This window comes from Sus scrofa, chromosome 1 (assembly GCF_000003025.6).
Source record: "Sus scrofa isolate TJ Tabasco breed Duroc chromosome 1, Sscrofa11.1, whole genome shotgun sequence".
Classification (NCBI taxonomy): domain Eukaryota; kingdom Metazoa; phylum Chordata; class Mammalia; order Artiodactyla; family Suidae; genus Sus; species Sus scrofa.
In genome coordinates, this window is record NC_010443.5 from 263,318,127 (window position 1) to 263,390,215 (window position 72,089).

Sequence of the window (72,089 nt, forward strand, 5' to 3'; positions counted from 1 at the left end):
AACTGAATCACTTTGCTCTATCCTTGCAACTAACACAACATTACAAGTCCACTGTACTTCAAATTAACTAATTAATCAACTAATAATTTAAAAACCAATGTCCAAGAAACGAACATAGTAAGAATTAAAATATATACTTTTAAAAAGCTAATTAAAAGCCAAATTTAATAGTAACATAACTCATCAAAAGAATCAAAATTTAAGCGCACATACATATACACAAAAAAGGAGTTTGCTGCTTTGAAGAACGGAAGTGGAATATGTATTATGGGTAATGTCATATGAAGCATTATGGAAGAATAAATGTACAAGGGATATGACTAGAGGGAAAGAGATTTTTCCAGTCATTGAAAGACAATGAGGAAAAGTGCTAGAGATATGGGTGACTAATACAAAATTTTCAAGGATTTTCTAATAAATTCAGTAGGTGAAATAAGAACATGGATAGATGATTCTCACTTGGCAAAAAGATTACTGTTTCTGAAAAGAATCCTCAGAGCCAATGTCATGTCTCTGTTTCGCAGGCTGTAGATGAAAGGGTTCAGCATGGGGGTGACCACTGTGTACATCACAGAAGCAATTATGTCTTTGTCATGGGACTGGCCTGATGAGGAGAAAAGGTACACTGCCATCATTGTTCCATAAAATAGAGACACCACAGAGAGGTGGGAGCCACAGGTGGACAAGGCTTTGCAGATCCCTTTAGTAGAGGGGACCTTCAGAATGGAGACCCCAATGTGGCCATAAGAGACAAGGATGCCACACAATGGAAAAATGACAACTGCAGCCCCTGCACTGAATATGAAGAGCTCATTGAGAGAGGTGTCTGAGCAGGACAGCTTAAGTAGGGCAGCAAGGTCACAGAAGAAGTGGGGAATGATGTTGTCTGCACAGAAGTACAGTTGAGCCAGGAGGAGGGTATGTGTCAGGGCATAGGCACAGGAGAGAAGCCAGGATCCAGCCAACAGACAAAGACACAGCTCCTCCCTCATGAGGAAGGTATAGTGTAGAGGGTGACAAATAGCCACATATCTGTCATAGGCCATCACCGTAAGAAGAAGGTTATCAATGCAAGCAAAAATTATGAAAAAAAACATCTGTGTTACACAGTGTGCAGAGGAGATGGATTGATCCTGAGTCTGCATGTTCATCAGCATCTTAGGGACAGTGACTGATGAAAAGGAGATATCTGTGAGGGCCAAGTGGCTGAGGAAGAAGTACATGGGGGTGTGGAGGCGAGGGTCAAGCCTGATGAGCAGGATGATGAGTAGGTTCCCCAGCACCGTGGTCAGGTACATGCCCAGGAATAGGGCAAAGAACATGCCTTGCTGCTCTGGATGGATGGGGAGCCCCAGGAGGAAGAACTGGGACACACTGCTCTGGTTCTCCCTCCTCATGCTCCTCTCCTGTCTGCTGGGGAAGGAGGGGAGTGGGAATATCAGAGACATTGAATTCATGACTGTGGCCACCACACCAGGGCTCTCACCTTATCATGGAGAAAAAGAATAACTGACTGCATTTCTTTTATCACCTAGTGTTGCCAAAGAATGTGACATACGTTCAACACTCAACATGATTCCTTGTGATGTAAATGAGAGAAAATTCTTCATTTTTTCTTTTTAATCAACCATGTTTCTGGCACTAAGCTACTAACTGGACATGGAGGAATAGATACAACATATAGGACCTATTCCCTCAGGAGATTAACCCGCAAGGGCACACCTGACCAAGGACTAACCAAATGAACCTGAAGCCAGATTCGCTGTGTTATGATTTTGGTTCCACCACTTTCTCACTGTAGGACTTGGGAGGCTAAATCTCTCTCAGCCTCATGTTGTGCTTCTGTTACATGAAGATGTCAATATCACAGCTTGATATATTATAAAAAGGATTCCCATAATATCTAAGAACACTTTTCTGCATAAAATAAACACCAAAAATTACATACATTGTTTTTATGAGAGGATCTGCATACCCCCTAAAAAAACAGTGTAAAGTTCAGGAATTTATTTATATATTTATTTATTTATTATTTATTTATTTATTTTGTCTTTTGCCTTTTCTAGGGCCTCTCTCATGGCATATGGAGGTTCCCAGGCTGGGGGTCAAATTGGAGCTGTAGCCACTGGCCTATGCCAGGGCCACAGCAATGTGGGATCTGAGCTGAATCTGCAACCTACACCACAGCTCACAGCAATGCCAGATCCTTAACCCACTGATCAAGAACAGGGACCAAACCAGCAACCTCATGGTTCCTAGTCGGATTCGTTAGCCACTGAGCCGTGATGAGAACTCCCATGTTCAGGAATTTAACAGTATTATGAGGTGGTCAGCATAAATGACCAAGAAGCTGACCTAAAATTTATGTTAACTCACAGTCTTAAGGTGCATTTTTGAGCACATATCCTATCACTGCGGTAAGTTCCCCACTTGAATTTGTCTAAATGCATGTGTATCTACTTGCCAAGAAATAAACCTTTATTCAGTGTATGTAACTTCATCTATCTCCATCTATATCTGATCCTACAAGTTGTCTCAGATCTGGATATTCATCATTAGGAAGATATCTGAGACTTGAGATGGGGTCTGAGAATTGAGACATACTGAAGGATTGGGGTGTATTCTTAGAATTCAGTTACCTGGAGTTCCTGTCATGGCTCAGTGGTTAACGAATCTGACTGAGAACCATGAAGTTGCAGGTTCAATTCCTGGCCTTGCTCAGGGGTTAAGGATCTGGCATTGCCATGAGCTGTGGTGTAGGTCACAGACAGAGCTCAGACCCCATGTTGCTATGGCTGTCACATAGGATGGTGGCTACAGCTCCAATTAGACCCCTAGCCTGGGAGCCTCTATATGCCATGGGAGTAGCCCTAGAAAAGGCAAAATGACAAAAAATAAAATAAAAAGTAAAAAGTATAAAAAAATATTCAGTTACCTGATTGACCAGCACTATTTCCCAATATTATTCTTCACACTAATAATAATGGAAAGTTAATGAATGCAATAACAGACAAATTCATTTTTCCATGATTGCCTCACTGAATTTTTCAACAGTCCTAGGAGAGAGGTGCTATTAAAACTTCACTTTTGGGAGTCCTCACTGTAGCTCTGTGGGTTAAGAACATGACCAGTGTCCATGAGGATGCCAGTTTGAATTCTGTCCTCATTCATGGTTTTAAGAATCCCATGGAGCTGCAGTGTATGTTGCAGACAGGTCTCAGATCTGTCATTGCTGTGGCAGTGGTGTAGGTCAGCAGCTGCAGCTCTGATTCAACCCCTACCCTAGGAACTGCCATATGCTGCAGGTGCAGCTCTAAAAAAAATAAAATTAAAAAAATACAAAACTGTACTATCAATGTACACAGAAGGAGTAGGAAATGAGCATGATCAGAGAGTTAGCAGCAGCTGTAGTCACATTTCTCTCCAATACTTTTCAGTATATACTGGAATCCTTGATCCTATGAACCTACTGTTCCACCATCTCTTTAGTTAGAGAAATAGTCAGGACCTTAAGAAGAAATATTTTGGGATTTTAAGGAGTGCTCCTGCTCAGATTACTGTCCACACTAATATACCTGCAGCCCTTCAGTTTGCCAATGGCTTTCATATGCCTTCTGTATCATTCAATCCATCAAACTTTATTTCTGTCAGGGAAGCAAAGAACAGTATTTTTCCCCTGCATTTTACCAACAGGAGTAGTGAAATTGCTTAAACAAGCTCACATAGATGTTGCATAGTGGAACCAGGTCTCAAACATTGGTTTTCTGGTCATTTTTCACTACAGAAAATCCACCATTTCTTTTTATGGGGAGTAGAGGAGCTAAAGTGAAATGTTAAAGGTGAAAAGGTGAATGTTAAAATATGCTTGGGAGAGTAACATGACATTAACCCTTTGTAAGAATCTTTCAGCAGATGCTTGCTCCAGACCAGGGAGCTGCTCAGGGTTATTACCTGACTCAGTTCACAGGGCTCAAGGAGGCAGCAGGAACTTGACTCTCCTGCCAAGCACAGGCTTCTCACTGAAAGCTGATGGGTCAGACTTAGTCCAGGATTTCACAGATCTCCTGCAGGAGAACCAGAGCTCTTAATAACACCCAGGAGCTGCAATGGGAACATAAGGGATCAAAACAGATGTGCTACTCTGATTCCATCAGCACCACTTGCAAAGAGGTGTCTGGGACTTTCTCAGTACTGAAGAGGAGATAAAATGTAACCTAAGGCTGAGGCATTGTGAGAAAGTCTATTGAATGGGGCTGATTTTCTGCTTTTCTTAACAAATACTGTCCCTGCACAATCAGGACATGGAGAGTCAGGGATTTGGGTCTCCACAAGGTCTTCAATTTGCTAAGCACTTGTGATGTGCCTAGCTTCCTAAGCAGCTTACAGACAAGATTTCCCAGCAAATACCACAATCCCATGTAAGAGCACTGGATGCTGAGAGTCACATGGCCAAACCCATGGCCACCAAGCTATTAAGTGGGGAAATAATAAAGATAAGAATGTCAAAGTACATGATTCCATAAATGAGGATGCCATTTTAAATGGATTGACCAAAGGAGTGTCAAAATATTGGGCTCCCAAGATTCCTGCTGGAGGAATCCAGTCACAGAAAATTGGATGCCAATCACTATGCAAAGTCAGTTTCCTGTGGAGCTGCCTGTGTAGTTTCTGGCCTCAGGCAGGTGGAGAGTAAAAAATGTGAGTATGTCTCACAAACACATACACAGAGATATTTATATCTGTGATGTGAAGAAAGGCAAGGTATGGGTTTGTTACACAAAAGTCCTCACACACTGTGACAGACACACAGCTGCCAGATGGAGATTTATAGATTTCTCTGGCTTATACTCTCACTAGATAAATACAGTCAGGGTGTGAGTCAGCTTCACACAAATCTATGCAAATCTCACATAGAAAATACACACACACGGCACAAGTATACACACAACTCTCAAGAATCCTAGATCAGAGCTGTTTTTGTCAAGTCATTCACATTGGAATCACAAGCAATGCACAAGGTGTTACACATGGCATACAAGCAGCAGATGCATGTAAAATAAGCACACACTGAGGAACTGTTCAGGCTTCTCTGATCTCTGTATATCCTAATGTGTGGCATTCATTGTGTTTGTCATTTACACATACAGACATAGACTTGCATGACACAACACACACACAAATACACCTAATGTCTCTGATGGTCACGCACACACTTAGAGACCAACACACATGCCTGACTAGGGAGTTACCTGGGTTCCTTTTGAGCTATTCCTTTGCTCTGAGTTCAAATACCTTCTGCTTCATTCTGTTACCTGAATCCTCACTTTCTGTCCAGAAGACCCAGGATCAAAAGAAAAAGAGAAAACCATGGTGGCCTGGGGCCCTGTACAGACTGTCTCGTAGTTTCTCCACTTTCAAAATGATATGCAAGGAAATTGACTTTTCTCCATCCTAAAGAGATCCCAGAGGGAATCACTCCCAGGCCCTGACTAGAGAAGAAGTCCACTGGGGCAACCGTCCAACTTCATCCTGGCATTTTGGGAAGGAGGATAATTAGGGTCCACAGGGGCTGGGCTGCACCTGGTTTCACAGGAGAATGTGTCCCTGATAACACCAGTAACTTTGGCTTCTGGTCAAGTCCCCAAGAACAGGAAGTTCCCACATTGGCCGTGGCCTGTCACAAGCACTGCTTCTCCAAATAGCAGTGTGTGGCACAGGCCGTGGAAGGGCTTCTGCAGATTACCCAACAAGGACACAGTCTTCCATTAGAACACAAAGCCCCTTAAAATGTGCATGTCTTCCCACTCCCCTGGAAGGTTTTGTAGGGTAAGATCTATGACTTGTTCAGGAGAAGGGGGATTGACTTCATACTCTGGAAATAAAGTCTCTGGGTTCTTACACTTCTAAGAGGGCATACTTGAACAATTTATCCAAGGCCACTTAGACTCATTTTCTATACAGCTGAAAAAATAATCATAGTCTTTGTGTGAGTTAAAGAATGGTTAAATTAGCACCTAATGAAAGCTTAAAATAAATGTTAAAGTTTATTGTCAGTGTCTTTGTATCACTAGAGATCAGCTATGGCTCACAACAGGCAATTGTGATCAGTAACTGTTGAATGAATTCATCAGCTCATTCATTCCCTCATTCCCTTAAATAATCTTTTTGGTTCCCACAAATGTAGTACTGATATATTCTCTAGAAACATAACATATAATAATATAATCAGGAATCACTTTCTTACAACACACATCCAATTGGAAAGTGATGCAGAGAAAAATTCAGGCAAAATGAATGGCACATAAATGGTAATAAGTGCTGTGAAATGATGAGAATCACGCATGGAGAAAGGGAGACTCATGAAGTTAAAAAAAATACACAAGGGCTACAAGATTCATTTCCAAACGAACACAGATGCCCATTCAATCAAGTGGCTCCAGGTCTGTAAATTGGTTTACACCATTACACACCTATTAGACTGGTTAAAATTGGAGAGATTTCTGCTCTCAGTGTCACTGAAGATATGATGGAACTGGAACACTCATACACTGCTCAGGGGAATACAAACAGTTTGAACATTTAAAAAAAAAGTTAACCATTATTTAGCACATGACCAGGTATTTGTACAAGAAAAAGAATATATATAGTTTTATATAGATTTATAAAGGTTCATATCAGCTTTATTTAATAACCAAAAGCTGGAAACAGCCTAGATGTTCATCAATGATTTTGCTCTTTGTAAGTGAATTGACTTATAATATAGTACATCACAGGAAACTATACTCAATATTTTATAAAAGTTGATCAGGGCAAAGGATACAAAAAGAATATACATACCTATGTGTGTATAAAAATCACTTTGCTGTACTCTTGAAAATAACACTACCTTGTAAATGAACTATACTTTAATAACAAGTAAAGTCTTATGAAAGTAAAAAAGATAAGCAGAAAGTTTAAAAATTAATAAAAAAATTTAAAAATTAGATGTGAGAGGTTAAAACAGCTGTAGTATACCCTTAAGCTGGAATAATACTCTGCATTGAAAAGAATGAACTATTGATACAAAATACATGAATAAATCTCAAAATACTTATGCACAGTGAAAGAAGGCAGAAAGTAAAGAATAGACTCTATTATTCCACTGAAATAAGCTTCTAGGAGATGCAAACTAATCCTTGAGACAGAAACAGATTACTGGTTCCCCTGAGAACAGATGGGAGGAGCAAAGAGAGGGCAGGAGAGGAGACATCAGGGAAGTTTGTGATCTTGATGACTTGTGGTGATAATTTCAAGGGTGTGCACATAGGTCAAAACTAGTCAAATGATTTACTTTATTTTCTTTACTTTCTTTTAAATTAACGTTGATTTACAATGTTGTGCCCATTTCTGTAGTATAGCAGAGACCCAATCCTATACATATACATTCCCTTTCATATATCCTCCTCCATCATGGGCTATCCCAAGAGACTGGATATAGTTCCCTATGCTATACAGTAGGACTTCATTGTGTATCCATTCCAAAAGCAAAAGTTTACATCTAATAACCCAAAACACCCCACCCATCCCATTTCCCCCTCCTCCCCCTTTGCAAACACAGGTCTGTTCTGTATGACTATGAGTCTGCTTCTGTTGTGTAGATAGGTTCATTTGCACCATATTTTAGATTCCACATGTAAGTGATACCATATGATGTTTGTCTTTCTGACTTACTTCCCTTAGTATGAGACTATATTGTTGCATCATGTTGCTTCAAATGGCTGAGTAGTATTCCATTCTCTATACATACCACCTCCTCTGTATCCATTCATGTCTTGATGGACAGGTAGGTGATTTCCAAGTCTTGGCTATTCTGAACAGTGCTGCTATGAACATAGGGGTTGCATTATCTTTTTGAATTGTAGTTTTATCTGGATATACATCCAGGAGTGGGATGGCTGGATCATATTCAGTTTTCTGAGTCAACTGGAATACTTTAGGTATATTAAGTTTTTTGTATTTATAACTCCATAAATCTAGGTGATTTTAAAAACACAATAACAAAAACAAGTAAGGCCATGTTGTTCCTCCATAGAATCCCTTACAGCAGGTTCCCAAATCATACTGAGAACCAAAAACTCCACTATAATGGTTAATTTTATATGTCAACTTGGATAGGCCACAGTACCGAGATATTTGGTCAAACACAATTCTAAACATTTGCATGGAGGTGTTTTTGTGGATGAGATTGACATTGTAATCCACAGACTCTGAATAAAGCACACTGTCCTCCATAATGAGGATGGGCCTGACCCAATAAGTTAAGGATCTTGAGAAAAAACAAAAAAAACACCTCACACAGAGAAGAGACACTTCTGTCAGCAGCCTGCCTTCAGACACAAACTGCAACTTTTCTGTGGGATTCTTGCCTGCCAACATACCCTGTAGACTTTACACTTGCTAGCCTCCACAATTATAATAGACAATTTCTTTCTTTTGTTCTTTCTTTGTTTCTTTCTTTCTTTTTCTTTCTCTCTCTGTGTCTCTTCCTTCCTCTCTCCCTCCTTTCTTTTTTTTTTTCTTTTACTTTTTAAGGCCACACTCATGACTCATGGAAATTTCCCAGTTATGGGGCACATTTAGCTGCAGCTGCTGGCCTAAACCTCAGCTACAGCAATGCGGGATCTGAGCCACAACTTTGTCCTACACTGCAGCTCACAGCAACACCAGATCCCTGAAACACTGAGAAAGTCCAGGGTTTGAACCCACATCCACATGGATACAAGTCTAATTTATTTCCACTGAGCCAAACAGGAACACCAAGCAAATTCTTTAAAATGTCTTTCTTTTTCTTCTTTTTTGGCCATCCCATGACATAGCAAAGTTCCAAGGCCAGGGATCAAATCAGATCCTTAGCTGCAACCTACACCATAGCTGCAGCAACTGGATCTTTTAACCCACTGCAGAGACACCACTAATCCCATCATGCCATAATAGGAACTCCATAAATCTCTCTCTCTCTTACACACACACACACACACACACACACACACACACACACACCCTATTTGTTCTCTGGAAAATCTTGTCTAATACACCTACTATAACCTATGAATCTGGTCCTCTGATATCTCTTAATTAATCACCCACTATACCTCCTGACTTAATCCTGTCCAGTTACAGAGCCCCAATTAATGTCCCTGGGATAGGCCAGGCACCACCTCCCCTCAGAGTATTTCTAGGTGCTGATCTTCATACTTTTGCCCAGGCAGCCCAATGGCTCACTTCCCTGTCCTCACTAATATCTTTGGATGCTACCTTCCCAGTGAGTTAGACCTAGACTACAGTGTGAACTTATGAACCCCATTCCAGTCCTCTTGCTCCACCACCATTATTTTGATTTTACTTTTTAGGATTACACAGACAGCATATAGAAATTCCCAGGCTAGGGGTGGATTATGAGCTGTAGCTTCCTGCCTATAGCACAGCCTCATCTGAGCCTCATCTGAGACCTATACCACAGCTCACTGGATCCTTAAACCAATAAGCAAGGCCAGGGATTAAATCTGTGTTCTCATGGATATTTGTCATGTTTATTACAGCTGAGCCATGACAGGCACCCCTTGCTCCTCACTATTTTTTTGTCTTTTTGCCTTTTCTAGGGCCTCACCCATGGCATATGTTGGTTACCAGGCTAGGGGTCTAATTAGAGCTGTAGGCTGCCAGCCTATACCAGAGCCACAGCAACATGGGATCTGAGCTGCATCTGTGAACTACATCACATCTCATGGCAATGCCAGATCCTTAACACACTGAGTGAGGCCAAGGATTGAACCCACAGCCTCATGGTTCCTAGTCATATTCATTAACCAGTGAGCCATGATGGGAGTTCCGCTCCTCCCTTTTCCTCCCTCATTTATTCATAGAAGTTTTTACTACTAGAAACTTGGAATTTATTTCAGACATAGAAAGTCATCTTCCATAGAACTTTCAGGCCAGTAAAGAAACAATGACACTATTAAAAAAATAAATTTTATGGAGTGTTAGAAAGTTAAAAACTTCTATGAAAAAAATGAGAATGATAAGCTCAATCAGGGGTGCTGTAATATAAGTGCTACAAGGGGATACATTTTTTTAAACTGGTATTCTCAGAATGTAGAACAATGCCTGGCACATAGTAGTCAAGCAGTAGATGTTTTTGTGTGCAAAAATTATAAATTCAGGCATTTAGTGCTTTTTCATATTGGAAGTGAGATCTCTGGATAAAAGATAACACTCATTTCCCAGACTAAAATTACTCCAATAGCTGTAGAGTGTTCACAACACAAACATCCAATTTAGAGAGAAAACTTCCGGGAATGTGGAAATTTGGTAATTGGATTGCCTACTCTGTGCTCCCCTATTGTCAAAAGTACGATGAAATTAAAGTTTATTTAGGTTTAGAAAACCATCAAAAGTACTTCATTAATTTGACACTACATTGACAAGATAAGTATTTTGGACTTTATTAAGATGAAACATTAGAATCTTAACTGAATGTTTGTAGCTTTGGAAGGCAAGAAACTAAGACATGGAAGCAACCCAAATGTCCACCAACAAATAAATTAAAAAGGAAGATGTAGTAGCTCTATATAATAGAATACTACTCAGCCATAAATAGAATGAAATAATGCCATTTGTAGCAACATTAATGGAGCTACAGATTATCATACTTAATGAAGTAAAACAGACAGTGAAAACATACATCATATGATATCATTTATATGTGGTATCTAAAAAAATGATATGGGGAGTTTTCATTGTGACACAATGGAAATAATCCAACTAGTATTCATGAAGATGTGGGTGTGATCCCTGACGTTTTTCAGTGGGTCAGGGATCAAGCATTGCCCTTTGGTGTGGTATAGTTTGCAGAAGTGGCTCAGATCCTGCATTGCTGTAGCTGTGGTTTAGGCCAGCAGCTGTGGCTCCAATTCAAACCCTAGCCTGGGAAATTCCATATGCCTTGGGTGCTGTCCTAAAGTGCCAGAAAAGAAAGATACAAATGACTTATGCACAAAAATGAAGTAGATAAACAGACACAGAAAACAAACTTATGGTTATCTAAGGGAAAAAGGGGAATGAACAAATTAAGAGTTAGGTATTACCATATACATACTACTGTATACAAAATAGATAATTAACAAGGGTGAATTGTATAGCACATGGAACAGTACTCAATATTTTGTGACAATATATATGGGAAAACAATCTGAATGTAAGTATATACATATATTTATATATACATGCTAAAAACTATGTAATTTATTGAAAAATTATTTATTTCACTCTACACATTAAACTGAAACAACATTGTAAGGTACCTATACTTCTAATTAATTAATTAATTAAAAATCAATTAAACAACTGAAAAGGCAATGCCCAAGAATAGATGTTAATAATAAAACAAAAAAAATATATATATACTACAATAAAGCTTTAAAAAGCCAAATATTATAATAATATAACACATTGAAAAATAACTCTAAACATACACATATACAAAAAGGTGTTTAGTGTTTTGAAGACCACGAGTTGAACATGCACTGTGGGTAATGTCATATTTAGGATTATAGAGAAACAATGGCAAGAGGTATGAGTAAAGGGAAGAGATTGACCCAATAACAATGACCACTTAAGGGACAGTGAGGAAGGTGCTAGAGACATGGGTGACCAACACATAGCAATTTTAGGCATTTCTAACTAGGGCAGGGAATGAAATAAGAACATGGTTAGGTGATTCTTACTTGGCAAAAAGGTTATTGGCTCTGACTCCCCAGAGCCAATGTCATGTCTCTGTTCCTCAGGGTGTAAATAAAAGGATTCAGCATGGGGGTGACCACTGTGTACATCACAGAAGCAATGATGTCTGTGTCATGGGACTGGCCTGATGAGGAGGAAAAGTACACCGCCATCATTGTCCCATAGAATAGAGACACCACAGAGAGGTGGGAGCCACAGGTGGACAAGGCTTTGCAGATCCCTTTAGTAGAGGGGACCCTCAGGATGGAGTGCCCTATGCATCCATAAGAGACCAGGATGCCACTCAGTGGAATAAGGAGAACCACAGATACTGAAGTGAATGCTAACACATCGTTGAGAGACATGTCTGAACAGGAGAGCTTAAGCAGGGCAGCAGGGTCACAGAAGAAGTGGGGGATGATGTTTTCAGAACAGAATGACAGTTGAGCCATTAGGAGGGTATGGGTCAGGGCATCAGCACAGGAGAGGAGCCAGGATCCAACCAACAGACATAGACACAGTTCTTCCCTCATGATGATGGTGTAGTGTAGAGGGTGACAAATAGCCACATACCTGTCATAGGCCATCACTGCAAGAAGAAGGTTATCAATGCAAGCAAAAAATATGAAAAAATAGGTCTGTGTTACACACCCTGCATAGGTAATGGATTGATCCTGAGTCTGCATGTTCATCAGCATCTTAGGGACAGTGACTGATGATAAGGAGACATCCGTGAGGGCCAGGTGGCTGAGGAAGAAGTACATGGGAGTGTGGAGGCGAGGGTCCAGCCTGATGAGCAGGATGATGAGCAGGTTCCCCAGCACTGTGGTCAGGTACATGCCCAGGAACAGAGCAAAGAACACACCCTGCTGCTCTGTCTGGATGGGAAGCCCCAGGAGGAGGAACTCAAACACATGGCTCTGATTCTCCCTCCTCATGCTGCTTTCCTCTCATCTGGGAATGAAGAGAAATCAGAAATTCCTGGAACTTAGAATTATTCATCATTGCAGTTACCACATGTTCACATGGTTTCTCAGAGTGACTCTGTCATGTGCAGACAGATCACATTGCGCTGCAATCACACACTGATGCCTCATCCAGTCTGGTGAGAGCAACAAAACATGATTTTTCTGAACACTGAAACAGTCATGTGGAGAAAGTATATGACTTCAATCAAACCCTTTAGTGGAAATAAGGAACTGCTCATTCTCTCTTTCACAAATTGGAGATATCATGCTAGACAGTAGGTATGGGGTAATAAATAGGACATAGTCACTTCCATGGCTCTGCTGTCAAATTCCATATGTGCTTGTGTCTCTATTACATGCGCACACACACACACACACACACTCACACACTCACACACTCACACACACATATACTACTTAAAGCATTATTTGGAAAGTTAATGTACCATGTAAAAAATAATGTGCTCAACACACAAATTTATTGTTATTTTTAGAATGACTGTAAGCAATACAAAAGAAAGAAAGAAGAAGTAATGAAAGAAAAAAAGAAAAAGTAAGAAGTGATGGAAGGAATGTAGAAAATAAGGTAGGAATGAAGGAAGCAAGGGAGGGAGATAGGAAGGAAAAGACAAAAATTATGAATGTTCCTCAAAAAATTCAATAGAATTTCCACATTATTAAGCAATTTTACCTCTGCTTATATACTCAGAGTAATTGGAAACAGGGGCCAAAGAAATATTTATACACTCATGTTAAACAGTATTATACGCAGAATCCAAAAGATGGAAACAATGCATATCTTATACCTAAATGCTTGGTTAAATAAAATGTGGTCTATACATACAGTGGAAGACTCTTCAGCCTTAAAAAGGAAAGAAATTCTGATACAGCCACAATATGAATGAACCTTGAAGACAGGCTAAGTTAAATCTTGCAATCACAAAAATGTAAATACTGTAAGAGTCCATTCATATGAGATTCCTAGATGAATCAAATTAATAGAGACAAAAAATTGAATGGCATCTGTTCAGCGGGTACAGTGTTTACATTTGGAAAGATAAAAATTTCTGGAGGTTGATGGTGGTGGTGGTTGTACAACAACATGAATTAGTGCCACAGAAATTTACACAAAAATCATTGGAATGTTACATTTTGTTACATATATTTTAACAAAATAAAAAATTTTAATTTAGAAAATATATCAGAAGAGTCAATAAATACTGCCTAAAAATAGCAATCAAAAGAAGAATGACCCCAAAATTAAATAAATCAGCTCATTATTTAGGCAGGATGTGTAAGCAGACATCAGGTATTAAAGAAAACAAAGATATAAGAGGCCATCAAGCAAACTCAAGTAGCTTCCTGAAAATATGTGTTTACTTCTGAGGTCTCACTTTCACATCCAGAAAACAGTACAGGCCCAGACAATGGCCCTTGGAGATTAATTACTAGGTCCACAGCACTTGACTCATTCCATTTTTAAAATTTTTTTCAAGAAAAACTTCCTTCATATCTGCCATTTTCTCTCTCTCCCCTTCCATCGCCAGGGCTTTAAAATGGCACAGTTCTGAGCATACAGGCAAAGTGAGGGACATGTGAATTTGCCCAGTGAGGTGACCAGGGAGCTGAAATATTACAAATGCTGTAGGATCAAGGACCTATATCAGAATTCACAGACATCTGATTTACTAGACAAGATACCTAAATTGATCCCACCCTGTTCCCCACAGTGGAAATGTGGAAATCATTAAATATCAGTGAGTAACACTGTCCAAACCATCTGGACAAAGTGTCACCAATTTAGCATAAAGAGGAGGTTGATTGCTGCCTGTTTATGTCTAGAGCTGAGACAAAGGAAGACTAAGGCTGTGAAGATGTCTGACCAGGTCAAATGCATACACATATTTTGAAGGACCTTCCATGGCCCTCTCTGCTCTACAGCCATTCAAGGAGAGGAGGAGAATCTGAGTGTGTTATACACAGAAACAGACACTCAGCATGAAGCATAGTGACATAAAAAAAAAATCCCAGGTCCTGCTTTTTTGGCACTGTCCAACCTATACTCAACCTAGTGAGAAGCAAGGATTGCATGGATTTACACCAACTTACTTATAACTTCAAAATGAAATCTTTTGTCAATGACAATTTAAAAAATATGCAAACAATAACCATGCTACACTGTTGGTGGAAATGTAAAATGGTGTGGCCATTACAGAAAACAGTATGGAGATTCCCCAAGACATTTAAACTAGAACTACAACATCATCCAACAATCCCACTTCTGGGTGTAGACCAGAAAGGACTGGAATCAAGATCTCAGAGATGTATCTACTCTCCCATGTGCATTGCAGCTCTGTGCACAGTAGATAAGCTATGGAAACAAGCCTCATATCCATTGACAGATGAATGTATAAAGGTGGCATATACACACAATGGATTATAATTTTTGCTTAAAAATTGGAAATCCTGCCATTTCTGACAAGATGGATGAAATTGCGAATACTATGCTAAGTGAATTAATCCAGTCCTACAAGAAGAAATATTGTATAATTTCACTTTGAGAAACTCATAGAAACAGAGAATAAATGCCAGTCACCAAGGACTAGGGGTAAGGAGAAATGCAGTGTTGTTATTTAATTGAAATAAAGTTTTGGTTATGCAAGATGAATTAGTTCTAGAGATGTTCTATACATCATAATACCTAGAGTCAAGAATACCATACTTTGCACCTAAAAGTTCCTTAAAAGAGTCAATCTCATGTTAAGATTTCTTACCACATCAAAAGGACACAAGGACATTTTGAGAGGAGACAGGTATGTTGATGACCTTGATTGTGGTGGTAGCTTCACAAGTGTGTGCACATGTCCAAACTCCTCAAATTACATATATTAAATATGTGCAGTTTTGCATATATCAATTAAACCTCAAAAGCTGTTTTTAAAAAAGCAAAGACCACATCCAGTCACCCACACAACTCACAAAGCATACACACTCACACACACAGAAACTTCTCTACACACACTAAGAATCACATGTGCTCCAACCAAAACACAAATAACATAAAAAGAAGGAAGATGCAACAGCAAACCCACCAAACACACACATGAACTGCAGATTTCCAAACTTCATGGTCTAGTTATCAGCACTGTACAGTAGGGCTTTCCACAAGTATGAAAATACTCTATAGCATTGTTATCCAATAGAGAAGACCCAATCTCCTGTGGCTACTGGAGACTTGAAATATAATAGGGAAAGTGAAAAACCCACATGATAATTTAAAGTCATTTTAATTAATTTTAATGTTAAGGCCACTTGAGGCTGGTGGAACCAAGTAGGTCAGTGTGTAAATCAGTCACTAAAAAGACAAGGTTATACAAGCAACATAAACACACATTTTCTCTACCTCTTCTTCCTAGTCCTCACATCAACACACACAACACGGCCAAGGGATGGTTCCCCACCTTGTTCCAACCTATGCTGGTCCAGGCTACTACACGAGGACTCATCTCCTATGCCTCCATGCCCTAAGGATATTTAGAACTTCCATGGCTGTTTACAAGAAGGAGAAAATGAGCAGGGAAGATCCCACATTTACCAACAGGACCAAGACCCCAGGGAACATACCACTGAGCTTCTGTTTAGAGAAGAAGACAAATGAGTTAATTGCCCAATTTCTCACCTTCTTCTGGAGATGGATCCAGTGCAGGGACCAAAGGGACTGAACTACAGGAATCCCAGAAGATATCTCCAATGTCAGTGACACATTGGTCTTCCCTCTACCTGCTCATGAGGAGAGGCCATGAATACCCTTGAACTTTGAAGGACATTCCTTGGAAACTGCCACTCCATCCACTGCAGAAAGGAACAAAGAGATTCCCACACCACTGACCCTGAGGTGTGTTGGAGCTCACATCCCATCACATCATTTATTCCATCCATATGAAACCACAAAAGACCCACAAAACCAAAGCCATCTTGAGCAAAATGGACAAAACTATATGCATCACACTTCCTGGTTGCAAACTATACTTCAAACCTTTAGAAATCAACACAATATATTACTGCCTTTAAAATACACATATTAAAAAATGGAACAGAATATGGAGTCCAGACAGAAACCCACACCTATATGATCAACTGATCTTTGACCAGGGAGCCAAAAACACACAAAGGGGAAAGGTGAGTCTCTTCAATAAATGGTGCTGGGATACTGAATATCCACACACAAACGCATTAAAGTGAATCCCCAACAGTGAAAACATCTGTCTGTGCCATCCTCTCCTGGGGACAAAAATCTTTGCCACCTTCATTGGCAAAAATGTGGCTATAAGGGAGCCAGTCAGGAGCAGTTCACAGACATGTTCCAACAACATGGATGGATCAAGAAGGTATTATGTTCTATGAAATAAGTCAGAAAGATAATGATAAATATCCTGGCATCTCACTTATAAAGGCTAAAAATCAAAACAACAAATCAACAAAATTAAATGAAAACAGACTCATAAACACAGAGAAGGAACCAGTGATTTCCAGAAGGGACAGTATCTGGGGGAAAGGGATGAAATATGAGATGTGGATGAAGAGGAAAAAAGCTCCAGTCATAAAATAAAGGAACCTTGGGATGTAATGTACAGCATTAGGAATATGATCAATAATAGTGTAAATGCTTATGGGACAGAGTTACTAGATTAATTATTGTGGTGATCATTTCATAATGTGTCAAAACATCAAGTCACCATATTATACCCCTGAAACTAACATAATATTTGTTTGCAGACTAAATTTCACACAGTGACTGGACAGGGACCTGGGCACTGGACCCTCAGATTAAAAGTCTTATACTCTACTGACTTGGCTACCCAGGCTATACAAATTATATTTCAGTAAAGAATTTAGTATAATGGCTTGGTGCTAGAATAGTCCACAAACTAACTTTCATAATGCTGAAAATTTTTATGAACATTTGGATCCTAGGCTAAGGTCTTTACCAATTTTTCTTAGTTAATACTAAGCATCAGCCTTACATTCACTGATTTTTTTCAATAAATGCACAGCTTTATTAATAATTTGTGTTCTTTGGAGTTACCTTTGTGGCTCAGCAGGTTACAAACCTCATTAGTATCCAGGAGGATGCAAGTTCAAAACTCTGGCCTCACTCATTGGGTTAAGGATCCAGTGTTACTGCAGGCTGCATTGCAGGAAACAAATGTGGCTTGAATCCCCTGTTGCTGTGGTTGTTGTGTCAGCTGGCAGCTGCAGCTCTAATTATACCCCTAACATTGGGACTCCCATATGCCCTAAAAAGAAAAAATATTTTTTCAAATTACTAGGGATTTTATCATTGATCGGTTGTTTAATGTGGTATTTGCAGCTTCTATACAGTAACTTGCCATTTTAAAATTTGAAATTAAGTATCATTTGGTATATATTTTGAGACTATATAATCACAACACTTTTTAATCAAAATTTCACCCACTATATCAAATGTCCATTGATGATTCATATATGGAATAAACTATTGCAAATGTGGGGGCCAAATGGTGATTTTCTAATTTGAGCATTTCCTCTATGTTGATTAGCTGTAGTCTCCTACAGGAAGGATCTTCCCCTTACTCCATATTCATTCATTTTTTCATTGATTTATTTCTATCATCACAGACTCATGAATTCATATTTATTCTCTGAGTTGTAAGCCTTTACTGATGCTATTCATTTTGAAGCTTCCATTATTCCAGATTTGGCCAATGGGAGCCCCTTCTTGCTGGCTTCTGTGTCCTTTTGATTCAGGGAGCACTTTTTATTTTCAAGCTCAGCAATATTTCCCTGGTCTTGTTGTATCCTGGCCCCAGCCCTAGAATCAGCCATTTTTTAAGTCACTTTGGTTCCTGTTAGAAGACACTGATATTCAAAAATCAAATTTTGCATTACATGTGTTTGTTCATCAGAAGCCTTCTAAGTGATCTCAGAGAATACAGGCAGGAAATATATATAAAAGAAACACAGCATGTAGAAAATAGAAACAAGCAAACTAAAGGAATGGTTATCCATAGGAGATGGGTCTGAAGTGGGACAGAAAGAATGGGAGGTGGGAACCAGACAGATGTTAATATATAATTTCAATCTGATTATACACATTACAACCCATGAGTTCAAGTTGGTATCTTCAATTCTAGTTTGACACCATAGAGTTCTTTCTAGCCTCCATTTTTCCATGTACATTGCAACTTTCTCCCATTCAGGAGTCATTCTCTTTTCCAGGACAAGTTTACTTATTTACTAAATCTTTGAATACATGTAATTTCAGAATCTTGAACTGAAACCACTGTTAATAACAAAATAACTTTAGCTCAAAAAATTTGCTTACCAAAAAATGTGCTTACAGTTTTTTAGTTATTGTGAAAGGAGTTTATAGACAAAATTCAGTGTTTAATAATGACTAAATTACTTTATTTTCCCCTTTAGTCTGATTATGGTATTAACTCAAAATATAGTTAGGCTCATTATTTGTTTTATTTTATTTTGCCTTATTTCCAATCACCTTACTTTTATTTTTTAGTAGGTAAAAGATAATGTAGTCAAAACTCTACAAATAAATATACTCATCTCCCCATTTTTCTATCCTAGTCCCACCACAACCCCTGTATGTAATCAGTTTCATTAGTCTCAAATTGATTCCTCAAGTGTTTTATCTTGCTCAATGGGATGATACAAGTATATATTATTTCCCCTTTTTTCCCCATAGCAAGTAGCATGCTATAGATGCTCTTTGTGCAATGCTTTTTTCCATTCAGTAATATATCATGGAAAACCTTCCATATTAATTTATAGGTATCATTGCCATTGTTTTCTCATAGCTATGAAGTACTCAACTGCATTGGTGCTCTATGGTTTTCTTTTGAAGCCCTAGAATAAAATAGAAGTGATGAATGTACTAAATGCCAGCTACTTGTATACCTCAAATGGTTAAAATGGTAAATATCATGTTGGGTAGGACATTATGCCATAATAAAAAACAAATTTAAGGAAAAACTAGAGGACAGAAAAAATAACAAAATAATAATGAATGATTAATGAGTTAATGGAGGGGATATGGAATAACAAAATATACATTTTATTAATCAAAAAGGATAAATGGAAGTGAGAATAAATATGAAATCAGATATCTCAAGTAGAAAACATAGAAACCTTGAAAACAGAAATTCAAATACATTGTGATTATATTGGATGTTAATAGATCAAATTCTCCAGAAATACAATTATGGTCAACATACATAAAAAGACCAAAACCCTGGAGCTCCCATTGTGTCTCAGCAGTTAACAAACCTGACAGGCATCCATGAGGATCTAAGTCCCTATCATAGGAGAGCATTACTTTGCAACATTATCCAATTTCCATAGTGTATTTATGCCCATTGTGGCTGATTTCAATCCACCAGGATGGTGTCATTGACTTTGGAGTTGAAAAGATATGTTCACAATCAGCTTGAAGCCAATGCAAGCCAATCTCAGCACATCTTACAAAGAAGAATCAGTCCACAAGGAACAGAACACGATGCTAAATTGGTATGTTCTCAATACCATAGTATAAAAAATATATTTGCAAAAACGGATGTATCTAAAAGGAGAAAAAGAAAAAAACCACAATCATAATTATGTGACATATTTTGCATAGGATTTTTTTCATATATTGTCATGAGACAAGTTTCTACAATATTTTCTTAGCCTCTTTGGTGAAAACTCCATCTTGTCCTGCCTTACTTTACCCCATCTTCCTGCTTGAAAAACAGTCACAGTGACGGTGCATGACTTAAGCTTAAGAACAAAGGCCTAGAGGCATAGTTTATTCATTGGGTCAGCTGAATGAGGACTTAATGCATTGGTCTAGGCAAGTGGGACCTGTGCCAACTGGCATGCCCTTTGCACAACATGATACGTGCTCTTAAGAATAAAAGAGGAGCCCCATAGCCCCAAGGGGTTTATGAGGGATTGTTAGCTGGATATGCATTAGCAAAGAAGAACCAAGGTGCAAACCTAGGCACTGCCAGTTGCTGCAGATAGGCACACTGGCTGCAGAAGCACAATGGTGATTCTCTAGATGCTATGCATAGATAGCTGACACCAAGCTTCCTCAAATTCTAGTGATTGTTAAATGCCTAAAGTTCAGAATAAAAGCTTAATCAGCAACTGGCTATGTGACTTTTAAAATAACTTAAAAAAAAACCTATATCCTGCACCTACAACCCCCTTCTCGTGTGACATAATCCTAAAAAACACAATAAAAGCAGTGTGGTTTCTTAAGGTGGTGCTCTTGGTCCCTGAGACCTTGAGTCCCCTGGTTCCCACCTTTACTCAAGATAAATATCTTATGGGAGGGGGAGGGAGTGGGAGGGATCGGGAGCTTGGGTTATCAGACACAACCTAGAATAGATTTACAAGGAGATCCTGCTGAATAGCATTGAGAACTATGTCTAGATACTCATGTTGCAACAGAAGAAAGAGTGGGGGAAAAACTGTAATTGCAATGTATACATGTAGGGATAACCTGACCCCCTTGCTGTACAGTGGGAAAATAATAAAAAAAAAAAGATAAATGTCTCTGTGTCTTGTTTTATGTTAATTTTTTCCTTAAGTTTCACAAGACCCATTCTTCAGTCCCATCCTGCTGAGCTGGTCTTGGCAATATATTATAATATGATGAAGAAGCAGAAAAAAATAAAGATAAGGAACATTGGCAATGAAAGAAAAAGCTGGACCTTACTGACATATTAACAAATATGTGATTGTTGAATGCATATTCATTTGAAGTTACAGAGTTTATAACAATATGATATTTTAGGAGATGATCTCACTGTGCTCATGACTACAATGTGAGGATTTAGAGATTGGCACTTCAAGAAGGTAGGCATATTGACAAATATCTCTAAGGACTCCTTTATGTCTCTGTTTCTGAGGCTGTAGATGAAGGGGTTCAGCATGGGAGTGACTACTGCATATACAACAGAAGTAGTAACATCTTTGTCATTGGAGTCCCAAGATGAGGAGAAAAAGGAAACATTAGCAAGTGTCCTGTAGTATAAAGACACTGCAAAGTGATGGAAGCCACAGGTGGAACAAACTTTAAAGAGTCTCTTGGTGGAAGAGACACTCAAAAGTGTGGGCCCTATGTGAATATATGAGCCCAAGATACTAAACCAAGGCAGGATTAAAAGTGTTTCTCTCACAGGAAAGATGACCAGCTCATTGAGGGAGGTGTCTGAACAGCTCAACTTCAGGAGGGCAATGAGGTTTCAGGAGTGGGGGATGGTATTGTCCACAGAGAAGGACAATTGGACCCAGAGGAGGGTTTGTAACAGGGCATAGATACAACAGAGGAACCAGGACCCAGATACTAAGGAGACACACAGTTCCTGCCTCATGATGGTGCTGTAGTGGAGAGGCTGACAAATGGCCACATACCTGTCATAAGCCATCACTGTGAGAAGGAAATTGTCAAGAAAATAAAACGTGAAAAAAATATATCTGGGAAATGCACCCTGCATAGGGGATTGATTTTTGCTGAGTCTGCAAGTTCACCAGCCTCTCTGGAAGAGTGGCAATTGAAGTGGAGACATCTGTGAGGGCCAAGTGATGAGGAAGAAGTACATGGGGTTGTGGAGGCAAGGGTCCAGCCTGACAAGCAGGATGATGAGCAGGTTGTCAGGTATGAGCCCAGGAAGAGGGCAAAGATTATGTCCTGCTGCTCTGGCCAGATGAGGAAGCCCCAGGAGGAGGAACTGAGACACACTGCTCTGGTTCTCCCTCCTCATGCTGTTCTTGCCTCAGATGGGAATTGGAAAAGTGGGAAATGTCAATAAACATGCCATAAGACTATAGTCATGTCCTCTGTCCTATCAAAAGTCTTAATTTTTGCTACTTTCCCTTTATTTCTCTTAATTGTTGGTGAATGAATCAGTCTTTCCAATTCTGGCTCCAACAACACATCAAACCCTCACATTAATGAAGTCTTTTCCCACAGAAACTGATGGACATTCATTCTTCATTCAATAAAAAATTAAGGAACAACTGCTTTTTCCCATATTGAGTACATAGGAGTCAACAGACTTCTCAGTTGTTGACTAAGAAGTCTCTGAGTTCAAATTTGCATCTTTTCATCATGCCAGGCTCAAACCTCTGTAATTTGCTCAGTTGAAAATGGGAAAAGGGCACCAGGTAAGAGGTATCAATCATTCCTTTCCTCTTAAAACGGATATGAAAGTCCTTACATTTGAAGAGATTTACTGAAACTATGTCATGGTCTTTCAAAATAGTTCATTGCACCCTACAGGTTTTGAGTTACTTAAAATCCCCTATTTTGAAAATGTTCAATCCAGGTTTGCAAACCAATGGTAATACTTCCAGGTACTGTTCCAAGGGTTTTCCACATACTTTCAAATTAAATCTTCACAGTGGTTCAATTAAATATTCTTTTTTTGTATTTTTAGGGCTGCACCAGTGGCATATGGAGCTTCCCAGGCTAGGGATTGAGTCAGAGCTGTAGCTGCCAGCCTACACCACAGCCACAGCAATGTGGGATCCAAGCCAAATGTGCGATCCACACCAGAGCTCACAGCAATGCTGGATCCTTAAAATATTGAGCGTGGCCAGGGATTGAACCTGTGTCTTCATGGAAACTACTCAGATTCATTAACCAATGAGCCACAAATATAACTCCTTAACCACTGAGCCATGATGGGAACCTCCCAAATAAATATTTTTTCACACTTTTTAACCATAACAAAACAGAAGTATACATTATATAAATGTGCAAAGATACACACAAGTAACTGCAACAGGTGGAATCACAGCACAGAAAACCATCAAATGTACTTTATTCACCTGATACTGCATTGCAAAGATAAACATTTGGGACTTTACTAAAAGTAAACAATAGAATCTTAACTGAATGTTGTAGCTTTGGAAGGCAAGAAGCCAAGACTGGAAGCAAACTTAATGTCTTTCAACAGATAAATGATAAAGAAGATGTGGTACACATATTGAATAGAATAGTACTCAACCCTATAAGAATGAAATAATGGGTCACAGCATAGGCATAGGAGAGTAGCCAGAATCCAGACAGCAGACAAATACACAGCTCTTCCCTCATGATGATGGCATAGTGTAGAGGGGACAAATACCCACATACCTGTCATAGGCCATCAATGCAAGAATAAGGTTATCAATACCAACAAAAAATAAGAAAAAATATGTCTGTGTTACACACCCTGCATAGGGAATGGATTGATCAAGAGTCTGCATGTTCATCAACATCTTAGAGACAGTGACAGATGAAAAGGAGACATGCATGAGGGTCAAGTGGCTGAGGAAGAAGTACATGGAAGTGTGGAGGTGATGGTCCAGCCTGATGAGCGGGATGATGAGCACGTTCCCCAGCACTGTGGTGAGGTACATGCCCAGGAACAGGGCAAAGAACATGCCCTGCTGCTCTGGCTGGATGGGGAGCTCCAGGAGGAGGAATTCAGACATGCTGCTCTGGTTCTCTCTCCTCTTGCTCCTCTCTTGGTCTGCTGGGGAAGGAGGTGAGTGGGAAATATCAAGTTCCAATTGTGGCCACCATCCTAGTTCCCTCACCTTCTCATGGAGGAAAAGAATGAATGCCCACTTTTATTTTATCACCTAGTGTTGCCAAAGCAAGTGACAAACTCTCAACATTTGCCATGATTCCTTTCAAGGAAAACCAGCAATTTTTTTTCTTTTATCAACAATATCTCTGACACTAAGCTACTAATTGGATATAGAAGAATAAATATGACATACAGGACCTCTTCCCTCAGGAGACTAATCCTCGAGGGCACACCTGACCATGGACTAACTAAATGAATCTGAAGCTAGATTCCCCGTGTTATGATTTTGGTCCCACCACTTTCTCGATGTAGACTTGGGGTGCTAAATCTCCTTGGCTCATGTTGTCCCTTTGTAACTTGAGGAAGCCAATTACAAAACTTCATAGAGTTAACAAAAAGGATTCTATCTATTAGGTTTTTAATATCTAAGAATACTTTGCTGCATAAAATAAACACCATAAATTCCATGCATAATTTTTTTTCATATACCACTCACAAACTATCAAGTTCAGGAATTTAATAATACAGTACTATCAGGTTGTCAGCCTAAAGTACAAAGAAGGACCTAAAATTTATGTTAACTAATCTGACTCTCACACTCCTCAGGTGAGTTTCTGAGCTCATAACCTATAACTGTGCTAAGTTCGCTGTTTGAACTTGTCTTAATGCATATTTATCTTCTTGCCAAGAAATAAACCTTACTTTATCTCATGCACCTCCATCTATCTCCATCTATACCTTATTCTCCAGGGTGGCTGAAATCTGTATATTATTCTTTAGGAAGACACCTGAGATCTGAGATGGGGTCTGAGAGAACTGAAGGATTGGAGTGTCTCTTAGAATTCAGTGACCTGATTGACCAGCACTATTTCCCAATATTGATCTTCACACTGATAATAATGGAAGCTTAATGAACACAATGACAGGCAAATACATTTTTCCATTATAACCTCATAGAACTTTTCAAGAGTCCTAGGAGTTATGCTATTAAAACTTCACTTTTGGTCTGTCTGTCTGTTTTGGTACCAGTACCACACTGTTTTGATGACTGTGGCTTTGTAGTATTTCTTGAAGTCTGGGAGAGTTATGCCTCCTGCTTGGTTTTTGTTTCTCAGGATTGCTTTGGCGATTCTGGGTCTTTTGTTGTTCCATATAAATGTTTGGATTGTTTGTTCTAGTTCTGTGAACAATGTCATGGGTAATTTGATAGGGATTGCATTGAATCTGTAGATTGCTTGGGGTAGGATGGCCATTTTTACAATATTGATTTTCCCAATCCAGGAACATGGAATATCTTTCCTTTTATTTACATCTTCTTTGATTTCTTTGATTAAAGTTTTATAGTTCTTGGCATATAGTCCTTGGTCAGGTGTATTCCGAGGTATTTGATTTTGTGAGGTACAATTTTAAAAGGTATTGTATTTTTGTATTCCTTTTCTAATGTTTCATTGCTGGTATACAGAAATGCAACTGACTTCTGAATGTTAGTCTTATATCCTGCTACTTTGCTGAATTTATGAATCAGTTCAAGTAGTTTTGGGGTTGAGTCCTTAGGGTGTTCTATGTATAGTATCATGTCCTCTGCATACAGTGACAGTTTGATCTCTTCTCTTCCTATATGGATGCCTTTTATTTCTTTTGGTTGTCTAATTGCTGTGGCTAGGACTTCCAAAACTATGTTGAAGAGCAGTGGTGAGAGTGGGCATCCCTGTCTTGTTCCAGATTTGAGTGAGAAGGTTTTCAGTTTTTCCCCATTGAGGATTATATTTGCTGTGGGTTTATCATAAATGGCTTTGATTATATTCAGGAATGTTCCCTCTATACCCACTTTGGTGAGGGTCTTGATCAGGAATGGATGTTGAACTTTATCAAATGCTTTTTCTGCGTCTATTGAGATGATCATATGATTTTTGACTTTTTTTTGTTAATGTGGTGTATGATGCTGATTGATTTGCGTATGTTGAACCATCCTTGTGAACCTGGGATGAACCCTACCTGGTCATTGTGTATAATTTTTTTGATATGTTGTTGGATTCGGTTGGCTAAGATCTTGTTGAGAATTTTTGCATCTATATTCATCAATGATATTGGGCGAAAGTTTTCTTTTTTGGTGGTATCTCTGCCTGGTTTTGGAATGAGGGTGATGGTGGCCTCATAGAATGTCTTTGGGAGTATTCCTTCTTCTTCAACCTTTTGAAAGAGTTTCAGGAGGATGGGCACCAATTCCTCTTCATATGTTTGATAGAATTCACCTGTGAGGACATCTGGTCCTGGACTTTTATTTGTAGGGAGTGATTTTATGACCTCTTCAATTTCATTTCTAGTGATTGGTCTGTTCAGTTGGTCTGTTTCTACTTGATTCAGTTTTGGCAGGCTGTAAGATTCTAGAAAATTGTCCATTTCTTCCAGATGGTCAAACTTGTTGCCATACAGTTGTTCACAGTATTCTCTTATGGTTTTTTGTATTTCTTCTGTATCCATTGTGATTTCTCCTTTTTCATTTCTAATTTTGGTTATTTGGGCCCTTTCTCTCTTCTTTTTAGTGAGTCTGGCCAGGGGTTTGTCAATTTTGTTCACCTTTTCAAAGAACCAGCTCTTGGTTTTACTAATTTTCTCTATTGTTTTTTGAGTCTCTATTTTATTGATTTCTTCTTTGATCTTTATAATTTCCTTCCTTCTGCTGACTTTAGGACATTTTTGTTCTTCTCTTTCTAATTCATTTAGGTGGAGGGTTAAGTTGTCCATTTGGGATCTTTCTTCTTTTTTGAGAAAGGCCTATATTGCTATAAATTTCCCTCTGAGCACTGCTTTCGCAGCATCCCATAGAACAGAATAGAGAATCCGGAAATAAACCCTGACACCTAGGGTCAATTAATCTTTGACAAGGGAGACAAGAACATAAAATGGGACAAAGAAAGCCTATTCAGCAAGCATTGCTGGGAAACCTGGACAGCTGCATGCAAAGCAATGAAGGTAGAACGCACCCTCACACCATGCACAAAAATAAACTCAAAATGGCTGAAAGACTTAAATATACGACAGGACACCATCAAACTCCTAGAAGAAAACAGAGGCAAAACACTTTCTGACATCAACATCATGAATATTTTCTCAGGTCAGTCTCCCAAAGCAATAGAAATTAGAGCAAAAATAAACCCATGGGATCTCATCAAACTGACAAGCTTTTGCACAGCAAAGGTAACCCAAAAGAAAACAAAAAGGCAACTTACAGAATGGGAGAAAATAGTGTCAAATGATGCAACTGACAAGGGCTTAATCTCTAGAATATATAAACAACTTATACAACCCAAAAGCAATAAAACCAATCAATCAATGGAAAAATGGGCAAAAGACCTGAATAGACTGTTCTCCCAAGAAGATATACAGATGGCCAACAAACACATGAAAAAATGCTCAACATTGCTGATTATAAGAGAAATGCAAATCAAAACTACCATGAGATACCACCTCACACCAGTCAGAATGGCCATCATTAATAAATCCACAAATAACAAGTGCTGGAGGGGGTGTGGAGAAAAGGGAACCCTCCTGCACTGTTGGTGGGAATGTAAACTGGTACAGCCACTATGGAGAACAGTTTGGAGATACCTTAGAAATCTATACATAGAACTTCCATATGACCCTGCAATCCCACTCTTGGGCATCTATCCGGACAAAGCTCTACTTAAAAGAGACACATGCACCCGCATGTTCATTGCAGCACTATTCACAATAGCCAGGACGTGGAAACAACCTAAATGTCCATCGACAGATGATTGGATTCGGAAGAGGTGGTATATATACACAATGGAATACTACTCAGCCATAAAAAAGAATGACATAATGCCATTTGTAGCAACATGGATGGAACTAGAGAATCTCATCCTGAGTGAAATGAGCCAGAAAGACAAAGACAAATACCATATGATATCACTTATAACTGGAATCTAATATCCAGCACAAATGAACATCTCCTCAGAAAAGAAAATCATGGACTTGGAGAAGAGATTGTGGCTGCCTGATGGGAGAGGGAGGGAGTGGGAGGGATTGGGAGCTTGGGCTTATCAGACACAACTTAGAATAGATTTACAAGGAGATCCTGCTGAATAGCATTGAGAACTATGTCTAGATACTCATGTTGCAACAGAACAAAGGGTGGGGGGAAAAATGTAATTGCAATGTATACATGTAAGGATATCCTGACCCCCTTGCTGTACAGTGGGAAAATAAAAAAATAAAAATAAAAATAAAAATAAAACTTCACTTTTGGAAGTTCCCATTGCAGCTCAGTGGGTTAAGAACCACGCTCACATCCATGAGGATACTGGTTCAAAACTTGGCCTCAGTGGGCTAAGGTTACAGTGATGCCTTCAGCTGCAGTGTAGGTTTCAGACACCACAGTCACATTGCTGTGGCTGTGGTGTAGGCCAGCAGCTGCAGCTCTGATTTGACCCCTAGCCTGGGAACTGCCATATGCTGCAGGTGCAGCCCTTTAAAAAATTTAAAAATTGAAAAAATATAAAACTGCACTATCAACATACTTAGAAGGAGTAGGAAATGACCATGATCATAGAGTTAGTAATAGCTCTAATCATATTTCTCTCCAATGTTTTTAAATATATACTGGAAACTTTCCTCCTATGACTCTACTGTTCCTCCCAATCTTTAGTTAGACAAATAGGCAGGATCTTAAGAAGAAATATTTGGGATTTAAAGGAGTCCGCCTGCTCAGATAACTGTCCATACTCATATTCCTGCAGACCCTGAGTTTGCCAATGATTTTCATATTCTTTCAAATTCATTCAGTCCAATATCTTTTATTTCTGGCTGGAATGTATAAAACAGTGTTTTTTCCCCTGTATTTTACCAAGAGGAGTAGTGAAATCACTTAAGGCATCTCACATAGTTATTGCATAGTGGAAGCTAATCTAAAACATTGATTTTCTGATCATTTTTCACTACAAATAACCCACTCATTTCTTTTTATGGGCAATAGAGAGCCTAAGGTTAAAAGTGAAAAGGTAAATGTTAAAATATGCCTGGCAGAGGAAACTGACATTAACACTGTGTAGGAATCTGTCAGTAGACAAAACTTTAGGCATCACACTTTGTGATTACAAACTATACTTCAAAACTTTAGAAATCAATACAGTATGTTACTGACATAAAAACAGATATACAAAAAATTGGAATAGAATACAGAGCCCAGAAAGAATCTCACACATATATGATCAACTGATCTTTGACAATGGAGCTAAAAACATACAATGAGGAAAGGTGAGTCTCTTCAATAAATGATGCTGGGAAGCTGGATATCCACACACAAAAGGATGAAAGTGAATTCCCAACAGTGAAAACAATGGTCTGTGCCATCCTGTCTTGGGGACTTAAAGTGTTTTCCACCTCCATTGGCAACAATGTGGCCATAAGTGCATCACCTGCATCTCAGATTGGCAACAACGTGGCCATAAGTGCATCACGTGCATCTCAGAGTTCACAGCCAGGTTCCAACAACATGGATGAATCTAGCAGCTATTATGCTTTGTGAAATAAAGCAGAGAGGCAAAGGTGTATATCATGGTATCTCACTTATATCTGGAGTCTAAAAATCAAAACAAAACTAAATAAAAACAGACTCATACACATATAGAGAAGAAACCAGTGGTTGCAACAGGGGACAGTGTCTGGGGGAGAGGGATGAAAAAGGTGATGTGGATGAAAAGAAACAAACCTCCAGTTATAAGATAAAGAATCCATGATGATTTAATATACAGCATAAAGAATATTATCAATAATACTGTAAAAGCATGTAGGGACAGATAGTTATATTTAAAATTGAGGTGATCTTTTTTATCCATGAAAATGACAAATCATCACATAATACACCTTAAATTAACATAATATTGTTTGCAAACAATATTTCTGACAGCACATGGATGGGAACTTGAACATGGACCCACAATTTAAAACTCTGATGCTCTATGGACTGAGCTACCCAGGTCCCACAAATTATATTTCAATAAAGAAGTTGGTAAAGATGCTTGGTGTTGGAATTGTCCTCAAACAGTCATCATAATGCTGAATATTTTTATGAACTTTTGGGTCCTAGGCTAAGGGCTTTACCCATGTTTCCTAATACCAAACATCAGCCTTACATTCCCAGATTTTTTCAAAACCTGCAGAAGCTTCATTAGGAATTTGTGTTCTTCGGAGATCCATTTGTGGCTCAGCAGATTATGAACCCTGACTAGTATCCCTGGCCTTGCTCATTGGGTTAACATTCTAGCATTGCCACAGGTTCCAACATTGTAGCCCACAGATGAGGCTAGGAGCCCTTGCTGTTGGTGCTTTGGTGTAGGCTGGTAGTTACACTTCCCTTTCTACCCCTAGCCTGGGAACTTCCTCATGCCACAGGTGTGGCCCTAAAAAGAAAAAAAATCCAATTACTAGTGATTTTACCCTTTATCAATTGCTTAAGGTGGTGTTTGCCAGCTTCTCTACACTAACTTACTATTTTAACCTTTGTAATAAACTAAGTATCATTTGGTAGCGATTTTGAGACTATATAACCAGTACACTATTCTTAATACAATTTCACCCACTATATCTAACCTCCATTGTTGACTCCTATATTGAGTGTACTATAGTAAAGTTGGTGGCCACATGATGATTTTCTAATTTGATCATTTCCTCTGTTTATTAGCTGCATTCTCTATAGGAAGGAACTCCCCCTTACTCCACATAGATTTTTTAATTGACTTATTTATAACATCATGGACTGATGAATTCTTATTTATTCTCTGAGTTGTAACCCATTACTGATATTATTCATTTTGAAGCTCTGATTATTCAAGATTTGGCCAATGGGAGCCCTATCAAGCTGGATCCTATGTCCCCATGATTCACTAGGCACTTTTCATTTTCAAGCCCAGCAAAATTTCCCTGGCCTTGTTGTGTTGGTCCCAGCCCTAGAACAAGCCATTTTTCTGGGTAATTTTGGTTTTCCTTAGAGGAGACTGATATTCATACAAATTTGGCATTATGTGAATTTGTCCATTATGAGAATTCTAAGTGATCTCAGAGACTACAGCCAGGAAACATATATAAAAAACACAGGATGTAGAAACTAGAAGCAAGCAAACTAGTCAGATGGGTCAGGAGTAGGAAAGAAAGAATGAGAGATGGGAACCAGACAGATGTTGATATATAATTTCAATCTGTTAATACATATTACAACACATGAGTTCAAGCCTGTAGCTTCAATACTAGTTTGAACCATAGAGTTCTTTCCAGCCTCCATTTTTCCATGTACATAGCACCTTCCCTCCATTCAGGGGTCATTTTCTTTTCCAGGACAAGTTTACTTATTTACTAAATCTTTGAATACATGTAATTTCAGAATCTTGAACTGAAACCACTGTTAATAACAAAATAACTTTGGCTCAAAAAATTTGCTTACCAAAAAATGTGCTTACAGTTTTTTAGTTGTTGTGAGAGTAGTGTATATAGAAAATTCAGTGTTCAATAGTAACTTAATTACTTTATTTTCCCATTAGTCTGATTATGTTACTAATTGAAATATAGCTACACTCATTTTCTGTTTTAGTCTACATTTTTAATTTTCCATCACCTTCTTTTTATTTTTTAGTAGGTAAAAGATAATGTAGTCAAAACTATACAAATAAATGGACTCATCTCCCCATCTTTTCTATTGTATCCCCACCCCATGCCCTATAGGTAATCAGTCTCATTAGTTTCAAATTGATTCCTCATGTGTTACTTCTTCTTAATGGGAAGATACAGGTATATGTTATTTTCCTTTCTTTCTAACATAGAAAGTAGCATGCTATATATGCTCTTTTATACACTGCTTTTTTCCATTTAATAATATAACTTGGAAATCCCTCCATACTGATTCATAGATATCTTTGCCAATATTTTTTTCAGAGCTGTGAAGTACTCAACTGCATTGATGTTCCATAGTTTTGAAGCCCTAGAAGAAAATAGCAGTGATGAATGTACTAAATGCCACCTAACTCTATACCCCAAAAGGTTAAAATGGCAAATTTCATGTTGTGTAGTACATTATATCACAATAAATATTTTTAAGAAAAAGCAAGTCATAATCTCTACATAAATCACAGAGAATAATAATAAAATAATAATAATAAATGATAATTTTATGGAGAGGATATGGAATGACAAATTATAAATAGAAGCAAGAATAAATACAAAATCAGTTGTCTAAATTAGAAAATATATGGAAACATGGAAAACATAAATTCAAATTCATTCTGAAACTTTCCACAGAAAAGAAAATCATGGACATGGAGAATAGACTTTTGGTTCCCTGGGGGAAGGAGGAGGGAGTGGGAGGAATTGGGAGCTTGGTGTTAAGGGATGTAAACTATTGCTTTTGGAATGGATTAACAATGAAATTCTGCTGTGTAGCACTGATAACAATGTCGAGATACTTACAACACAGCACAATGGGAGAAAAAAATTATGTATACATGTATGTGTAACTGGATTCCCATGCTGAACAGTGGGGGAAAAAAGTGTGGTGGGGGAAATAACAATAAAAAATAAATTAAAAAAGGAAAAAAAAACAAATATATTCTGATTATATGAGATGTTAAGAGATAAATTCTTCAGAAATACAATGATTGTCAACTTACATAAAAAGAGCAAAACCCAAGTTTACATGTCAAAGAACTAACACTTTCCAGATATATGGACATAAGAAAGTTTAAACTGTTGTGGAAAAGAAATACATGTAAACACTAACTAAAAGAAAGTTTGCATATCTAAACACATATCAGAGGAAGTAAATGAGATGTGAGGGTAGGAGCCATGGCTAAAGAGAAATCTCCCCTCAACTATAAATGCAATGGTGTTCTGTTCAATGAATAAGAAAAGGCTCCCTGTCATAGGGAGAGAATGACTTTGTAGCATTTGCCAATTTCCATAGTGTTTTTAAGCCCATCATGGCTGACTTCAGTTCACCAGCAAGGTGTCATTGACTTTGGAGTTGAAAAGAGATGTTCACAATCAACTTGAAGCCAATGCAAGCCAATTTTAACACATCTTACAGAGAAGAATCAGTCCACAAGCAGCAGAACATGATGCTAAATCGGTGTGTTCTCAATAACCTAGTATAAAAAATATATGAGCAAAAATGGATGTATCTAAAAGGAGAAAATGACAAAACCACAATCATAATTATGTGACATATTTTGTATAGGATTTTTCACATAGCATTAAGAGATGATGAAGAAGAAGAAAAAATTAAAAGATCAGGAATATTTAACAATGCAAGTAACAGACTGGAATTCATTGACATATTATCACTATATATGATGGCTGAATGCATTTCATTTAAATTTACAGAGTTGTCAAGCTTGTGATAATTTTAGGTGATAATCTCACTGTGATAATGACTACAACATGAGGGCTTGAAAATTGTCAAGGCTCCAATAATACATCAGTCACTCACATGAAGCAGTCTTTTCCCAAGGAAACACATGGACATTTATTCTTCAATGAAAAAATAGCTATTGAACAACTGCTTTGTCCCATATTGAGTACAAAGGTGTCAATAAGAACTGAGAAATCTCTGTGTTCAAGTTCATATCTTTACATCAAGCCAGGTTCAAACCTTTGTAATTTTCTAAGATGAAAATGGGAAAAGGGCGCAAAGTACGAGGCACCTCTTAAAAAGAATATGAAACTCTTTACATTTGAAGATAATTACTGAACCTATGCCATGGGCTTTCAGTGTGGTTTGCTGTACCCTACCTGTTTTGAGTCACTTAGAATCCCCTGTTATAAAAAATGTCCAATCCAGGCTTCCAAGCCAATGTTGATAATTTCAGGCACTGTTCCAAGGGTTTTAAACACACTTTCTTTTTCTTTTCTTTCTTTCTTTTTTTTTTTTTTGTCTTTTGTCCTTTTAGAGCTGCACTCACAGCATATGGAGGTTCCCAGGCAAGGGGTCTAATTGGAGCTGGTGCTGTAGACTTATGCCTGAGCCACAGAAATGCCAGATCTGAGCTGCATCTGGGACCCACACCACACCTCATGGCATAGCTGGATCCTTAACCCACTGAGTGAGGCCAGGGATCAAACCTGCAACCTCATGGTTCCTAGTCAGATTCATTTCCACTGTACCATGATGGGAACTCCTATACACACTCTCAAATTAAATCTTTCCAGTAGCTCAAACTCATATTCATGTGCACATTTTAACCATAAGAAAACAAAACTAAACAGTATTTAAATGTGCAAAGATACACACAATTAAGTGCAACAGGTGGACTGTTGCACACCATAGCAAACCATCAAATATACTTTTACTAATTTGATACTGCATTGAAAATATAAGCATTTTGGAGTTTCCTAAAAGTAAACAATACAATCATAACTGAATGTTTGTAGATTTGGAAGCCAAGAAGCCAAGACATGGAAGCAACATTAATATGCTTCAACAGATAAATTATAAAGAAGTGGTACATGTATTTAATAGAATAGGCACTCAGTCATATAAAGAATGAAATAATGCCATTTGTGGCCACATGGATGGAGACAAAGATTATCATAGTAAATGAAGTAAACCAGAAAGAAAAAAAATACATCATATGATATTGCTTATAGGAGGTATCTAAAAAAATGATCCAAATGAACTTATACACAAAGCAGAAATAGACCCACAAACATAGAAAACAAGCTTACTGTTACCAACAGGGGAAGGCAGGGAGGTACAACTCAGGAGCTTGGGGTTTACATATGCACATTTCTATACAAAAAATAGGTAAGTAACAAGTACCAATTGTATAGAATATGGAACTATACTTGATATTTTGTAATAACATATAAGGGAAAAAACTGAAAAATATATATAGTATATAACATTTAAAACTGAAATCACTTTGCTGTACAACTAAAACTAACACAAGATTGGCAAGTATACTTCAAATTAATTAATTAATTAATTGCTTGAAAACTAAGGCCCAACAGATAATCATAAGACTTAAATACATATATATATATATACTTTAAAAAGCTGTAAAAAAAGCCAAAAGTAATAATAATATAACATTGAAAAAACAAAATTTAAACACACATAAATACACAAAGGAGTTTGACGATTTGAAGATGAAAAATTGAATGTGCATAGTGGGAAATGACATATATCTGGTTATGAAGGAATAAAGGGATAAGCAATATGACCTAAGTGAAAGAGATTGATCCAATTACAGTGAAAATTTTAAGGACAGTGAGGAAAACTGCTAGAGACATGGGTGATCAACTCACAGTTTTTAAGGAAAGGGCAGTGAGTGAAATAAGAATGTGATTAGGTGATTCTCACTTGGCAAAAATGTGAATATTTCTGAAAAGAATCCCCAGAGCCAATCTCATGTCTCTGTTCCTCAGGCTGTAGATGAAAGGATTAAGCAGGGGAATGACCACTGTATACATCACAGAAGCAATGATGTCTGTGTCATGGGACTGGCCTGATGAGGAGGAAAAGTACACTGCCATCATTGTCCCATAGAATAGAGACACCACAGAGAGGTGGGAGCCACAGGTGGACAAAGCTTTACAGAGCCTTTTAGTAGAGTGGACCATCAGGAGGGAGAACCCAATGCCGCCATAAGAGACCAGGATGCCACTCAAGGTAAAAATGAGAAAAACAGACCCTGCAATTAATATGACCAGCTCACTGAGAGAGGTATCTGAGCAGGACAGCTTCAGCAGGGCAGCAAGATCACAGAAGAAGTGGGGGATGAAGTGGTCAGCACAGAAGGACATTTGAGCCAGGAGGAGGGTGTGGGTCAGGGCATAGGCACAGGAGAATAGCCAGGAAACAGCCAATAGACACAGACACAACTCCTCCCTCATGATGATGGTGTAGTGTAGAGGGTGACAAATGGCCACATACCTGTCATAGGCCATTAATGCAAGAAGAAAGTTATCAATGCAAGCAAAAAATATGAAAAAATATGTCTGTGTTATACACCCTGCATATAGAATGGATTGATTCTGAGTCTGCATGTTCATCAACATCTTAGGAACAGTGACAGATGAAAAGGAGACATCTGTGAGGGCCAGGTGGCTGAGGAAGAAGTACATGGGGGTGTGGAGGTGAGGGTCCAGCCTGATGAGCAGGATGATGAGCAGGTTCCCCAGCACTGTGGTCAAGTACATGCTCAGGAACAGGGCAAAGAACACGCCCTGCTGCTCTGGCCTGATGGGGAGCCCCAGGAGAAGGAACTCAGACATGCTGCTCTGGTTCTCCCTCCTCATGCTCCTCTCTTGGTCTGCTGGGGAAGAAGGTGAGTGGAAAATCTCAGAGATATTGAATTCAGAATTTTTGCCACCACACTAGGTATCTCAGCTTCTCATGGAGAAAAAGGATAAGTGCATTTCTTTTATCACATAGTGTTGCCATAGCAAGTGACACACTCTCAACACTCACCATGATTCCTTTTGATAAAAACCAGGAAATTCATTTTTTTCTTTGTAATTAACCATGTTTCTGACACTAAGCTTCTAATTGGATACAGAAGGATAAATATGACATACAGAACCTCTTATCTCATGAGAATATTCCTCAAGAATACACCTGACCAAGGACTAACTAAGGTGGGAAACTGAAGCCAGATTTCCTGTTATGATTGTGGCCCCACCACACTCTTGCTTTAGGACTTGAGATGCTAAATCACTCTTGGCCTCATGTTGTCCCTGGATAATGTGAAGATGCAAATATCACAATTTCAGAGAGGTAAAAAAAAGATTCTAATTCATTAGGCATTAATATCTAAGAACATTTTCCTGCATAAAATAAATACCAAAATTGCATACATTATTTTTATGAGAGAATCTGTATAGCCACCCCAAAAGTATCAAGTTCAGGAATTTAATAAAAAAGTATTATGAGGTGATTATCATAAAGCACCAAGAAGCTGACCTAAAATTTATGTTAACTTATCTGACCTCTCACAATCTTCAGGTGAGTTTCTGAGCTCATATCATATCACTGGGGTAAGTTCGATGCTCGAACTTGTCTTATGCATGTTTATCTTCTTGCCAAGAAATAAACCTTACTTCAGTGCATGGACCTCTATCTATCTCTGTTTACATCTGATCCTCCAAGTTGGCACAGATCTGGGTATTCATCATTAGGAAGACACATGATATCTATGATGGGGTCTGAGAACTGAGAGATCCTGAAGGATTTGGGGTGTCTCTTAGAAGTCAGTTTCCTGATTGACCAGCACTATTCCCAAATATTGAATTTCACACTGAAAATAACTGACATAATGAACGCAATGGTAGACCAATACATTTTTCCATCATTGCCTCACTGAACTTTTCAAGAGTCCTAGGAGGGAGGTGCTATTAAAATTCACTATCAGGAGTTCTCATTGTAGCTCAGTGGGTTAAGAACCCAACTTGTATCCATGAGAATACCAGTTTGAACCCTGGCCTCACTCAGTGGGCTAAGAATACAGCATTGCCATGAAATCTGGTATAGGTTGCAGAGGGAGATAAGATCTGGCATGGTTGTGGCTGTGGTGTAGGTCAGCAGCTCTGATTCAATCCCTAGCCTGGGAACTGCCATATGCTACAGGTGCAGACTTAAAAAAATTTTTAAATTTAAAAAATATAAAACTGCACTATCAACATACTTGGAGTAGGAAATGACCATGATAATAGAGTTAGTAACAGCTCTAGTCACATTTCTCTTCCAAGCTTTTAAAATTATACTGGAAACTTTGATCCTATGACTCTACTCTTCCTCCCTTTCTTTAGTTAGACAAATAGACAAGACCTTAAGAAGAAGTATTTTGGGATTTGAAGGAGTCCTTCTCCTGAGATAAGAGTCCACATTCATAATCCTGCAGCCCTTTAGTTTGCCTATGGTTTTCATGTGGCTTCAAGATCATTCAAACCAGCACTGTTTAATTCTGTCTAGGGGGGCAGCAAACAGTGATTTTTCCTTGCATTTTACCAAGAGTAGTGAAATCACTTAACCATTCTCACATAGATACTGCATAGAGGAACCAGGTCTCAAATATTTTTTTCCATCATTTTTCACTACAGACAATCCACCCAATTCTTTTTATGGGGGGGGGGGTAGAGAGGCAAAGGTGAAATGTTAAAAGTGAAAAGGTTAATGTTAAAATATGCCTTGGAGAGGAAATTGACCTTAACCCTGTATAAGAAACTGTCAGCGGGTGCTTGTTCCCTACCAAGGAGTTGCTTGGGGTTATTAACTGACTCAGTTCATGGGTCACAAGGAGGGAACATACACTTAACCCTCCTGCCAAGCACAGGCTTCTCACTGAAAACTGCTGGGTCAGACTTAGCCAAGGAACTCACAAATCTCCTGCAAGAGAACCAGAGCTCCATATGACACCTTGGATCTGCAATGTGAACAGGAGGGAACAATACAGATGTGGTACATTGATTCCATCACCACGGCGTACAAAGGGGTGGCTGAGGAATTTCTCAGTAGTGAAAAGGAGACAGTGTGTGACCTAGGAGTGGTTCATTGAGACAGATGTTATGGATGGGGTTGCTTTTCCTGTCTTCATACCAAAAAAAAGTGTCCCCTGCTAAATTATGACATGTAGAGTCAGGGGTTTGGGTCTCCAAGAGGCTAAAATTTTCTAAGGGCTTATGATATGCATAGCTTCTTAAGCACCTTATGGACAAGATCTGTCAGAAAATAGCATGAGCCCATGTCAGAGCACTGGATGCTGAGAATCACCACAGCCAAACCCAAGGCAACTAAGCTATTTTAGTTAGTTAGGGAAATGATAAATATGTGAGTGTTTAAGAATGTGATTCCAGATGCGAGTCTTTCATTTATAAATGGATTGAACAAAATTGAAGCAGAGCATCAAAAATATTGGGCTTCCAGAGGCCCTGCAGAAGGAGTCAAATCATAGAAAAATGGATGCCATAGATCTGAAAATCAAATTGTTTCCTATGGAGTTGCCTCTTTAGCCTTTAGTCTCAGGCAGGTGGAGAGTAAAAAATGTGAGAATATCACGCACTCACTCACTCACACATACACACACACACACAGATATTTATCTCTTCTGTGTGAAGAAAGTCAAGCTGTTGGTTTGCTACACAAAAGAACTCATACTATTACACACACTTGCCAAATGGATATTTATAGATTCCTTTGGATTATAATCTTACTAGGTAAATATAGTCAGTGTGTCAGTCAGCTTTACACAAATCTCTGCAAACTCACAAGCAAAATACATGTGTACAAGACAGCCACACACAGAACTGTCAAGCATCCTAAACCAGAGACACTGTATTCACAAGAAGCCCTTCATATTGGAATCACAAGCAGTGCACAAGGTCTTACACATGGCACACAAGCAGCAGATGCATGTAGAATAAGCACACACTGAGGAAATATCCAGATTTCTCTGACCTCTGTATATCCTAATGTGGGTCATTCAGTGTGCTTGGCAGTTACACATACACACAGAGACTCCTATAACACAACACACATACAAATACACATAACTTCTCTGATGGTCACAAACACACACTTACACACAGACAAACATGCACAACTGGGGAAGTTTCTGGGCTCTTTCTGAGCTATACCTGTGCTCTGAGTTCAAATACCTTCTCCTACATTCTGTTACCTGAATCCTCACTTTCTGTCCAGAAGACTCAGGATCCAAAGAAAAAGAGCAAACTTTGGTGGCCTGAGGACCATACAGTCTCTCATGTTGGTTCTCCAGCTTCAAAACAATGCACAAGGAGATTTCCTTCTCTCCATCATAAAGAGACCCCAGAGGGAATCCACCCCAATCCTGATTAGAGAAGCAGTCCACTGGGGCAACTGCCCAAGTACCTCCTGGCCCCTTGGAAAGGAGGATGATTAGGGTCCACAGGGACTAAGCTGTACCTTGTTTTATGGGAGAAATTGTCCCTGATATCAGTGGTATCTTGGGTTTCTTGTCAAGTCTCTGAGGAAAAGCAGGAGTTCCCCTATTGCCCGTGGCCTCTGTATCATGAGCACAGATTCTCCCAACAGCAGTGAATGGCACAGGCAGTCGAAGGGCTTCTGCCCCCAACACCAACACAGGCTTACATTAGAACACAAAGGCCCTTTAAATGTGAACATCTCCCTCTTCCCTGGAAGGTTTTAGGCCATGGTCTTTCTTTGCCTTGTTCAGGAGAAGAGGGATTGAATATAAAACTCTGGATAAATGACTCTGGGTTCCTCCCCTGCTAAGAGATCACCTTGAGCAACTTTTCCAAGGCCTACACAACTTCCTATAAAGTGGAAATAATAATCATAGTCTGTGTGAGTTGGAATAATGGTTACATGAGCACATAATGCAAGCTTAGTAAATATTAAGTTTTATAGTCAATGTCTTTGTATCACTAGAGATCAGCTATGGCTCCCAACAGGAAACTGTGTTTGGTAACTGTTGAATGAATTCATTTGTTCCTTCATTTCCTCATTCCCTTAAATACTCATTAAGGTTCTCACAAATGTAATACTGATATAGTCTCTAGAGACATAACAGGGAATAATATAATCAGGAATCCCTACCTTACAACACACATCCAAGTGAGAGGTGATATAAAAAAATTAAGGCAAAATGTGTGGCAGGTAAATGGTGACAAGTGCTGAAGAATGATGAGCATCATGCATGGAGCTAGGGAGACTCGAGAAGTTAAAAAAATACCCCAGTGTTACAGGATTCTTTTCCAAAGAAACGCAGACACCACTCAATCAAGTGGCTTCAGGTCTGTATACTGGTTTACACCATTACACACTTTTTAGACTGGCTAAAATTGAAAAGAATGCTGTTTTCAGTGTCTTTGAAGATGTGAGGGAACTGGAACACCAATAAACTGCTCATGGGAATACAAAACACTTTGAACATTTTTTAAAAAGTTAAAAATATACTTAGAACATGACCAGGTTAAAGAATGTATATAGTTATATGTAGATTTGTACAAGAATGTTCACAAGAACTTTATTTAATAGCCAAAAGCTGGAATACCCCAGATGTTCATCAACAGACTGTTAGTAAGTAAATTGACATACAATATAGGATAGTAAACTATACTCAATATTTTGTAACAACATATCAGGGAAAAATATCTTAGTATATTTATAACTGAATCACAGTGTACACTTGAAACTAACATTATATTGTAAATTAACTATATTTCAATAAAAATAAATTCTAAAGAAAGATAAATAGAAATTTTAAAAAATTAAAAATATTAAGTAGAAAAAATTTTTTAAATTTAAATGTAAGTGGATGCAATATCTATTTTATATCATTAAAATGGAATACTACTCACCATTTAAAAGAATGAACTATTGATAAATAGTACAACATGAACAAGTCTCAAAATACTTACGCAGAGTGAAAGAAGACAGCAAGAAAAAAATATACACTGTATGATTCCACTGAAATAAGGTTCTAGGATATGCAAACTAATCCATGTGACAGAAGCAGAATAGTGGTTTGCCCGAGGACAGATGGGAGGATCAAAGAGAGGGCAGGAGAGTAGACATCAGGGAAATTCATGATCTTGATGGCTGGGGTGGTAACTTCATGGGTATGTACATATGTCAAAATTATTCAAATGACATCATTTATTTTTTTACCTCTTTTAAAATTAAACTTGATTTGCAATGTTGTGTCCATTTCTGCAGTACAGCAAAGAGCCCCAGTCCTACACATATACATTCCCTTTCTTATGTCCTCTTCCATCATGGTCTAACCCAAGAGGCTGGATATAGTCAAGGTGCTATACAGTAGGACATCATTGCTTATCCATTCTAAATGTAAAAGTTTGCAGATAATAACCCCAAACTCCCATCCATCCCACTCCCCCCTCCTCCCCCTTGGCAACCAGAGGTCTATTCTTTATGTCTATGAGTCTGCTTCTATTTTGTGAATAGGTTAATTTGTGCCATATTATAGATTCCACATGTAAGTGACATCACATGATGTTTGTCTTCCTGATTTTCTTCACTTAGTATAAAACTATGTGCTTGCATCAGGTTGCTGCGAATGGCATTACTGCATTCTTCTCTATGGCTGAATAGTATTCCATTCTCTATTTACACCACATCTTCTGTATCCACTCATCTCTTAATGTGCATCTAGGTTATTTGCAAGCCTTTGCTATTGTGAACTGTGCTGCTATGAAGATAATGGTGCATGTATCTTTTAGTATTGTAGTTTTATCTGGTTATGTGCCCAGGACAGGGATGGCTGGATCACATTGGAGTTTGTGTTTAATTACATTGGATCACATTGTATATTCAGTTTTCTGAGTCAAATTTTATACTTTAGGTGTAGGAAGTTTATTGTATGTCATTTATACCTCCAAAAATCTGGGTGATTTTAAAGAAACAATAACAAACTCAAGTATGGTCATGTTATTCCTCTATGAAATCCCTTCCAGCAGGTTCCCATATCAGACTGAGAACCAAAGACTCAACCATAATGATTAATTTTGTGTTCCAACTTGGCTAGGAAATATCTTGGCTAGCAGATATTTGATCCAACATAACTCTAGATGTTTCCATGAAAGTATCTTTATGGATGAGATTAACATTGTAATCCAAAGACTCTGAATAAAGCTAAGACTGTCCTCCATGCTGAGGGTGGGCTTCATCTAATCAGTTAAAGACCTTAAGAAAAAGAACTACCTCCCACAGAGAAGAGAGACTTCTATCACCTGCCTGCCTTCATATTCAAACTGCAATTTTTCCCTGGGTTTCTGGCCTGCCAACCTACTTTGCAGACTTTATATTTGCTGCCTCCACAATAATAATAGCCAACTTCCTTCCTTCCTTCCTTTCTTTCTTTATTTCTTCCTTTCTCTCTCTCTCCCTTCTTCCCTCTCTCTCTCTCTCCTTCTATCCTCCCTCCCTTCTTTCACTCCTTTCTTTTTTTTCTTATGCTTTTTAAGGCCACACCCATAACCTGTGGAAATTCCCAAGCTAGGGGCCACATTTAGCTGCACTACAGGGCCTGGGTTATGACTTTGTCCTTACCACCGGTCACAGCAATACCAGATCCCTGACACACTGAGCAAGGCCAGGGATTGAACCTACATCCTCATGAATACAAGTCAGATTCATTTCCACTAATCAAACACAAACTCCAAGCCAATTATTTAAAATAAATTTCTCTCTGTCTTTTTTCTTCTTCTTTTTTTGGCCATTCCATGGCTTTCAGAAGTTCCCAGGCCAGGGATCAGATCATATCCTTAGTTGCAACCTATGCCACAGCTGCAGAAACTGGATCCACTAACCCTTGGCAGAGATGCCACCAATCCCATAATGCCACAAAAGGAACTCCATAAATCTCTCTCTCTCTTATACACACACACACTCTATTTGTAATCCTTCTCCAGAAAATCTTGCCTAATACACCTACCATGACCTTAAGCGCCCTAACAATCTTGTCCTCTGATATGTCTGAACTAATCACCCACCACCCCTCCTGATTAATCCTGTCCGGGAACAGGAGCTCCATTAATGTCCCTGTGATAGGCCAGGCACCATCTCCTCTCTAGGGGCTGATCTCCATGCTTTTGCACAGGCAGCCCATGGCTCAATTCCCTGTCCTCACTAATGTCTTTGGATGCTACCTTCCCAATGAGCTCTACATAGATCACACGGTGTGAAATTATGAACCCCACTACAGCATTCTTGCTCCCCCACTATTATTTTGATTTTACTTTTTCAGGGCTACACACATGGCACATAGAAATTCCCAGGTTAGGGATAGAATATGAGCTGTAGCTTCCTGCCTATACCACAGCCACAGCAAGGTGGGATCTGAGCCCCATCTGAGACCTATATCATAGCTCACAGCAATGCTGGATCCTTAACCCACTAAGCAAGGTCAGGGATCAAATCCTTGTCCTCATGGAAATTAGTCAGCTTTGTTACAGCTGAGCCATGACAGGACTTCCTTGCTCTTCCCTTTTGATGCCTCCTTTATTCATAAAAGTTTTACCTACTGAAAACTTATAATTTATTTCATCTTCCCTAGAACATTCACCCCAGTAAGGAAACAATGACAATTAAAAATGAATAAATTTTACAGTGTTCTAGAAGGTTAAAGCCTTCTATGGAAAAAAGGAACATGATGAGCTGGATCAGGAGCGCTGGAATGTAAACTCTACAAGGGGATACATTATGATTTAACTCAGAATTTAGATTCTCAGTATGTAGAACATTGCCTGGCACATGGTAGACATGCAGTAGATGTTTTTGTGTGTAGAAATTATAAATTCAAGGAATTTAGTACTTTTTCATATAGGAAGTGAGATCTCTTCCAACAGGAATGAGACCCCAGAGACCAAAACCTGGTGTGAGAGAAGAAGCTTCTGGTTAAAGAAGACGTCTCTGTTAATTGCCCAATTACTCCCCTTCCTCTTGAGATGCATCCGGTGCAATGACCAAAGGGGCTGAACAACAGGAGTCCCATAAGATGTCTCTAATGTCAGTGATGTAACAGTCTTCCCTCTGCCTGCCTATGAGGGGAAGGAGAGGCCATGAACACCCTTGAACTTTGAAGAATCTGCAGTGGAATCTGCCACTCCATCCACTGCAGAAAGGACCAAACAGAGTAGGATCAGCACTTGAGAGCCCATACCACTGACTCTGAAGTGTGTTGGAGCACACATCCCATTACCATCATTTATTCTATCAATGTGTAACCACAAAAGACCTACAAAAGCCAAAGCCATCTTGAGCAAAATGGTAAGAACTGTAGGCATTGCACTGCCTGATTTCAAACTATACTTTACAATTAGAAATCAACACAGTAATGTTACTGATATAAAAAACAGACATATAAAAAATGCACCAGGATTTTCTGTTTATTCTTTAGTCAGTCTGTTTCTATAAATGCTGTTTTACTAGAACAAATACATATTTATTCATTTATAAAATAAAAGAACAGAAAGTGGAGCCCAGAAATAGACCCACACGTGTATGTTCAATTGATTTTTTATACTGATCATCACAATCCAATTTTATTATTTTATTTTATTTTATTTTACTTATTTACTTCTTTTTAAATTAATTTTTTTCCCACTGCACAGCAAGGGGAATCAAGTTATCCTTACATGTATACATTTTTCTCCCACCCTTTGTTCTGTTGCAATATGAGTATCTAGACATAGTTCTCAATGCTATTCAGCAGGATCTCCTTGTAAATCTATTCTAAGTTGTGTCTGATAAGCCCCAGCTCCCGAACCCTCCCACTCCCTCTGTCTCCCATCCGGAAGCCACAAGTCTAATTTCCAAGTCCAGGATTTTCTTTTCTGAGGAGATGTTCATTTGTGCTGGATATTAGATTCCAGGTATAAGTGATATCACATGGTATTTGTCTTTGTCTTTCTGGCTCATTTCACTCAGTATGAGATTCTCTAGATCCATCCATAATGCAAATGGCATTATGTCATTATTTTAATGGCTGAGTAGTATTCCATTGTGTATAGATACCACCTCTTCCTAAACCAATCATCTGTCAATGGACATTTGGGTTGTTTCCATGTCCTGGCTATTGTGAATAGTGCTGCAATGAACCTGTGGGTGCATGTGTCTCTTTTAAGTAGAGTTTTGTCTGGATATATGCCCAAGAGTGGGATTGTGGGGTCATATGGAAGTTCTATGTATAGATTTCTAAGGTATCTCCAAACTGTTCTCGATAGTGGATGTACCAGTTGACATTCCCACCAACAGTGCAGGAGGGTTCCCTTTTCTCCACACACCTTCCAGCTTTTGTTATTTGTGTACTTATCAGTGACGGCCATTCTGACTGAGATACAGCTGGCAAGGTGGTATCTCATGAGAGTTTTGATTTGCATTTCTCTCATAATCAGCGATGTTGAGCATTTTTTCATGTGTTTGTTGGCCATCTGTATATCTTCCTTGGAGAAATGTCTATTCAGGTCTTTTGCCCATTTTTCCATTGATTGATTGGCTTTGTTGCTGTTGGGTTGTATAAGTTGCTTCTATATTCTAGAGATTAAGCCCTTGTCAGTTGCATCATTTGAAACTATTTTCTCCCATTCTGTAAGTTGTCTTTTTTTTTTCTTTTTGGTTTCCTTTGCTGTGCAAAAGCTTTTCAGTTTGATGAGGTCCCATGGGTTTATTTTTGCTCTAATTTCTATTGCTTTGGGAGACTGACCTGAGAAAATATTCACGAGGCTGATGTCAGAGAGTGTTTTGCCTCTGTTTTCTTCTAGGAGTTTGATGGTGTCCTGTCGTATATTTATGTCTTTCAGCCATTTGGAGTTTATTTTTGTGCATGGTGTGAGGGTGTGTTCTAGTTTCATTGCTTTGCATGCAGCTGTCCAGGTTTCCCAGCAATGCTTGCTGAATAGACTTTCTTTGTCCCATTTTATGTTCTTGCCTCCTTTGTCAAAGATTAATTGACCATAGGTGTCAGGGTTTATTTTTGGATTATCTACTCTGTTCCATTTGTCTGTCTGTCTGTTTTGATACCAGTACCATGCTGTTTTGATGACTGTGGCTTTGTAGTATTTCTAGAAGTCTGGGAGAGTTATGCCTCCTGCTTGGTTTTTGTGTCTCAGGATTGCTTTGTTTTGTTGTTCCCTATAAATGATTGGATTGTTTGTTCCAGATCTGTGAAAAATGTCATGGGTAATTTGGTAGGGATAGCATGGAATGTGTAGTTTGCTTTGGGTAGCATGGCCATTTTTACAATATTGATTTTCCCAATCCAGGAACATGGAATATCTTTCCTTTTATTTACATCTTCTTTGATTTCTTTGATTAAAGTTTTATAGTTCTTGGCATATAGTTCCTTTACCTCTTTGGTCAGGTGTATTCCAAGGTATTTGATTTTGTGAGGTGCAATTTTAAAAGGTATTGTATTTTTGTATTCCTTTTCTAATATTTCATTGCTGGTATACAGAAATTTGACTGGCTTCTGAATGTTAATCTTATATCCTGCTACTTTGCTGAATCTGCTGTTCAGTTCAAGTAGTTTTGGGGTTGAGTCCTTAGGGTTTACTATGTATAGTATCATGTCATCTGCATACAGTGACAGTTTGATCTCTTCTCTTCCTATATGGATGCCTTTTATTTCTTTTGTTTGTCTAATTGCTGTGGCTAGGACTTCCAAAACGATGTTGAAGAGCATTGGTGAGAGTGGGCATCCCTGTCTTGTTCCAGATTTGAGTGAGAAAGCTTTCGGTTTTTCCCCATGGAGTATTATATTTGCTGTGGGATTGTCATAAATGGATTTGATTATGTTCAGGAATGTTCCATCTATACCCACTTTGGCGAGGGTCGTGAACATGAATGGATGTTGGGCTTTTTCCAATGCTTTTTCTGCATCTATTGAGATGATCATATGATTTTTGACTTTTCTATTGTTAATGTGGTGTATGACGTTGATTGATTTGCATATGTTAAAACAATCCAATTTTATAGGATTTCCATCCCACAACCCCATCGCATCCTCCCATACCCCAAACTGTCTCCTTTGGAGACCATAAGATTTCAAAGTCTGTGAGTCAGTATTTGTTCTGCAAAGAAGTTCATTCTGTCCTTTTTTCAGGTTCCACGTGTTAGTGAAAGCATTTGATGTTGGTTTCTCATTATAGTGCAAAAGCCCCAAAATAGCCAAAGACATCCTAAAAAAGAAAAATGGAGCTGGAGGAATCAGGCTCCCTGACTTCATACTATACTACAAAGCAACAATCATGAAAACTGTTGGGTACTGGCACAAATACAGACATATAGATCAGTGGAACAGCACAGAAAGCCCAGAATTCAACCCACACACCTACAGCCAACTCATCTATGACAAAGGAGGCAAGAATATACAATGGAGAAAAGACAGTCCTTTCAATAACTGGTGCTGGGAAAACTGGACAGCCACATGGAAAAGAATGAAATGAGAACACTTCCTAACACCACACACAAAAATAAACTCAACATGGATTAAAGACCTACATATAAGACCAGACACTATAAAACTCTTAGAGGAAAGAAAATGCCAAACACTCTCTGACATAAATGACAGCAACATCTTCTCAGATCCACCTCTTAGAGTATTGACAATAAAAACAAAAATAAACAAATGGGACCTAATCAAACTGAAAAGTTTCTGTACAGCAAGGATACCCTAAATAAAATGAAAAGACAACCCACAGAATGGGAGAAAATCTTTGCAAATGAATCAACGGACAAGGGATTCATCTCCAAAATTTATAAACACCTTCTGTGGCTCCATACCAAAAAAACAAACAACCCCATCAAAAAATGGGCAGAAGACATAAACAGACATTTCTCCAGAGAAGACATACAGATGGCCAAAAACACATGAAAAGATGTTCAGCATCACTCATTAGTAGGGAAATCCAAACAAAACCTCTATGAGGTACCAACTTACACCAGCCTGAATGGCCATCATCCAAAAGTCTAAAAACAAGAAGTGCTGGAGAGGATGTGGAGAAAAAGGAACCCTGTTAAAAACTGTTGGTGGGATTGTAAATTTGTGCAACCTTTGTGGAAAGCAGGATGGAGAGGCCTCAGAAAACTAAACATAGAATTACCATTTGATCCAGCAATCCCACTCTTGGGCATCTATCCAGAGAAAATCATGACTCACAAATACACGTGTACTCCTATTTTCATGGCAGCACTATTTTCAATATCCAAGCCACGGAAACAACCTAAATGTCCATCGACAGAGGAGTGGATCAAGAAGATGTGGTACATATACACCATAGAATATTATTCGGCCATTAAAATGAATGAAATACCAGCATTTTTAGCAATATGGATGGACCTAGAAATTATCATGCTAAGTGATGTTCAATCGTTCTTTGACAAGGGAAACAAAAATACACAATGGGGAAAAGTTAGTCTCTTATATAAATGGTGCTGGGAAACTGGATATCCACACACAAAACCATGAAAGTGAATCACCAACGGTGAAAACAAGTGGCTGTTCCAACCCATCCTGGGAACTAAAAATGTTTCCCACCTTTCTTGGCAAAAACTTGGCCATAAGGGAGCTATTTAAGTGCATCTCACAATTCACAACCATGTTCAAACAACATGGATTGATCTAGAATGCATAATGCTCTGTGAAACAGGACAGATAGACAATGATAAATATAAAATCAAAACAACAAATCAACAAAACTGAATGAAAACAGACTCATAAATACAGAGCAGAAACCAGTGGCTTCCAGAGGGGACAGTGTTTGGGAAGATGGAGGAAATGGGTGATGTGGGTGAAGACGAACAAACCTCCAGTTATAAAATAGAGAAACTATGGGGATTTAATATACAGCATAAAGAATATGATCCATAACACTGTAAAAGCTTTTGGGGACAGATAGTTACTAGATTAATAATTGTGATCATTTCATAATGTATGAAAATGTCAAATCACCACATAATACAGCTGAAACTATGGTAATATTGTTCACAAACTATATTTCACCCAGCCCCTGGACAGGAATTTCAACCCTGGGCCCTCAGATTTAAAGTTTGATGCTCTACTGACTGAGCTACCAAGGCCTTGCAAACTACTTCAATAAAAAAGTAAGTAAAGCTGCTTGGTGATAGAATGTTGAACATTTTAATGAATATCTGGGTTCTAGGCAAAGGGCTTCACCCATGCTTCCTAATGAATACCACACACCAGCCATACATTCCCAGATTTTTTCAAAAATGGCACAGCTTCATTAAGAATTTATGTTCTTTGGAGTTACTTTGGGGATCAATAGGTAAAGAACCCTATAGTATCCCTGAGGATGTATGTTCAAGGCCTGGCCTCATTCGTTGCTGTAGACAGCAATGTAAGACACAGATGTGGGCTCATATCCCTTGTTGCTGTGGCTATGGTGTAGCCTCACACCTGCAGCTCCAATTCTACCCCTAGCATGGGAAATTTCATATGCCATAGGTGTGGCCCTAAAAGGAAAAAAATTTTTTTCCAATTACTAGTGATTTTATCCTTGATCATTTGATTAAGGTGGTATCTTCCAGGCTCTCTACAGCAAGTACCTATTTCAAACTTTGCCATTAACTCTCATTTGGTACATATTTTGAAAATGTATAACCTCAACACTTTTCTTAATACAGTTTGACCCACTATATCTAACATCCATTGATGATTCTTATATTGAAAAAAAATTGCAAATATGGTGGCCAAATGGTGATTTTCTAATTCAATCATTTCCTCTGTGTTTATTAGCTGAATTCTCCTATAGGAATGAACTTCCCCTTACTCTACATTCATTTGTTTCTTCATTGATTTATTTATATCATCATGGACTCATGAATTCTTATTTATTCTCTGAGTTGTAACCCATCACTGATGTTATTCATTTTGAAGCTATAACTATTCCAGATTTTTCCAATGGGAGCCCCATTGAGCTGACTTCTTTATTTCCATGATATTAGAACACTTTTAATTTTCAAGATCTGCAAATTTTCCCTGGTCTTGTAGTGTCCTGGCCCCAGCCCTAGAATCACCATTTTTTCTAAGTCATTTTGGTTCTTGGTAGAGGAGACTGATATTCAAATGTCAAATTTGGCATTACATGTGTTTTTTGCTTATGAGACTTTTAAATGATCTCAGAGAATACAGCCAGGAAGCATATATAAAGGAAACACTGGATGTAGAAACTAGAAACAAGCAAACTAAAGGAATGGTTACCCATAGGAGATGAATCAGGAGTGGGACAGAAATAATGGGAGATGGGAACCAGACAGATTGATATATACTTTCAATCTGCTTATATACATTACAACCCATGAGTTCAAGTTGGTATCTTCAGTTCTAGTGTGACACCATAGAGTTCTTTCTAGCCTCTCTTTTTCTGTGTACATTGCACCTTCCCCCATTAAGGAGTCATTCTCTTTTCCAGAACAAGTTTACTTATTTACTAAATCTTTGAATACATGTAATTTCAGAATCTTGAACCCAAACCACTGTTAATGACAAATTAACTTCAGCCCATAGAATTGGCTTACCAAAAAAATGTGCTTACAGTTCTTTCATTATTCTGAGACTAAATTATAGATGAAATTTGGTGTTCAATAATAATTACTTTATTTTCCCCTTTAGGCAGATTATGGTATTAAATTTAAATATATTTAGGCTTATTTTTTATTTTATTCCATTTTGTTTATTTTCCATTTACTTCTTATTTTTTAGTAGGTACAAGTTAGAATATTTGAAACTATATAAACAAATATACTCATGCCCCCATCTTTCTATACTATTCCCACCCCACCCCCTGCAGGTAAGCAGTCTCATTAATTTCGAATTGATTCCTCATGTGTTTCTTCTTGCTCAATGGGAAGATACATGTATACATTATTTTCCCTTCTCTTTCACATAGGAAGTAGCATGTTATAGATGCTCTTTTTCACATTGCTGTTTTCTGATTAATACTATATCCTGGAAATCCTTCCATATTGATTCATAATTATATTTGACATTGTTTTTCATAGCTACAAAGTACTCAACTGCATTGATGCTCCATAGTTTCCATTTAAAGCCCTAGAAGAAAATAGCAGTGATGAATGTACTAAATGCCACTTAATTATATACTTCAAAGTGTTAAAATAGTAAATTCCATGTTGTGTAGGCCATTATACTGCAATAAAAATTTTTTAAGGAATAGCAAGTCATAATATCTACATATAGCACAGAAAAGAATAATAAAATAATCATAATATAGGATTAATAAGTAAATCAAAGGGATATGGAATGGCAAAACATGTATTTAAGAAATCAAAAAGGATGAAAAGAAGTGAGAATAAATATGAAATAAGATGTCTCAATTAGAAAACATATAGAAACACAGAAAACAAATTCAGAGCAACCTTATTTAACAGATGTTAATAGATCAAATTCCCCAGAAATACAAAGATTTACAAACTACATAAAAAGTGTAAAACCCATTTACACTGTTAACCACTAACACTTTACAGCTATAAGCACATAAAAAGTTTAAATAATTGAATAGAAATCCCATGTAAACACCAACTAAAAGATAGCTGGTACATCTATGCTAAAAACAGAGGAAGTAAATGAGATGTGAGAGTGGGAGCTGGTGATAAAGAGAAATCCCCTCTGACTATAACTGCAATGGTGTGTTGTTCAGTGGATGAGACAAGGCTCCCATTCACAGGAGAGCATCACTCTGTAGCACTTGAAAATTTCCATGATTTAATTATATCCATCATGGCTGATTTCAACCATAATATTCTCATTGACTGCGGAGTTGAAAAGAGATGTTCACAATCAGCTTGAAGCTACTGCAAGCCAATTTCAGCACATCTTACAGAGAAGAATCAGTCCACAAGGAGCAGAACAGAGTGATAAATCAGAGTGTTCTCAATAACATATTATAAAATATATATAAGCAAAAACAGACATATCTGATAGGAGAAAAATACAAAACCACAATCACAATTATGTGACATATTTTGTATAGGATTTTTCACATATTTTATGAGATGATAAAAAAGCAGAAAAAATAAAGATAAAGAATATTTAACAATGGAAATCACAAACTGGGGCTTATTGACATAATAACACTATATATGACCACTATATATGACAGCTGAATGCATATTCACTTGAAGTTACAGAGTTGCCAACCATATGCTAATTTTAGGAGATATATCCCACTGTGCTGATGACTGCAGTAAGAGGATTTAGAGATTGTCACTTCAAGAAGTTAGCCCTACTGACAAGTATCTCTAAGGCCTGTTTTATGTCTCTGTTCCTGAGGCTGTAGATGAAGGGGTTCAGCATGGGAGTAACTACTGCATACACAAAAGAAGCAGTTATGTCTTTGTCAGTGGAGTCCCATGATGATGAAAAAAAGTAAACACTAGCAAGTGTCCCATAGTATAAAGACACCACAAAGAGATGGGAGCCACAGGTGGAAAAAACTTTAAAGAATCTCTTGGTGGAAGAGACACTCAGAACTGCTGTCCCTATACAAATATATGAGCCCAGGATACTACTCAAAGGCAGGATGAAAATCATTCCTCCCACAGTAAAGATGACCAGCTCATTGAGGGAGGTGTCTGAACAGCTCAACTTCAGGAGTGCAGCAAGGTCGCAGAAGAAGTGGGGGATGAAGTGGTCAGCACAGAAGGACAATTGAGCCAGGAGGAGGGTGTGGGTCAGGGCATAGGCACAGGAGAGGAGCCAGGATACAGCCAACAGACATATGCATAGCTTCTCACTCATGAGGCTGGCATAATGCAGTGGGTGACAAATAGCCACATACCTGTCATAGGCCATCACTGCAAGAAGAAGGTTATCAATGCAAGCAAAAAATATGAAAAAATAGGTCTGTGTTACACACCCTGCATAGAGAATGGATTGATCCTGAGTCTGCATGTTCATCAACATCTTAGGGACAGTGACAGATGTAAAGGAGACATCTGTGAAGGCCAAGTGGCTGAGGAAGAAGTACATGGGGGTGTGGAGATTAGGGTCCAGCCTGATGAGCAGGATGATGAGCAGGTTCCCCAGAACTGTGGTGAGGTACATGCCCAGGAACAGGGCAAAGAACACACCCTGCTGCTCTGGCATGATGGGGAGCCCCAAGAGGAGGAACTCAGACACGCTGCTCTGGTTCTCCCTCCTCATGCTCCTCTCCTGTCTGCTAGGGAAGCAAGTGAGTAGGAAATGTCAGATACACTGAAGTCATGATTGTGGCCACCACACTAGCCTCTCTCACCTTCTCTTTGGAAAAAAAGAATATCTGCCGCCATTTCTTTTATCACCTATTGTTGGCAAAGCACGTGACACACCCTCAGCACTCAACATGTTTCCTTTCAATGAAAACCAGGACAAATGCTGCCTTTTTTTCTTTTTGATCAACCATTATTCTGACATTAAGCTACTATTTGGACATAGAATAAATATGACATACAGAAGCCCTTCCATCAGGAGATCAACTCTCGAGGGCTCACCTGACCAAAGACTAAGTAAAGGTTTGAACCTGAAGCCTGATTCAATGTGTTATGATTTTGGTCCCACCACTTTCTCGCTCTAGGACTTGGGATGCTAAGTCTCTCTTGCCCTTTTGTTGTCCCTCTAAATGTGAACATGCCATAATCACACTTGCATAGAGATGACATAAAGAATTCTAATTCATTAGGCATTATTATCTAAAAACACTGTCCCACATCAAATAAACACCAAAAATTGCATAGATTATTTTGATGAGAGGATCTGTATCCCCCCAAAAAAAAACTTGTATCAAGTTTAGGAATTTCATAAAACAGTATTATGAAGTGGTCAGCATAAAGGACCAAGAAGCTGACCTAAAATTTATGTTCACTTATCTGAGATCTCACACTCTTAAGGTGAGTTTCTGAGCTCATATCCTATCACTGGGGTAAATTCCCTGCTGGAACTTGTCTAAATGCATGTTTACCTCTTTGCCAAGAAATAAACATTAATTCGGTGCATGTACCTACATCAATCTCATCTAAACTGCTTCCTCCAAGTTGGCTCAGATCTGGTTATTCTTCAGTATGAAGATACTTGAGATCTGAGATGGGGTCTGAGAGCTGAGAGAGCTGATGGACTGGGGTGTCTCAGAATTCAGTGACCTGATTGATCAGCACTATTTCCCAATATTGACCTTCACACTGATAATAACTGCTAGCTAATGAGCATAATGGCAGACAAATACATTTTTCCATGATTGCCTCATGGAACTTTTCAATAGTCCAGGAAAGGTGGTGCTTTTAAAATGTCACTCTCAGGAGTTCCCATTGTAGCTCAGTGGGTTAAGAACCCAACTAGTATCCATGAGGGTACAGGTTCAATCCCTAGCCACCCTCAATGGATTAAGGATATGGCACTGCCATGTGCTGTGATGGAGGCTCCAGAGAAGGCTCAGATATGATTTAGGCCAGCAGCTGAAGCTCTGATTCAACCCCTAGCCTGGGAAGTGCCATATGCTCAGGTATGGCCTCCCAAAAATTAAGAACTACAAAAAAAATCTTCTCTATCAATATACTCAGAAGGAATAGGAAATGAGCATGATCATAGACATAGTAACAGCTGTGGTCATATTTCTCTCCCAAGCATTTAAGAATACCTTGGAAACTTTGCCCCTATGACCTACTGTTCCTCCCTATCTTTAGTTAGACAAATAGGCAGGATGTTAAGAAGAAATATTTCAGGATTTGAAGGAATCCACCTGCTCACATAACTGTCCACACTCGTATTCTTGCATCCCTTTTGTTTGCCAATGTCTTATACATGCCTTCAAATCATTCAATCCATCATTATATATTTGTGTCTGTGAAGCAGAGAAGACAGTCTTATTTCCCTGCATTTTACCAACAGGAGTTGTGAAATCACTTAAACAATCTCATATAGATATCGCATAGTGGAAATTCATCTCATATATTGATTTTCTGATCATCATTTCACTACAGAGAGAATCCACCCATTTCTTTTTATGGGGGGTAGAGAGGCAAAGGTGAGACGTTAAAAGTGAAAAGATAAATGTTAAAATATGCCTGGGAGAAGAAACGTACATTAATGCTCTGTGAGAAACTGTCAGCAGATGCTTGCTCCAGACCAGGGAGTTTCTCAGGGTTCACGGGGCACAAGGAGGAACCAGGCACTTGACCCTCCTGCTAAGCACAGTCCTCTCACTGAAAGCTGCTAGGTCAGATGTAGCCCAGGATCTCCCAAATTTCCTGCAGGAGAACTAGAGTTCCTAATGACACCCAGGAGCTGCAATGTGATCAGAAAGGAACAACACAGACATGGTACCTTAAATCCATCAGTGCTGTCTGCAAAGAAGTGGCTGAGATATTTCTCAGTAGTGAGGAGAGGAAGATGTGTGTAACCTGGGGGTGGGGTAGGGCTCTCATGTTGAGAGAGTCTATGGATGAGGCTGATTGTCCTGTCTTCATACAAATATTGGCACCTCCACAATCAGGACATGGAGAGTCAGGTGTTTGGGCCTCCAATAGGCTACAATTAACTAAGTGCTTATGATGTGCATAGCTTCTTAAGCACCTTACATGCAAGATCTATCAACAATTAACATGATTCCATGTAATAGCAGTGGATGTTGAGAATCACCATGGCCAAAACCACAGACACCATGCTATCACGTGGGGAAAAGGTAAAACTCAGAGTGTCAAAGTACATGATTCCAGAAATGAGCATTTCATTTCTAAATGGTTAGACCAAAACTAAAGCAGAGTGTTGAAAACATTGGGTTTTGAGGGATCCCGCTAGAGTCAAATCATTGAAAAATGGGTGCCAATAGCTCTGTAAAGTCAGTTTCCTGTGGAGCTGCCTGTGTGGATTCTGATCTCAGGCAGGTGGAGAGTAAAAACATGGGAGAATGTCACAGACACACACACAAACACACAGATTTATAACTTCTGTGTGAGAGAAGTGAAGGTGTGGGTTTGCTAAATAAAAGAACACACTATCACAGATGCACACTTGCCAAATGGAGATTTACAGATTTCTCAGGATTATACTCTCATTAGATAAAAACAGTCAGGGTGTGAGTCAGCTTCACATAAACTCTGTGAAACTCAAAAAAAAAAATTCACAAATACAACACAGCTAAACACACTGAACTGTCAATTATTTTAGACCTGAGGTGTTATCATCATAAGAAGTAATTCATATTCAAATCACAAGCAGTGCAAAAGGTCTTACACATGTCACACAAGCAGCAGATGCAAGTAGAATAAGCACACACTCAAGAAATGTCCAGTCTTCCCTGACCTCTCTATATCCTAATATGTGTCATTCAGTGTGTTTGTCAGTTATGCATACACACAGACTCCTACAACACTACAACACAACACACACACAAATAGATATACTTTCTCTGATGGTCACACACACACTTAAACACAGACACACATGCATGAATGGGGAGGTTTCTGGGCTCCTTCTGAGTTATACCTGTGCTCTGAGTTCAAATACCTTCTGCTTTGTTCTGTTACCTTAATCCTCACTTTCTGTCCAGAAGACCCAGGATCCAAACAAAAAAGCAAACCATGGTTGCTTGAGGACTTTTACAGACTTGCATGTCAGTCATTTCTCCAGCTGCAAAATGAGGCACAAGGATATTTCCTTTTCTCCATCCTAAAGAAACCCCAGAGGGAATCCACCTCTGACCTGACTAGAGAGGTAATTCACTGGGGCAACTGCTCAACTCCCTCCTGGACCCTCAGAAATGAGGATGTTTTGGCTCCACAGGCACTGAGCTGCACCTGGTTTCACAGGAGAAAAGTATTCCTGATATGAGTGGTACCTTAAGATTCTGGTCAAGTCTGTGATGAGAAGAATGAGTTCCCCCATTGCCCATGGCCTCTGTGTCATGAGCATAGTTTCTCCAAGGGGCAGTGTGTGGCACAGGCAGTGGAAGTCTTTAGCAGCATCCTCAACAATGACACAGACTTTCATTAGAACACAAAGGCCATTAAAATGTGCACATCTCCCTACTCCCCTGGAAGGTATTGTAGACCATGGTCTATGCCTTTCTCAGGAGAAGGGGGATTGAATATAAAACTCTGGAAAAGATTCTGGGTTCTTCCCCTGCTAAGAGAGCATGCTTGAGCAATTTATCAATACAACTGAGACTCAATTTCTATAAAGTGGAAATAATAATCATAGTCTTTGTGTGAGTTTGAAGAATAGTTTAATGAGCACCTAATGAAAGCACAGTTTCTAAATGTCACTGTCTTTGTATCACTGGAGATAAGCTATGGCTCACAACAGGTAATTCTGACTGGTAACTGTTGAATGAATTCATCCATTCATTCATTCACTTAAATAATCATTAAGTTTCCCACAAATGTAATACTGATATATTACCTAGAGACATAACAGAGTAAAATATAAATAGAAATCTCTCTCTTGGACCACACATACAAACTGGAGGTGGCACAGAAAAAAATTTTAAGGCAAAATGAATGGCAGTTAAATGGTGACAATTGTTGTGGAATGATAAGTATCATTCATGGAGCTAGGGAGACTCAAAAAGTTAAAAAAAATACACAGTGTACAGGATTCTTTTCCAAAGGAACAGACACCCCTTCAATAAAGGTGCTCCAGCTCTGTAAACTGGTTTAACCAATACACCCCTATTAGACTGGCTAAAATGGAAAAGAATGCTGCTCCCAGTATCAGTGAAGATATGATGGAACTGTAACACACATACACTGCTTGTGGGAATACAAAACACTTTGAACATTTTTAAAAGAGTTAAACATTCTTATCAAGTGAGTATGTATTTGTCAAAGGTAAAAAATACATATAGCTATAAATATATTTATACAAGAATATTCATAAGAGCTTTATTTAATGGAAAGAAGCTGGAAACACCCCAGATGTTCACCAATGGACTTACTGATAGTAATGAATGGACTTACTACATAGTACAGGAAACTATACTGAATAGTTTGTAATAACTGATCAGCAAAAAGAATCTGAGAATAATATGTGCATGTGTGTGTTTGTATAACTGTATCACTTTATTGTACATTTGAAGCTAAAACGATATTGCAAATGAACTACATTTTGATAAAAATAAAGTCTAATGAAAGTTTTAAAGAGATAAACAGAAATATGCTAAAAAATAAAAGTAATTTAAAATTTTACAATAATAAAAAAATGAAAAATATAACTGTACATGGATGAAATAGCCCTGGTATATCCATACAATGGAATACTACTCAGCAGTGAAAAGAATGAATTCTTAGAACACAGTAGAATATGAATGAATCTCAAAATGCATATACGCAGTGAAAGAAGATGGCAAGAAAAGAATACACACTGTATGATTCCATTGCAATAATCTCCTAGGAAATGAAAACTAATCCATGTGACAGAAACAGAATAGTGGTTTCCCTGAGGACAGATGAGAGGAGCAAAGTGAGGGCAGGAGGTTAGATATCAGGGAAATTCATTATCTTGATGGCTGAAATGATAGTTTCATGGATGTGTATATATTTCAAAATTGGTTAAATGGTATACATTTTTTTACCTTGTTTAAAATTAAAGTATAGTTGATTTACAATGTTGGCCAAGTTCTGCCAGATAGCAAAGTGACACAGTGCATGTGTGTGTGTGTGTGTGTGTGTGTGTACATGAACTTTCTTAAATTCTCTTCCATCATGGTCTATCCCAAGAGACTGGATAGTTCACTGTGCTATATAGTAGGACCTCACTGATTATCCATTCTTAATGCAGTATTTTCCATCTACTAACCCTAAACTCCCCATCCATACCACTCTCCCCTCCTCCCCCTTGGCAACCACAAGTCTATTTTATATGTCTATGAATCTGCTTCTATTCTGTAGATTAGTTCATTTGTAATATATTTAGCTTCCACATGTAAATGATATCATATGATGTTTGTCTTTCTGTCTTACTTCTCTTAGTGTGAGACTATCTAGTTGCATCACGTTGCTGCAAATAGCATTACTAGATTCTTTTCTGTGGCTGAGTAGTATTCCATTCTCTACATACACCACATCTTCAGTATCCATTTATGTCTTGATGGGCATCTAGGTTATTTCCAAGTCTTGGCTATGGAGAACAGTGATTCTAAGAACATAAGGAGGCATGTATCTTTTTGTATTGTAATTTTATCTGGATATATGCCCTGGAGTGGGATGGCTAGACCATATTGTAGTTCTACATTGTGTTTTCTGAGTCAAATGGTATACTTTATGTATATGAAGTTTATTGTATATCATTTATACCCCCAAAACTGGGCATTTTTAAAGAAAAAAATAACAAAATCAAGTATGCCCATCTTATTCCTCTATTGAATCCCTTCCAGCAGGTTCCCAAATAAGACTGAGAACCAAAAACTCAACAATAATGCTTAATTTTATGTGTCAACTTGGCTAGGCTTCAGTACCCAGATATTTGGTCAAACACACTTCTAGGTCTTCCCATGACAGTATCATTGTGGATGAGATTAACATTATAATCTGAAGGCTCTGAATAAAGATGACTGTCCTCCATAATGATGGTGTTGATTATTCAATCAGTTAAGGACCTTAATAGAAAGAATGACCTCCCACAAAGAAGAGACCTTTCTGTCAGCAGCCTGCCTTCAGACTCAAACAGCAAATTTTCCCTGGGTTTCTAGCCTGTCAACTTACTCTTCAGACTTTACACTTGCTAGCTTCCACAACTATAATAGCCAATTCTTTAAAATAAATTTCTCTCTCTCTTTTATTTCTTCTCTTCTGGCCACCTTATAGCATATGTAAGTTCCCAGGCCAGGGATCAGATCCGAGCCACAGCAGACTCCTACGCCTGCTGCAGCAATGGGATCATTTAACCAACGGAGAGATGCCACCAATCCCATAATGCCACAAAAGGAACACTATAAATCTCTCTCTGTCACACACACACACACACAAAAACACACACACACACTATTGATTCCACTTCTCTGGAGAATCTTGGCTAATACAGCTACCATGATCCGAAGTACCCTAACGATCTGGCCCTCTGATATCTCTGAATTCATCACCCACCACCCCTCCCCCAAGTAGTCCTGTCCAGGAACAGAGGCCCAATTAATGTCCCTGGGATAGGCCCGGCACCATCTCACCTGAGAGTATTTGTAGGTGCTTATCTCCATGCTTTTGCCCAGGTGGCCCCATGGCTCACTTCCCTGTCCTCACTAATGTCTTTGGATGTCATGTTCCCAATGACCTCTACCTAGACCACACGGTGTGAAATTATGAACCCCATCCCAGCACTCTTTCCTCCCACCTTTTTTCATTTTTAGTGACACACATGGGGCATATGGAAATTCCCCAACTAGGGATGGATTTGGAGCTGTAGCTTCTGGCCTACACCACAGCCACAGCAAATCTAGATATTAACCTGACTGAGACCTACACCACAGTTCAAGGCAATGCTGGATCCTTAACCCACTAAGTGAGCTCAGGGTTAAACCAGTGTCCTCATGGGTATTAATCAGGCTTGTAACTGCTGAGCCATGACAGGAACTTCATGCTCCTCCCATTTTATGCCTCTTTACTCATAGATGTTTTTACCAAAAACTTAGTATTTATTTATTTCAAACTTAGAAACCCATCTAACAGAGAACTTTCAGCTCATTAAAGAAGTGATGACAGTTGCCTATGTTCTCTTTGATGGTGTCCTGTCATATATTTAACTCTTTCAGCCATTTCGAGTTTATTTTTGTGCATAGTATGAGGGTGTATTTTCATTTCATTGCTTTGTATGCAGCTGTCCAGGTTTCCCAGCAATTCTTGCTGAATAGACCTTCTTTTTCCAATTTTATGTTCTTTCCTCCCTTGTCAAAGATTAATTGACCATAGGTGTCAGGGTTTATTTCTGGTTTCTCTATTCTGTTCCATTGATTGGTCTGTCTGTCTGTTTTGATACCAGTACCTCGCTGTTTTGATGACTGTGGCTTTGTAATATTTTTTGAAATCTGGAAGGGTTATGCCTCCTGCTTGGTTTTTGTTTCTCAGGATTGCTTTGGTGATTCTGGGACTTTTGTGATTCCCTATAAATTTTTGGATTGTTTGTTCTAGTTCTGCAAAAAATGTCCTGGGTAATTTGATAGGGATTGCATTGAATCTGTAGATTCTTTGGGTAGTATGGCCATTTTTACAATATTGATTTTCCCAATCCAGGAACATGGAATATCTTTCCATTTCTTTACATCTTCTTTGATTTCGTTGATTATAATTTTATACTTCTCAGCATATAAGTCCTCTACCTCCTTGGTCAGGTGTATTCCAAGGTATTTGATTTTGTGAGGTGCAATTTTAAAAGGTATCGTATTTTTGTACTCCTTTTCTAATATTTCATTGCTGGTATACAGAAATGCAGCTAACTTCTGAATGCTAATCTTATAGCCTGCTACTTTGCTGAATTTATTAATCAGTTCAAGTTATTTTTGGGTTGAGTCCTAAGGGTTTGCTATGTATAGTATCAAACACTCTCTGACATCAATATCATGAATATTTTCTCAGGTCAGTCTCCCAAGGCAATAGAAATTAGAGTAAAAATAAACCCCTGGGACTTTTACACAGCAAAGGAATCCCAAAAGAAAACAAAAGGACAACTTACAGAATGGGAGAAAATAGCGTCAAATGATGCAATGGACAAGGGCTTAATCTCTAGAATATAGAAGCAACTTATACAACTCAACAGTAAAAAAGCCAATCAACCCAATGGAAAAATGGGCAAAAGACCTGAATAGACATTTCTCCAAGGAAGATATACAGATGGCCAGAAAACACATGAAAAAATGCTCAACATCACTGATTATAGGAGAAATGCACATCCAAACTTCCATGAGATACCACCTCACACCAGTCAGAATGGCCATCATTAATAAGTCCACAAATAACAAATGCTGGAGGGGGTGTGGAGAAAAGGGAACCCTCTTGCACTGCTGGTGGGAATGTAATCTGGTACAGCCACTATGGAGAACAGTTTGGAGATACCTTAGAAATCTATACATAGAACTTCCATATGACCTCACAATCCCACTCTTGGGCATATATCCAGACAAAACTCTACTTAAAAGAGACACATGTTCATTGCAGCACTATTCACAATAGCCAGGACATGGAAAAAACCCAAATGTCCATCAACAGAGGATTGGATTAGGAAGAGGTGGTATATATACACAATGGAATACTACTCAGCCATAAAAAAGAATGACATCATGCCATTTGCAGCAACATACATGGATCTAGAGAATCTCATACTGAGTGAAATGAGCCAGAAAGACAAATGCAAATACCATATGATATCACTGATAACTGGAATCTAATATCCAGCACAAATGAACATCTCCTCAGATAAGAAAATCATGGACTTAGAAAATAGACTTGTGGCTGCTGGATGGGAGAGGGAGGGAGTGGGAGATATCAGGAGCTTGGGCTTATCAGATACAACTTGGAATGGATTTACAAGGAGATCCTGCTGAATAGCATTGAGAATTATGTCTAGATACTCATATTGCAACAGAACAAATGGTGGGAAAAAATGTATACATGTAAGTGTAACTTGGTCCCCATGCTCTACAGTGGGAAAAAAATTAAAATAAAAATCTAAAAAAAATAGATAACTAACAAGGACCAATTGTTTAGCACATAGAAATATACTCATAATTTGGGTTAACATGTAAGGGAAAATACTCTGAAAATATACATATATACTACCATATATATGAAAGATACAATCACTTTGCACTACACTTGAAACTAACACATTTTAAGTCAACTATATTTCAAATTGATAACTTAAATAATCAATTAAATAACTTAAAAACCAACCCTCCAGAATAGATAAACATAATAAAACTTAAAATATAAATACTTCCAAAAAAATTTTAAAAAGCCAAATGTTATAATAATAAAACATTTTAAAAAATCCAAAACTTAAACATACCTACACAGACAAACAAAGGAGTTTGGTGCATGGAAGAACACACAATGAATGTGTGTTGTGGGTAATGTCATATTTAGGGTTATGGAAGAATAAATCAATAAGAAATTATGACTAAAGTGAAAGAGATTGATCCAATAATGATGAGCATATAAAAGACAGTTAGAAAAGTTCTAGAGACATGGGTGCTGACCATGAAACATTTTAAGTCTTTTCTAGCAAGGTCAGTGAGTAAAATAAGATCATAAGTGATTATCACTTGGCTAAAAGGCTACTGTTTCTGAATCCCCAGAGCCAAAGTCATGTCTCTGTTTCTCAGGCTGTAGATGAAAGGATTCAGCATTTGGGTGACCAATGTGTACATCATGGAAGCAACGATGTGTTTGTCATGGGACTGGCCTGATGAGGAGGAAAAGTATACTGCCATCATTGTCCCATAGAATAGAGACACCACAGAGAGGTGGGAGCCACAGGTGGACAAGGCTTTGCAGATCTCTTTAGTAGAGCGGACCCTCAGGATGGAAAACCCAATGCGGCCATGAGAGACTAGGATGCCACTCAAAGGCAAAATGACAAGTGCAGGCCCTAGATTGACTATGGGCAGCTTATTCAGAGAGAGATTAGAGCAAAACAGCTTCAGCAGGGCAGCAAGATCCCAGAAGAAGTGGAAGATGATGTCAGCACCGAAAGACCATTGATCCAGGAGGAGGGTGTGGGTCAGGGCAATGGCACAGGAGAGAGGCCAGGATCCAGCCAACAGGCATAGTTCTTCTCTCATGATGATTGTGTAGCATAGAAGGTGACAAATAGCCACAAACCTGTCATAAGCGTTTACTGCAAGAAGTTTATCAATGCAAATTATAAATATGAATAAATTATGTCTGTTTTACACACTCTGCAAAGGGAATGTATTAATCCTGAGTCTGCATATTCATCAGCATCTTAGCAACAGTGACAGATGAAAAGGAGATGTCTGTGAGGGCCAAGTGGCTGTGGAAGCAGCACTTGAGGGTTTGGAGGCCAGGGTGCTGCCTGATGAGCAAGATGATGAGCAGGTTCCCTAGCACCATGGTCAGGTACACGCCCAGGAACAGGGTAAAGATCATGCCCTGCTGCTCTGGATGGACAGGGAGCCCCAGAAGAAGGAACTCAGACACACCTCTCTGGTTCTTCCTCCTCATGCTTGTATATTCTCTTCTGGGAATGAAGTGAAAGCAGAAATGCCAGGAACCTAGATGTACCAAGCATTGCATTTACCCTGTGGTCACAGGGTTCCTCAAGTGATTGTGACAGTGTGCAGACAGTTCTCAGTACACTGTACTCACACACTGATGTCTCATCCAGTCTGGTGAGAGGAACACAACATCAATTTTCAGAACACTGACACATTCACATGGATAAAGTATATGAACTTTGACTAAACCATTCAGTGGAAATACAGAAGCAGCTCATCTCTTTTTTTAAAGTGCAGACATCATAATAGACACTAGGGAGAGAGTAATAACTAAGACACAATACCTGCCATGGCTCTACTCTCAGACAGCCTACATGCTTGTGTCTGTATTACACAAACACACACACACAATACAGACACCACTTAAGGTATTATATGGAACATTAATGTACCATATACAAAATAAAGTGCTCAATACATAAACTTATTTTTATCATTAAATGACTATAAGAAATATAAAAGGAAAAAAAAAGAAGGAAGGAAGGAAGGAAGGAAGGAAGGAAGGAAGGAAGGAAGGAAAGGAAGGAAGGAAGGAAGGAAGGAAGGAAGGAGGGAAGGAAGGAAGGAGAGAAAGGAAAGAGAGAAAGAAAGAGAGAAAGAAAGAAAGAAAGAAAGAAAGAAAGAAAGAAAGAAAGAAAGAAAGAAAGAAAGAAAGAAAGAAAGAAAGAAAGAAAGAAAGAAAGAGAGAAAGAAGGAAGGAAGGAAGGAAAGAAAGAGGGGAAGAAATAATGGAAGGCAGGAAAGAAATAATGTAGGAAGTATGGGAGGGAGAGAGGAAGTAAAAGACAAACATGTTTGCTTCTGAGGTCTGGCTCTCACATCCAGGAAAAACAGGTCCAAACCATGCCCCTCAAAGATTAGTAGGTCCACAGAACTTCAATAATTGACTTTTTAAAAAAGTTTCCAAAAATAGCTTCCTTCATATCTGCCATGGCTTCTCTCCCCCTACCATCACCAGGGATTTAAAATAGCTCAGTTCTGAGCATACAGGCAAGGGGAGGGACATGAGAATTTTCCCAATGAGGTGATCAGAGAGCAAAGATATTACAAATGCTGTAGGACCAAGTACCTATATCAGAATTCACAGTTGACTGCCAGGGTCCGGCCCCAGCAGCCAGGAGATGACGAACAGGAGGAGGGGCTACAAAAGGCGCAGAAAGAATTGGAGCCAACTCCTCAGCTACATGCTGCAGATGACCCAATTTATTAAGTGAAGAGCATCAGCTTTTATACCATCTTACAAACAAGTCTTATGTAAGATTTGACATTAACACTTGATTTAAAGCCCCTACTGTACCCTCCACTCTAGATGAAAAAAGAGATTAGTCAGAACATGTTCCATCAGTTTCAGATTTTTCTTTAAGATTACAAACTTAAAATTTCACATTGTATTTTTCTTAATAGGTCAATAACAGTAAGCTATTCTATTATATATTAAGAACAAAGCTTTAATGAGTAATAGACTGTGGTACCTAACATTCTTTAGCTAAAGGCGTATGTGGTTAACAGAAATGCATGAGAGCCTTAGGCTCATGACATTCTTGGCACTGCGGTTTATCTGGCGCCAGCATAGCTAAGCATATAACCTATTGTCCTGGCTCACGTAAGCTCTATATATAAGCTATTTGTCTAAACCACCAATTCCAATAGGGAGGATTATTATTCCTAAGAATTACCAAGTGCCCCCACAAGGGATGATAAAAATTATAGAAGACACTGTTATTTAATAGAAAATATATCTGTTGTAGGGAACAACAATGTGTAGGCCATGTACAACACTTATACCAGTCCCGAACTTCTTCCCAATGTGAAGGGACTAAAATCATAAAAGTTTCCCTTGTATGTTTTTACACAATAGGTGCCATAAATTATTACTACAAAACAGGATTTTTCCATTACACTGTTTAAGTGACTTCACTCTGTTTTGGTCCTGGTGTTTATGTAACCAGGGCAAATCCCTAGCTATAAAGAAACTGTGAATCAAAGATAGAAAGAGAAGGATAAACACAAAGAAGTAAATCAACATGTTTTTAGGGGGTATCATTTTTCTCTTCTAGGAAACCGATGTTTTTCAAGGAATTGCTCTGCAATTCTTCTTTCTTCAGCCTGTCTGTAGCTCTGCTAACCAGACAAGCTTCACGAAGGTGCTGGCTGTGGCTTTGTTTTCTTTACTGGAGCAGCCTTGTGGCTCCCAACAGTTGACTGATTAACTAGACAAGGTTCCAAAATTGTCCCCAACTTCTTCCCCAGAGTGGAAATGTGGAAATCATTAAACATCAATGAGGAACATTGGAAGAACTTCAGTAACCTTCAAACCATCTGGACAAAGTGCCACAAACTTATCATAAAGAGGACTTTGGTGCCTGCTTATCTAGAGTTGATACAAAGAAATAGTCAGGCTGCAAGGCTACATTACCAGGTCAAGTGCATGCACATATTTCCAAGGCCCTCACACAGCCCTCTCTGCTCTACGGCCATTCAAGGAGAGGAGATGGAGATTGTGAGTGTGTTATACACACAAACAGACACTCAGCATGACACATAGTGACACAAAACCAAACCCCAGGTGCTTTTTTTTTTGCCACTCTCCAACCCATACTCATCCTAGTCAGAAGTGTTAAGGTTTGTATGGATTCATACCAACTTACAACTTTTTTTCTTTAATATCATGATTTTTATTTTTTTCCATTATACCTGGTTTGAAATGTTCTGTCAATTTTCTACTATTCAGCTTGGTGACCCAGTTAAACATACATGTATACATCATTTTATCTGATATTATTGTGATCCATCAGAAGTGACTACACAGAGTTCCCAGTGTTATACAGTAAGATCTCATTGCCTATCCATTCCAAAGGCAAGAGTCTGCATCTATTAACCTCAAGTTCCCAATCCATCCCACTCCCTCCCCCTCAGCAACCACAAGTCTATTCTCCAAGTCCATGATTTTCTTTTCTGTGGAAACGTTCATTTGCACCATATATTGCATTCCAGATATGTGATATAATATGCTATTTGTCTTTCTCTTACTGACTTACTTCACTCAGAATGAGAGCATCTAGTTCCATCCATGCTGCTGCAAATGACATTATGTCATTCTTTTTTATGGCTGAGTAATATCCCACTGTATACATATACCATATCTTCCTAATCCAATCATCTGTCAATGGACATTTAGGTTGTTTCTATGTCTTGGCTATTGCGAATAGTGCTGCAAAGAACATGTGGGTGCATGTGTCTTTTTCAAAGAAAGTTCTTTTTTTTAATAAATTAAATTTTTAATCAAAAGCCTTTTACAAACAATAAACAAACACCTCCAGGACCAGAAAGTACCACTGGAGTATTTTATCAAACATTTAGAAAACATAACGTCAATTTTACATGTACTTTTTCAGAAAATAAAATTGAACAGTACATTGACCAACTCATTTTATGAAGTCAGCATAAACCAGCTACCAAAACCCGACAAAAAAATTACAAGAGAAAAATAACTCCAGCCCATATTTATTATGAGTATAGATGAAAAAAATTCTTTACAAAATATTAAGTCAAATCCACAAAAATATTAAAATAATAATGTAGCACAGTGAGTGTAGTTTACCCTAAGAGTGTAGGTTGACAGCATTCAAAGCACAATCATGTAATTGATTATATCAACAAACTAAAAAAGAAAAATGGATATGGTAAAATTATATGAAAATACCCACTCATGATTAAAACCAGGAATAGAAAAAACTGTTTAACCTGAAATGTGTATCTACAAAATATGCAAAACTAGGATTTTATTTAATTGGGGGGTTGGGGAGAATGCTTCTCCCCTACAAAGATCAGGAATGAGGAGAAGAGATCTACTCTTACTATTTCTAGTCAGTATTTAAGTGGATGTCCTAGGCAACAGAATAAGGCAAGAAAGAAAGAAATAAACATTACAAAGGAAGAAGTATAATATTGGATCTATTTGTAGATGAAATAATTACCTATGTAGAATATCCTAGGGAATCAACAAGAAAACCTAATAAAATTATGAGGATCTCTTAGCAAAGTCTCAGAACACAAGGTCAATAAACATATATCAATTGTATTTAAAAAGCAACAGCACAAACTTGGAAAATAACATAAAATTTTTTTAATTTTTTATTACTCAAATGAATTTATCACATCTGTAGTTGTATGATGATCATAATAATCTGATTTCACAGGATTTCCATCCCACAGCCAGAGCACATCCTCCCACCCCCAAAACTGTCTCCTCCAGAGACCATAAGTTTTTCAAGGTCTGTGAGTCAGCATCTGTTCTGCAAAGAAGTTCAGTCTGTCCTTTCTTCAGATTCCACATGTCAGTGAAAGCATTTGATATTGGTGTCTCATTGTATGACTGACTTCACTTAGCATGATAGTTTCTAGGTCCATCCATGTTGCTAAGAATGCTGGTATTTCGTTCTTTTTAATGGCTGAGTAATATTCCATTGTGTATATGTACCACCTCTTCTTGATCCACTCCTCTGTAGATGGACATTTAGGTTGTTTCCATGTCTTCACTATTATAAATAGTGCTGCAATGAACATCGGAGTACATGTGTCTTTGCAAGTCGTGGTTTTCTCTGGATAGATGCCCAGGAGTGGGATTGCTGGATCAAATGGAAGTTCTATGTTTAGTTTTCTGAGGCCTCTCCATACTGCTTTCCACAGTGGTTGCACCAATTTACAAACCCACCAACAGTGTACTTGGGTTCCTTTTTCTCCACACCCTCTCCAGCACTTCTTGTTTGTAGAATTTAGATGATGGCCATTCTGGCTGGTGTAAGTTGGTACCTCATAGAGGTTTTGATTTGCATCTCTCTACTAATGAGTGATGTTGAACATCTTTTCATGTGTTTCTCGGCCATCTGTATGTCTTCTTTGGAGAACTGTCTGTTTATGTCTTCTGCCCATTTTTTGATGGGGTTGTTTGGTTTTTTGGTATGGAGCTGCAGAAGTTTTTTATAAATTTTGGAGATGAATCCCTTGTCAGTCGATTCACTTGCAAAGATTTTCTCCCATTTTGTGTGTTGTCTTTTCATTTTGTTTAGAGTTTCCATTGCTGTACAGAAACTTTTCAGTTTGATTAGGTCCCATTTGTTTATTTTTCTTTTTATTGTCATGACTCTGAGAGGTGGATCAGAGAAGATGTTGTTGTCGTTTATGTCAGAGAGTGTTTGGCCTGTTTTCCTCTAGGAGTTTGATAGTGTCTGGTCTTATATCTAGGTCTTTAATCCATTTGGACTTTATTTTTTGTATGGTGTTAGGGAGTGTTCTCATTTCATTCTTTTCCATGTGGCTGTCCAGTTTTGCCAGCACCACTTATTGAACAAGCTGTCTTTTCTCCGTTGTATAGTCTTGCCTCCTTTGTCATAGATGAGTTGGCTGTAGGTGTGTGGGTTGAATTCTGGGCTTTCTATCCTGTTCCACTGATCTATATGTCTGTCTTTGTGCCAGTACCATACGGTTTTGATTACTGTTGCTTTGTAGTCTAGTCTGAAGTCCAGGAGCCTGATTCCTCCAGCTCCATTTTTCTTTTTCAGGATGTCTTTGGCTCTTCTGGTCCTTGTGCTTCCAAACAAACTTTAAAATACTTTGTTTGAGTTCTGTGAACAATGTCCTTGGTGATTTGATAGGGATTGCATTGAATCTGTAGATGCCTTAGGTAGTATAGTCATTTTGATAATATTAACTCTTCCAATCCACAAGCATGGAGTATCTTTCCATCTATTTGTGTCCTATTTGATTTCTTTCATCAGTGTCATAGTTTTTAGAGTACAGGTCTTTCATCTCCTTAGGTAGGTTTATTCCTAGGTATTTTCTTCTTTGGATGCAATGGTAAATGGGATTGCTTCCCTAATTTCTTTTTCTGCTCTTTCATTGTTAGTGTATAGAAATGCCATCAATATCTGTGTATTGATTTTGTATCCTGCGACTTTGCCAAATTCATAGATGAGCTCTAACAGTTTTCTCATAGAGTCTTTAGGGTTCTCTAGGTATAGTATCATGTCATCTGCAAATACGGATAGTTTTACTTCTTCCTTTCCAATTTGGATTCCATTTATTTCTTTTTCTTCTCTGATGGCTGTGGCTAGGACTTCCAAATCTATGTTGAATAGAAGTGGTAAGAGTAGATGTCCTTGTCTTGCTCCTGATCTCAGTGGGAATTCTTTCAGATTTTCACTATTGAGGATGATGTTCGCTGTGGGTTTTTCATAGATGGCCTTTACCATGTTGAGGTAGGTTCCCATTATGCCCACTTTCTGAAGGGTTTTTATCAGGAATGGGTATTGGATTGTGTCAAAGGCTTTTTCTGCATCTATTGAGAGGATCATATGGTTTTTATTCTTCGGTTTGTTAATGTGGTGTATCTGATGGATTTGTGGATATTGAAGAACTCTTGCATCTTTGGGATAAATCCCACGTGATCATGATGTATGATCCTTTTAATGTATGTTGGATGTGGTTAGCTAGTATTTTGTTGAGGATTTTGCATTGATATTCATCGGTGAATTTGGCCTATAGTTTTCTTTTTTTGTGGAATCTTTGTCTGGTTTTGGTATCAGGGTTATAGTGGCCTCATAGAATGAGTTTGGGAGAATCTCTTCCTCTGAAATTTATTGAAATAATTTCAGAATGAGAGATGTTACCTCTTCTCTACATGTTTGATAGAATTCACCTGTGAAGCCATCTAGTCCTGGACTTTTGTTTGTAGGAATTTTTTTCATCACAGTTCAATTTCAGTTCTTGTGATTGGTCCATTCATCTTTTCTCTTTCCTCTTGGTTTAGTCTTGGAAGATTGTATTTTTCCAAGAATTTGTCCATTTCTTCTAGGTTTTCCATTGTATTGGCATACAGTTGCATATAGTAGTCTCTTATGATCCTTTGTACTTCTGTAATGTCTGTTGTTACTTCTCTGTTTTCATTTCTAATTTTATTGATTTGAGTCCTCTCTCTTTTTTGCTTCAT

General features: G+C 38.4%; 4 protein-coding genes and 1 pseudogene across 4 annotated transcripts; all 5 read right to left on the reverse strand.

Annotated features, from left to right (window-relative positions):
* Positions 456–1,397, reverse strand: LOC110259694 (olfactory receptor 1J4-like). Its single transcript, XM_021085402.1, has one exon. The coding sequence runs from the start codon at positions 1,395–1,397 to the stop codon at positions 456–458; it is 942 nt and encodes a 313-aa protein (XP_020941061.1).
* Positions 11,775–12,695, reverse strand: LOC110259697 (olfactory receptor 1J4-like). The gene has a single exon (XM_021085406.1). It carries the CDS (start codon positions 12,693–12,695, stop codon positions 11,775–11,777), a length of 921 nt encoding a protein of 306 aa, XP_020941065.1.
* Positions 14,564–22,531, reverse strand: LOC100621348 (annotated as a pseudogene).
* On the reverse strand, positions 23,865–36,652 carry LOC110257110 (olfactory receptor 1J2-like). The gene is made up of 2 exons (XM_021075861.1): positions 36,156–36,652; positions 23,865–24,273 (listed from the first exon to the last, which is right to left on the reverse strand). The coding sequence occupies exons 1-2, from the start codon at positions 36,650–36,652 to the stop codon at positions 23,865–23,867; spliced, it is 906 nt and encodes a 301-aa protein (XP_020931520.1).
* LOC110259699 (olfactory receptor 1J4-like) lies at positions 53,116–53,886 on the reverse strand (the record flags this gene model as incomplete). The annotated part of the gene is made up of 1 exon (XM_021085421.1): positions 53,116–53,886. A coding segment is annotated over one exon (771 nt), but the record flags the coding sequence as incomplete, so codon positions are not given.

Excerpts from the sequence above, each read along its gene's own strand:
- LOC110259697 (XM_021085406.1), bottom strand. The coding sequence starts at position 12,695 with ATGAGGAGGGAGAATCAGAGCCATGTGTTTGAGTTCCTCCTCCTGGGG.
- LOC110257110 (XM_021075861.1), bottom strand. The coding sequence starts at position 36,652 with ATGAGGAGGGAGAACCAGAGCAGCATGTCTGAGTTCCTTCTCCTGGGG. Across the intron at positions 24,274-36,155 it reads ACCCTCCTCCTGGCTCAAAT|CAAGAGGAGAGAGAACCAGA; the intron begins GTCCTTCTGTGC and ends CCAAGAGAGGAG.
- LOC110259694 (XM_021085402.1), bottom strand. The coding sequence starts at position 1,397 with ATGAGGAGGGAGAACCAGAGCAGTGTGTCCCAGTTCTTCCTCCTGGGG.